The sequence below is a fragment of the Marmota monax genome, unplaced genomic scaffold (genome assembly GCF_021218885.2).
Source record: "Marmota monax isolate L192 unplaced genomic scaffold, Marmota_monax_Labrador192_F-V1.1 WCK01_AAM20220418_F8-fsc00602, whole genome shotgun sequence".
Taxonomy (NCBI): Eukaryota; Metazoa; Chordata; class Mammalia; order Rodentia; family Sciuridae; genus Marmota; species Marmota monax.
In genome coordinates, this window is record NW_026692905.1 from 7,270 (window position 1) to 79,358 (window position 72,089).

The 72,089-nt window shown below is 39.2% G+C and overlaps 1 pseudogene; it reads left to right on the forward strand.

Annotated features, from left to right (window-relative positions):
* The first annotated feature begins 17,093 nt into the window (after positions 1 to 17,093).
* On the forward strand, positions 17,094 to 30,753 carry LOC124096823 (NXPE family member 1-like; annotated as a pseudogene).
* Positions 30,754 to 72,089: the final 41,336 nt, after the last annotated feature.

The following is a 72,089-nucleotide window of genomic DNA, read 5'->3' on the forward strand; positions in this document are numbered from 1 at the left end:
GACTATGTAAAAAATGAGTTATTTAAAATGTTGATCAGTATTTTTGTTTGTTTGTTTGAGGCTACTTTGAATGGATTAATTTTCCCAATTTTTCTGTATAGAAATGCAATTAATTTATGTGTGTTAGTTGTATATCCTGATACTTTGCTGGATTAGTTTATGAATTCAAGAAGCATTCTGGAGGAGTTGGGTTTTCTAAATATAGAATGATACTGTCAGCAAATAGGGACAGTTTGAGTTCTTTTCCTATTAAATCCTTTTAATTTCTTTCTTTTGTTTAAATGCTCTGTCTAGTATTTCAAAAAGTATTTTGAATAGAAGTGGTGAAAGAGGGCATCCCTGTCTCGTTCTGTGATAGTAGGAGCAAATGTAACTCCATTTTGTTTTATGACTTCATCCTATAAAACAACCTTGCCAAGTAGAAGAGTCATGACTGGGGCACGATGTTCTTTTCCTTTTGCTATAGAAACCTTTAAGAACACAAAACTACCTAATGGGGTATTGTTTCTGTAACTAGGGGAACAAGTCTCTGTTTCTCTAACTGGGGTGACTAGGTAACTGGGATTGGTTAGGCTTCCCTCTGCTTGACTGCACTGTCCCGCTTCTGTAACCTGGCTTGCTTGCATTGGCTAGACCCCCTGAACATCCCTTTTGCGGTTTTCAGGCTTATAAGGAGCGCCCATGCAATTGTTTGGGGCTGATCAGGGGAAGAGCTTTATGTTCTGGTCAGCTGCCACTAGTGTGCTTCAATAAAGGCTTGATTTGATTATATGTGAGTGGTCTGGAAGTCAGTTTATGAAACCCTGGGACGAAGCTTTAACTATAACAGTTCCAGATTTTATAACAAATGCCTCCAATTTTTTCCCATTTAGAATGATGTTTACCTTGCATTTAGCACATATAGCTTTACAACATTGACTAATGTTTCTATTATCCCTAGTTTTTCTAGTGTTTGAGTATGAATGGAACTGAATCTTGTCAAATGCTTTTTCTGCACCTAGTGAGATAATCATGTGGTTCTTGTGTTTAGGTCTCTTGATGTGCTGAATTAAATTTATTGATTTCCATATGTTCAACCAACCTTGCATCCCTTGAATGAAACCCACTTGATCATGGTGCACTATCTTTTCAATATGTGTTTGTATGCAAATTGCCAGAATTTACTTTTTTTTTTTTTTTTTTGGTATTGATTGATCCCAGGTCCTTGTGCATGCTTGGCAAGAACTCTACCAACTGAGCTATATCTCCAGTCCGATCTGCCAGAATTTAATTGACAACTTTTGCATCTATGTTCATGAGAAATATTGGTCTGAACTTTCTTTCCTTGATGTATCTTTGTCTGCTTTTGCTATCAGGGTGATTCGAGCTTCATAGTGTGAGTTCTTTTTTGAAGGTCTGGAAAAACTTGGCAAAGACTCCATTTGGTCCTGAGATTTTCTTCATTGGTAAGCTTTTGATAACATCTTCAATTTCATTGCTTGAAATTGATCTGCTTAAATTTTCTATGTCTTCCTGGGTTAACGTGGGTATTTTTGATTGATGTATGCATGGTGGGATGATCAAATCAAGTTAATTAGCATATCTGTCATCATCGTTTCCTTGTGGTGAGAACACTTTACATCCATTTAGCTATTTTAAAATATACATTATTATTGACTACCTTCACTATGCTGTGCCATACAAAACCAGAAATTTATAATCTGATCTAATTGTGAAACTGAAACTTTGTACCTGTAATTGTATGATTTTTATTGCTTACTAATATCCACACCCTAAGATAATAGTAAGCCATTTGACATTGACACAGGCTGATATGCTCACAAAGAGAAAGTTAATGCGTTTTACACAGCTACAAGGTTCAGTTAAGAACTCACAGGACTTTTCCCACTAACCAGGTGGGGAGATCACCATAATAGCTGAGTAGGAAAACTATGGAGACTTTGTCATTCTCTATCTATCTCTAGTCCTGCCAGCCATTAGAGCATAAGAGAATGAAAAGAAATTAGAAAGATTATGTCTCTGCCAAGGTGTTCTCTCAAGTAAGAGAAACAGAAGAAAGGGGGAAAGTTTAGAAGAAAAGCATGGGAAAGCAATCATGAAGCAACAGCCTGTCTTCTAACAAGGGCAGGCTGATCTTGAGTATGACACAGCTTGAAGATAAAGTATTTTCCTAAGATACTGTCGGAGACCAGCTCCAACAGGGGGTCTCAGGAGATGAACGGATGGTGAGGAGTCAGCGAAAGGGGGGTGGAGAAACAACACAGACACCAAAGTGAAGGTGTTGATCCCAATCTTTACTTGTGAAGTTGATCATATATACTTTTCATTTTGGCAGGCTCACAGTACTTTGTGGTTACAAAACAGGAATAATTATTCAAAGAAACAAAATATTACGTAGCTACAATTAGAATAGAAGAATGTATCTTGGCTTATGCATAAGCAAGCATTTGTACTTTCAGTTCGCGTTTTGCTTTGAGCTGTTTCTGCTTAGTTAATTTTTAATAATAGTTAGAAATGTCCCAAACTATTGGCCTATACCTTGACTATTCTTTCTTGACTTACTGACTGGAACCGGTGCCATGGTTACGGCAAGTGGTTGACTTGTTATTAATTTTAATCAAACAAGAGTAAGAGCACAAACCATTGTGCACAGGAACAAGAACAAGTTGCCCAGTACTAAGCACTAATCTGTCTTCTTAACATTAATTTTTCTTCTCTAGATTTTAATTTAATTTTTCAAAAACTTCCTTGACAGAAATACAGGGAGTTTTTCATTAGACATTAACAATTTACACTCCACAGCTGAATCATTGCATTTAGAGCAAACAGATCTATTCTTTAGAAGTAGTTGCATTAATTGGGAAAGTCATGTTTTTTCCTTCATACTTAATGGTCATAAGAGAAATCACAACTATACTTATTAAAGGAATACAAAAACAAATCAGCCCATTCCCAGAAACATACTGCGCTCCTCCAGAGGATGGATGCCTTGTGCCATCGACCTCAGTAGGGCCTTGCCATTGCCTGAGTCAGGGGAGGGGCGCAGCAAGATACAAACAGTAGTAGTATCCAGAGCTCTCTGGGAAGCGAGCATCCAAAGTCACTCAGGTAACATCTAATTGGGGAGAGAGAAAATATGCCAAGAAATCCTGTTTATAGCTGATATTGTTTCTTTGCCTTGTATCATGTTTGACACTGTCCAGGTGGAAAATGTACAAATGTGCCACAGGATGTCAGAATATGGCAGACATCAGAGTTGTCTAGAATTGTTCTGGAAAGCCTTCTGGAAAGAGGAGTTCTAACTTCAGGACACAACATTGAGTTTGGATTGGTTCAGGAGCAACCCAGTCCAGGTAGGCTGCAGGATCTCGTAAAGCCAGAAAAGCAAGATTATTTTTAAATTTGTGTTTTTAAAATATGTATAAGAATATAAAATGCCTTAAATATATATTTTAATTCACATAAATAATTGTTGATAAACATTTATCATGCTTGTTACTTTCTTCACATGGCACTTGACAGCAGCACACCATATTATATGTAAACATAATGAATTGCTTCTAAATTCTGGGGACTATCTCTCAATACACATCCAGCACATCTTTCTTAACCATTTTATTGTAGCACATATTAAAGTCTATCTAACTCCCAACAACTACACACAAAAATATTCAATCAATGAAAATAAAATGTTGTGCATGTTTTTATGGACCTGAAAAATATTCTGTGATTTCTTCAAGGAAACAAAACAAAGGTGCCTAACATGGCCACTTCTAATCATATTTGTTTTGGATGTGTGTTGATATGAAGGAACTATAAAAAATATAAAAACTAAAACTATAAAAATAGTACTTGTATTTCTATATATTAGCCACATAGGATTTTTAAAATACTCTACAGATAATGAATGTAAAAAACACATATATGTTCATAATATATCTTTAAACATATATATTACATATGTTTCTAAAAATAACAGACTAGTCTTTAGCCTCCTTTTAAGAACAATTAAAAAAACTGAAATATTTTATTTTTACTCCTTAAGAAGCATCAATGAGCTACCAAGACAGTAAAGGCTTGAGAAAATAAGAGACAGGCAAAGAGTAATTTACAGAAATAAAAGAAAAACGGAGTAAAATATTTTAACTGCTGATGCTCCCCTTCTCTACCAACAAAAATACAAACAAAAACACTTTAAAATATAGATTTATACTCAGCAAAGTATCCCTCAAATATAGCAAAAAAATAAAAGGAAAATTTTCAAAATTTGTCACTAGAAGATCTAGACTTACAGAATAACAAAGACAATTCCTCAAGCAGAAGAAAAATGCCTCTAAATGACAGGTATGACTGGTAGAATGAAAGGAAGAGCCACTAAGGGTACAAATCTAAATGAATAAATATTAAAGAAAATATAGTATATTTGCTACCATTCCTGTATCTAGATTTAAACACCTCACAATACAAATGACAAAATGGTGATGAAAGTAAATGCCAATGGAGCATAATTTTGTAAGTTTCTTTATTTGTAGGAAAAATTAAAAGTCATATTTAGACATCATTAAGTCAAAGACAGAGGCTGAAATTTCTAATATAAAACAAATGACTAAAGCATTCTGTAAGCCTGACAACCCACTGAGAGGAAGAAATTAAATAGTTATAAATTTTTAATTGATGCAAAAAGAGACAAAAGAGAAGAGAAATTGAAAACACAACAGGTAGAACTTACAAATAAAAATAAAACAGTGAGATAAAATTACAATGAAAGTCTGAAATGCTTGGCAAGTTGCTCATCTAAGACAAACATTTCCCATGTAACAACATTATACTCTGGAAAAAAATATGTTTAAAATAATTACTTGAAAGCACTAAAAAGAAGGTCAAAAACTAAAAACAATGGGAGGCATCTGGTCCTTGAAAGAAGGAAATCATGCCTGGTGGAAGCTAGACTTTTTGGGATTTTGCCAGCCAAGGAACCTCAGTGTCATTATCTAGGAAAATTTGAATTCAAGCAGAGAACTGCACACTTGCAACCCAGGCTTCATGATAGAATTCAGAGCAGAGAGTGGCTGTGGATTCAGCAGGAAGGAGAAAGCCACAGAGAGAAAGATCCCCCAGATCCAGGTATAATCCACTCAAATCCTTGACTGAGTCCTGAGCTGCATGTGCACAGGGGAGACTCCACAAAGCATAGCAGAAAGTTGCAGCTAGGAAGCCTGAAATGACTGAGTAGGGCTCTCATCTGTTGCTAAGCAGGGAAGAGTCTGTAATTAGAGGTCACTGGAGTACTTGGTAGAAAGCCCAGGCTTCTCAAGATCTACTGAAGATCATCAAACCAAGAATTCTCAACTTCAAACAGAGAGCTTTAAACCATGTTCACAATCAGGAATACTCAATATTGTTGGTAGAGCAGTTCTTCCCAAATATATCTACAGATAAGGATAAATAAAGTCAAACTGGCTTTTGGTAGGTAAATATCTACTTACCACGTGAATCAGTCATTCCACTCTTGGATATTTACCAAAAGGAAATGAAAATCTGTCTGCAACATAGAGAACTATATGTAAACATTCATAGCAGTTTATTCACAAAAGCCCAAATAGGAAATAAATGTTCATAAAATGATAAAAAGACACAAAAGTTATGGTACATTCATAAAATGGAATACTATTCAAAGATAAAAAGAATCAGAGGACCAAAAAGTGCAACAACACAGATGAATCCTCAAAAATAGACACTGAATCTAAGGAGACAGATAAAAAAGTACATTCTACATAATTCCATTTACATGTAACCCCAGGAAAACAAATCTCATCTGTAGCACTGGAAACCAGGTCTGTGATTGCCAAGGACCAAGAAGCAGAGTAGACTAATGGAGGAGGACATCAGCTGCTCCAACCCTCATACTCTGGTAAATCGACTGTTAAATGGAACTTTGGGAGGGCAATGGTAACATTAGGTATGTACTTTTTCAACACTCACTAAATTGTGCACTCAAAATGCATGTATTTTTATGCATGTAAACTCTTGCTCAGTGACATTTGTTTTGTTTTAACCAAAGACATTTGTAAGCATATGTTGAAAGACCTGTAGCCAGAAGCAATAGTGATGATAGAAGGATGTCCACCAATTGAAGACATATTAACTAGGCAGATCGTAAATAGGCTGTACCACTGTAAAAAGAGAAAAGAAAAAGAAATGACAGTGACAAACAAGAAAACATGATAGGTGTTCATTTTTCTCTCCTAGGACTATGCAGGCAGGTTCAGCCCATAGAGGTCATCCAGGAAGCCAGGTATTCTGGAAGCTCTGCCATCCTCTGGTTGGTCTCAATCTGAGGTTGGGTTACCCTCAGATGGGTACGTAGATAGAATGTAAGAGGTTTATGATCTCGAATGGAAAAAATTAAATTTTTATTGTCACTAGCCTCTACATCAAGTTTATCATTCTCAGTTATGAATACTAACACCAAATCACAGGAGTTTTAGAAATACATGTAGCATATGACACAATTATTAAAGAATCTAGAAATATCATCCATACATATCACAGCTTTGGAATTATTGTACATGTAAGCCTGCTGCTAAGTTTTGTATTTTTATGTGTTAATAAAGAATTGTTATAAGAGCTTGTAACAAATGGAGTTACTTAAAATGTTGATTATTATATCTCAATGAAATCGGGTTTGTTATGACTCCATATGTTGCATATACATATTATAAACCTTTACTTTAGGAGATAGTCAAAGGCTTCACAGCATGACCAAAGGTGTCCATGTTACAAAGAAGTTTTGGGAACCCCCTGTTCCAGGATGTTGTCATTATGCTCACTGTCCACGTGAGGCTGGTGGCATGCCAAGGTTGCAACAGGCAGGAAGATGAAGAGCCTGGAGAAAATAAGTCAAGTGTTGCCTCTGTTTATAATTCCACAACAGAGACAGCAATCCCAGGGCCATACCTGAACACCACAGCAGCTGGGAAATGATGTTTAACTGTGTTGTCACATGTCCAGCTCTAGAAGGGTCAACACTTGCCACCTCTGCGCATTTACTTAGCAGTGTCTGAGGATGACTGAATGTGAGCATCCTCACTCAATGTGAGGATGACTGAAGGAGAGAAATGAGGCAGAGAGTGCCCAGGGTTCTGAATGCAGATGCCACTCACAAACATCGTAGAGGAGGAAGAAAATTTCAGAAAGGGAAAATACGCTTTTTTTTTTCTTTTAAACATTTTATTCGTGCATTATATGCATAATAGTAGAAATTTTTGTTACATATGTGAACATGCACAAAGTAGAAAAATATGACTTGATCATTCGTATTTCCCCAAAACCTCCTCTTGTCCTTCCCTCCTTCCTCCCCTTGGTTCCTTTCCTATACCATAGTGCTCTCTCTTCTATTTCCATGAGATTTCCCTCTTTTTCCCCTTTTACTCTCTAGCTTACACATACTATTTTACTTTTTAAAATTTGTTATTTATATATATAAATAACAATTTATATATATATATATAAATTCTTGTGATTGTTCATGATGTAGATTTTCACCGGTCATGTATTCATATATGAACATAGGAAAGTTATATCCAATTCATTCTACTGTCTGTTCTATTCCCATATCCATGACCACTGACTTTCTGAGTTGAATTTATTTTCCTTCACAAATTCCATTCAATTTTCTGCAAAAGACAAAATTTCTTCTTTTAAAAAAATATTTATTTTTTAGTTGGAGACAATATCATCTTTATTTTATTTATTTACTTTTGTGTGGTGCTGAGGTTTGAACCCAGGGCCTCACACATGCTAGGCGAATGCTCTACCACTGAGCCATAACCCTAGCCCCAAATTTCTTCCTTTTATGAGTGAATAAAACCCCATTGTGTACATATACCACATATTCTTTATTCATTCATCCAGTAATGGACATCAAGAATGATTCCATAATTTGGCTCTTGTGAATTGTGCTGCTGTAAACCTGGGTGTGCATGTATGACTACAGTATGCTGAATTTCATTCTTTAGGATAAGTATAAAGAGGTGGTAGATCTGGATCACATGGTTCCCTTCCTAGTCTTTGGAGGACCCTATGTACTGATTTCCATTGTGGTTGTACAAATTTACAATCTCACCAACAGTACAAACTGTTGCATTTTCCAAAATCCTCTCCAGCATTTATTATTATTTGTATTCTTGATGACTGCAATTCAAACTGGAGTGATTAAAATCAGAGTATTTTTTATTTGCATTTCTCTAATTTCCAAAGATGTAGAAAATTATTTCATGTTTGCTGGACATTTTATTTCTTTTTTCTTTTTTCTTTTTTTTTATTTGTTGTTTTTAGATATACATGACAGTAGAGTGTATTTTGATATACATATATGGAGTACAACCAATTTTAATCACATTCTTATGGTTTACATGATGTGGAGTTATACTGATCATGTATGCATATATGAGCATTAGAAACTTATGTCATATTTATTATACTATCTTTCATATCCACATCCTCCCTTACTTATCTTTATTCCCCTTTGCCTAATCCACTGAACTTCAATATTTCTCCTCCCTATCCTCCCTTGCTATGAGATACCATCCTCATATCTGAGAGAATTTATGGCTTTGAGTTTTAGGGATTGGCTTATTTTACTTAGATGATATTCTACAGTTCCATTCACTTACCAGAAAATGCTATAATTTCATTCTTATTTAAGGCTGAGTAATATTCCATTGTATATGTACCACACTTTCTTTATGCATTTTTCTATTGAAGGGTACCTAGGTCGGTTCCATAAGCTTGGCTATTGTGAATGCAGCTGCTATAAACATTGATGTGGCTTCTTCATTGTAGTATCCTGATTTTTATTCATTTGGTTTTAAGACTAGGAGTGGGATAACTGGGTTAAATGGAGGTTCCATTTCAAGTTCTCTAACGAATCTCCACACTGATTTCCAGAGTATTGCACCAATTTGCAGACCCACCAGCAATGTATGAGTGAACCTTTTCTCAAACATCCTCCCAAAAATTTATTATGATTTATATTCTTGATAATTGCCTTATTTCTTCTTTAGAGAAGCATCTGTTTAGTTTATTTTTTCATTTATTTAATGGGTTATTTGGTTTGGGAGTTGTTAGAGTTCTATATATGTTCTGAAAATTAACCCTCTGCCAGAAGAGTAATTGGCAAAAATTCTCTCTCACTCTATAGGTTCTCTCTTCATCCTCTTAATTGCTTCCTTTGCTGTACAAAAACTTTAATTCAATGCCATCCAATCTTTTAATTCTTAGTATTATTTCCTGAGACTAAGGAGCCCTAATGAAGTTCTTGTCTGTGCCTACATGTTGATGTGTTTACCATACATTTTCTTGGAGCAGTTTCTAAGTTTCTGATCTAATTTTGAAGTCTCTGATCCATTGAGTTGGCTTTATTGCAGGGTGAGAGGTATGTATCTAGTCTCATTCTTCTACATATAGATAACCAGTTTTCCCCGTGACATATGTCAAAAACATATTTTGGGGGCACCTTGGTCAGGGATAAGCTGACTGTGTCTATGTGGCTTTCTGACTATCTTCTATTCTGTTTCATTGATCTATTTCTGCTTTTAGGACAGTACCATGCAGTTTTTGTTACTATAGTTCTGTAGTGTAATTTGTAGTCAGGTATTGGGATGCCTCCAGTCACTTTTTTTTCTTTAGATGGGCTTTAGCTATTCTGGGTGTTTAATTCTTACAAAAGAATTTTAGGACTTTTTTCTAAGCCTGTGAAGAATGTCATTGTTATTTTGATAGGATTGCATTGTATCTGTGTATTGCTTTTGGTAATATAGCCATTTTAACAATATTAATAATTCTTATCCAACAATATGGGGTACCTTTCCATCTTCTAGTATCTTTTCAATTTCTTTGTTCAGTGTTCTGTAATTTTGCTCATAGAGGTCTTTTTCCTGCTTGGTTAGATTTATTCCTAGTGTTTCATTTGTTTGTTTGGAGGCTATTGTAAATGGAATTGTTTTCTTGATTTCTATTTTCACCAGATTCATTATTGATATGTAAAAAAGCTCTTGATTTTTGTATGTTGATTTTTTTATTCTGAAAATTTGATTAATATATCAGAAGTCTTCTGATAGAGCTCTTTTGAGCTTCTAAGTATAAGATCATGTCATCTGCAAAAGAAATAACTTGACTTCTTCCTTTCTTTTATTATTCTGCCTTATTTCCCTGGCTTCTTTTTTCTTTTTCTTCTCTCTCTTTCTCTCTCTCTCTCTCTCTCTCTCTCTCTCTCTCTCTCTCTCTCTCTCTCTCCTATCTCTGTCTCTGTCTCTATCTCTATCTCTCTATCTCGGCACTGGGGATTGATCCCAGGTATGCAAGTTTTTTATTACTGATTATGTCTCATTACGTAATGTTGGTCTGCTTAGTTTGTCTACATCCTCTCAGTTCAATTTGTATTTTCTTCTACATTTTGCCACTTATTAGAATGTAAGTTTTCAAAATGGTCCCTAATGATCATCTGAAGTCTTTTCTCCTTTTTCATGCCTAATTTTATTAATTTGAGTTACTCTCTTCTTTTTGTTTAGTTTGGCTACGGTTTTACCAATCTTGTTTTTTTGTTCTTTCCAAAGAACCAACTCTTAATTTCCTTCCTTTGTAGTTTTTAAATTCTCTAGTTCATTAATTTCTGGTCTGAAATTAATTATTCACTTTCTTCTAATATTTTTGTAAATGGCTTGTTCTTGTTTTCTTATGGCTTTGAAATGCTGATGCATTAGAGAATCTTTCAAATATTAATGTAGGTGCCCCTAGCTACAAAATTTTGTCTTGGAGAAACACACATGAATACAATTATCTCACAGACAGAGGTGACAATAACATAACATTAGAGAAAAGATAGGCTCTTCAACAAATGATGCTACAAAAACTGAAAATCCATTTGAAGCAAAATTAACTTAAACTCTTATTTCTCACCCTGCACAAAATTCAACTCTAAGTGGATCAAGGACTTAGTCATTAGACCAGAGACCTTGTGTCGAATAGAAGAAAAAATAGGCCTGAATCTACATCATGTCAGTTTAGGAACCGACTTCCTCAATAAGTCTCCTAAAGTGCAAGAAGTAAAATCAAGAATCAACAAATGGAATGTTATCAAACTAAGAAGCTTCTTCACAGTAAAGGAAACAATCAAGAGTGTGCAGAGCCTACAGAATGGGAGAAAATCTTTGCCACCTGCACTTCAGAGCATTAATCCTCAGAATATCTAAAGAGCCCACAAATTTAACACCACAAAACAACCCAATCAATAAATGAGCAAAGGAACTGAACAGATACTTCACAGAAGGAGAAATTTGATGAGTTAAAACATATATGAAAAAATATTCAACAACTCTAGTAATTAGAGAAATGCAAATTAAAACTACACTCAGATTCCGTCCTACTCCAGTCAAAATGGCAACAATCAAAAATCCAAGTAAAAATAAATGTTGGCCAGTATGGGGAAAAAAAGTACATTTATACATTTGCTGTTGAGGCAGGAAATTGGTGCAACCACTATGGAAAGCAGTATGGAAATGCCTCAAAAATACTTTGAACGGAACTACTATTTGACCAGTAATTCTGTTCTTTGGGATATATACAAAGGATTTAAAATCAGCATACTACAATGTTTATATCAGCTCACTTCACAATAGCTAAGCTATGAAATCAATTTAGGTGCCATTCACCGCATGAATGGATAAAGGAAATGTGATATATACACACTGATGACATTTGCCAGTATGACCTTTGCAAATAAATGGAAGTATCTGGAGTCTATCATGCTAAATAGGTAAGCCAATCAAAAAAAAAAAAAAAAAAAAAAACAAAGGTCAAATGTTCTCTCTAACATATAGATGCTACCATGCCGATGTGGGATTAAGTTCATTGTATTAGCCAAAGGTGAATAAAGATAAAAGAGGGGGGATAGGAATAGGAAAGACAGTAGACTGAATCTGATATACTTTTCCTATGTTCACACATGAGTACACAATAATGAATCTTCTTCACATCATATACAATACAACTAAAAGACTGGGACCCTAATTAGAATAAGATAAACTTCATGTATGTATAAATATGTCAAAATATACTCAACTATCATGTATAACTAAAAGAAAACTTTAAAATATTTTTTAAAGTGTACTGTCCAACCCTCATGTGTTCATATAGTTTCTGTAGATTTTCTTAGTACTTGTTTTTTATTTCATTCCATTATGATCCATGAAATGCAATGAATTATATCATTTTTTATATTTGCTAATAACGTACTTTGTGGCATAAACTATGATCTATTTTGGAGAAGTTTTCATGAGCAGCTCAGAAGAAAGTGAATTTGGCTGTCATTGGGTGAAATATCCTATAAATATCCATTTGCTCCATTTGATTTATAATATTTTGTAGGCCTGAGAGTCTTTACTGAGTTTATATTTGGATAGCCTATCTAGTGGTGAAAGAGGTGTTGAAATCACCTAGTATTCTTTTATTGGGGTCTATCTGCATCTTTGAGTATGTCTGTATATGGATAGGATTTCAACTGAACTCTTTATTTGATTTATTGTACTTTTCATTTCCAAGATTTCCATTTGGTTCTTTTTCAATATCTCTGTCACTTTATTGAACTTCTCATTCATGTTCTGTCCTGACTTCCTGAATCAGCTGTCAGCTGGAGTGGACTGGAGCAAAAGCTGGTTGAAATAGCTCTCAGCTTCCCTTTTCACCAGTAAAAGGGAAATACTATCAACTGAAGTTTTGTCTAGACAAACTATATTCATGCACTCCCAGGGTGGGGCTGATGCATGTTTCTAAATGGGAAGTTCCAGCAGCTAATATTTAGCTCTGATTAGAACTCTGGGAAGTTTGTCAGATGGTATCTGCTCTGGAGAGATTAGATCAATACAATGCTAGAGACAGGAAGATGCTGATCTCAGGGTCTCCAGAGAGTTCTACTCCCAGGTCAGGATAACAAACCCTCCACAGGTCTCACACTCTCCATCACCCATGAGTATGGCATGCCCAGGCTCAGCCACAGTGTAATCATGCCTGCCTCATCAGTTCCCTGACCCTTTTCAACTGAACACATGAGCCACCAGATTCAAAGTGAATAGCAAGTTGCACTCCCTCCTATATCGCTGACCTTAATCCCCCTGGGTATAATCTTCTCTGTAACTGTTTCAATCATGTTCTGCTAGGTACGGCCTAGTCCTCATGACAGGCACCTGCCCAGACAGGGTCTCAATACATACAGAGGTCTCTTGGGTTTCCTACAGTAGCCAGCTACAACATGACCACCTTGAGTTGACTCCCGCCTCAGTTCTCAACTTTCCAGTTGAGAAGCAAGGATCACTGACAAATAGCAAGTCTCTGCAGACTTTGATTCAGCTAAGTTCAGGCTGCTTCTCAGTTCTACAGATTTTTCAATGACAAATTTCTCCACTGTGTTTCTTTCTCTTTCTGTTACCCTTTTTCCCTCTGTGGTTATCTGATCCAACTGTAGCAACCAGTTTGGCTCCATCATACCCTTATTTGTCCTTTGTTCAAAGCACGTGAATTCTGAATTCTGGGTATGCATGTCCAATATTGAATTTTAGTGAATTCCTCTATTTCTCACCTCACTGAGAAGCAGTATTTCTAAGGCATGAATCCCAATCCATGGAACAAATAGAAACTGCAGCCTCCCTCTAATCTGCCATTTGATCTTCCAGATGAGAATATATTCTAATGGGACCAATGAACTTTCAGAGTCCTTAGAGTAAGGGTGTTTAGACAAATCTGATATCCTAGATAAAAAGAAGACCTATATCGGCTTTCAGTCTTTGCCAATTTCCATGATTAAAATGTAGCCATTTTGAAGAGATTGGGAAAATATGCACAAAAGAGACTCTAAGTTTAAGCCAACATATAAATAAGGCTTGGCATTACCTCTGCCAGTAAGAATGTTCAAGTAGATAGTTATTGAAGACACTTGGATAAGCAGAGTTCAAGTGAAGGAATAGAATCTTGAGTGAGACTTTGATTTAGGAATAAATGAGATTATATGCCTATAAGGCTGTACTGTGACTTATGATTTCTCTGGTTTAGTCAAAAGTGGTCTGCATTAGGATTTCCGAACAGAGAACACACGCTGTTGCTGTGACAAGATGCCAGGGGAAAATAGTCACTTATCATAGTAAATCCCTTTAAGCCAAGCATCTCAGGAAGCTGAGGCAGGAAGATCGTGAATCTGGTCTAATTTTAGCAAGTTAGCAGGACCCTGGAAAATAAAAAGTGATAAAAACACCTGTGGATGCAGTTCATTACTACACTACTGTTTGGTTCGGTCTCCAGTACTCCAAACACCAAAATAATAACAATAATAATGAAGGAGAAGAGGAAGGGGAGGAGGAAGGGGAGGAGGCAGGGGAGGAGGAAGGGGAGGAGGAAGGGGAGGAGGAAGGGGAGGAGGCAGCAGCAGCTAGCACCCAGGAATGAAGTTATTATCTAAAACTACTAAAAAAATATCAGTCTGCACTCAAGCACAGACATAAATGATGAACAGAAATTCTCCAGCTTTGCCAAAGAGGGAATTAGAGGGTATGGGTGCAGGGAGGGAAGAGGTGAAAAGAATTTCAGGCAGCAGATGCAGGCAATGACTCAGAACATGGAGGAATAAGGCTTATTCAGAGACCAACAAGAAACTAGTGTTTCTACTAATATATTCTAATCCTCATGAATGTTTATGTAAATCATTTTTGGGTCAGGTTATCTTTAGTATATTCGACAGTACCTGACACATAGTGGGTAAATACTCAGTGATTATTATATAAGTGAATAAACAGAGTAAGTTTAAAAACCTAGGAAACACAGGAAGAGAGTCTAAGATGCATCAAACTACAAAGGTAATCATGTTTCTTTCTCTTTTTTGCCAGTACTGCTGAAACTTATCCATATGAACTACATTCTAGGTACATAAAAATGAATCAAATCAGTTATTGAAATTCATGCTGTATAACAATGAGGGTCTCCTTCCTTTACCATGCAATTTCCCTTCTCTCTCTCTTTCCCTCCCCCCCTCTCATCCCTGTTTAGTGGTGATCTTCTTCTCATGCTCTTCCTCTCTATTCTGTTCTTAGTTGCTCTCCTTATATCAAAGAAGACATTTGGCATTTATTTTTTAGGGATTGGCTAGCTTCACTTAGCATGATCTGCTCTAGTGCCATCCATTTCCCTGCAAATTCCATGATTTTGTCATTTTTTAGTGTAGAGTAATACTCCATTGAAAGGGGAAAAAAAACAAGAGAGAGAAATGAATTACAGTAGATGGGCTAGGGAGAGAAGATGGGAAGGGAGGGGAGGGGAGGGGAGGGGAGGGGGGATAGTAGAGGATAGGAAAGGCAGCAGAATACAACATACACTAGTATGGCAGTAGGTAAAAAAGTGGATGTGTAACCAATGTGAATCTGCAATATGTATATAGGGTAAAAATGGGAGTTCATAATCCGCTTGAATCAAATGTATGAAATATGATATGTCAAGAACTTTGTAATGTTTTGAACAACTAATAAAAAAAGAAAAGAAAAAAAAAGAAATTCATGCTGTATGGAATTCACTTAGAAGTCAGAAAATCTGGTTAGGCTCAGAATGGGGGGTGAGAGCTGCTAACCGAGCCCTTTGACTCTGATATTTTGCTGTATTGAACGTGCTATATGAACATTTTAAGAATATATGAAATTTCAGTAGATGGAGATTCAATTTGCTCTAAAAAGCATGATTCTGCTTTCAAATTATTCATTTAATAAATATTATGTTTGTCTGTCACTGTGCTAGGCACTGTACACACAACACTGAGGTAGACACTACTTCTTTAGTAACTGGCAGTCATTGATGATCAGAAAGCAATCAAAATATTGCAGTACAGTGAGTGACACAGACTGGAGGTTGCTCCATTCTGTTCCCTTCTCCTGTATTCATTCATTTCATCCCAACACTCACCTGGACCGAGATCTCACCTTTACATTTTTTCCCACATTATGCTTCAGTAATTGGAAGTCTTACTTCAATCATAAAATGATTGTTATGAACCATAACTGTGCACTTCATCTTGCTTAAAAATTTTCTCCTTGGATTCCCCCAAAGTTAACCAGTTATAATATAAATTGACCATTTGTTCTCTGACATGCATTTTGTGGGGGATGTACCTGTTTCCTTCTGCACAACTAGACTCAAAAGAAACTTTTGGGATTCAACTAATTGAATCCACTGTCACACAGGGCTTTTCAGACAAACTGGACCCCACTGGGGATGTGGTGAGGAAAAGAGAAGGGGGACTTTACATCTCAGATCCCAAAAACACCATTTAAAGGATAAAATGTAACTTCTGTTCCATGACCACTTTACAATGGAGATGGTGGGGATGAGCTTCTCTCCTCCCTTCTCTGCTTGCCACCTTCTCCCCCCTCACTATCTCTTTTTGTCTCCTTTTTTTCCTTTTACTCATGTAATACATAACCTTGTTAAATCACCTCTTTTCTTTTACACAGAATAATTTGGTCCAAAAGGATTTTACACTTCCAAATTTCATACTTGGTGCTCAGCAAAACAAAAGTAACCTGCCCTGCTTACCTGCCCAGTTAACAGGACCAACTTTCTTTAAGGGTGTTTGTAGGTTGTGTTTTGTAACATATACATATTATTGTGGTCCTTTCAGCTATCCCAAGTTGTCCACTGATTATAGACTGATGAATTAAATTTTCTGCTTCTCATTGCAATGGTGGTCTGTGGAATGGTGGTAAGTGCACCAAATGAGAAACCAGAATGTGCAGTGAGAGAATGTAAGAGAGGCAAATGCCTCCCATTTCAGGGTCATGGAAGGAGGAAGCAATAATCCTAAATAAATCTTGGATAAGAAACAGCCAACAAGTGGACAAAGGGGTTGGTTCTGTGGGCTGGTTGTTAAGAGAGAAAGAAAGTGGTCAGGAAGGGGGAAAAAAGTCTCAGGGCAAATTACAGGTGAAAAAGAAAACAATGTGTACAGAAGGACTCACATTTTGTATGATCCTGTCTCATGCTTTGTCTTTCTTAGGTCTCTCATCATGTCTTCAAACGCAATGCTTCAGAAAATGCTGCTGGTGTTGATATCTCTTTTAGTCATCACCTGGATAATGTCTACAATTTCTCAAAACTCCATAAAGGTACTAAAAGTTTTCTCTAGTTTGGTTTGAAACCTCCACGTGTGACCTGCATCAACTCAGAACCTGTAAATCAGTCCTTCCCATTCCCTTCCACTCCAACTCAGCTTTCTTCTCTCCTTCTCTACCTCACTTCAGAGGGACATTGTCTCCATTTTCTCATTTCCCATTCATCCTCAATGCAATCTAATCAAATTCTACCATTTACATGCCCCAAAATGGCCCTTGAGAAGGTCACAACCTTCCACCTGGCTAAATGAGTACTTGTCACCAAATCAGGTGCATATATTTATTCACTATATACTTCCAGTTTGCCATTTTATATTTGTCTACAATCTATTTTTCATGCAAAAGTTATTTTTAATGATACATTTTCCATTGTTATTTCTGGGGTTTTTTGGTTAATTGGTTGGTTGGTTGTTTTTTGTTTGGTTTGGTTTGGTTTGGTTTGGATTGTACTTGGGTTTGAACCCAGAGGCACTTAACCACATCCACATCCCCAACCCTTTTTTGTATTTTATTTAGAGATAGGGTCTCACTGAGTTGCTTAGAGCCTTGCTAAGTTACTGAGGCTCACTTTGAACTTGATCCTCCTGCCTCAGCCTCCTGAGCTGCTGGGATTACAGGCATGCACAATGATGCACGGGTGTTTCTGGTAAATTTTAATCAGAAGATTTTCTGCTACAAGTTTACATAGGCATCTACTCATGTTTTCTTACATTTTCGTTCTGCATAATTTCACTGTTTGATTTTAAACATCTGATTCACTTGAATTTTCCTGTGAAATTATATGTGACATTGACCTAATTTTGCTTTTGTCTATGACTAGTTATTCTATTCCACTTAGTAGAATTAAATTTAAACCCCAATGATTTTGAATGCAGCTTCTATAGCATACTAAATTTCTGTATATAATAAAGTCTATTTTGATTCTCTATTCTGTTCCACTGCTTTTTAAATCATATCCCTATCCTATCCTATTGTACTTACAGAGATTTCAGAAGTAAATTTTAGTATCTACTAAGACTCACCCTACCAACACACAACATCCCTGATATCTTATTCCCCATAGTTTTCTGGCTCTTCTTATTTATCCTTCAAGTGAACTTTCTCATTGACCTGTCTGATCCAGAAAACTTGTAGGATATTTTTCTTTCATTGGATATTTAAATTATCTATATAAGAAACAATAGCTTCATGATGTTTTCTATCTAATAACATAGTTCCCCATCCAGTTGCTAAATTTGTTTCCTGAGTTTTTTTCATGTCAATATTGGATACATATAAAATGTATAACTGAATATCTCACTGTCATTGTGCAAACATATACCATATCAACTCTTCCATTTGACCCCCTCTCTGGTTTTGTCTGTATATGTAAAAACTATTGATTTTTATACATTAAATGTATTACCTGACTTTTTGCTAAGTTCTTCTTTTGCCTGTAGCCATTCTTACTTTGGAGTTTTCCATAAACCGTCCATTGCATCTAGAAAGAAAGACTATTTCACCTCTTCTTTTCCAATTCCAATGACGTATTTGCTTTCCCTTGTCCAGTCACATTAGCAAATACCTCCAGCCCAATGTTAAATAGTAGTAGAACTCAGGCAGTTTACTTATCTCATGTGGACAATTGGGGGAGAGAGAAGGAATGGGATAAGGTAAAAACAGTTGAATGAACCTGAACTAACTTTCCAATGTACATATATGTATAAACTACAGTGAAACTCACCATTATGTATTTCCACAAGACACTGCTTAAAAAAACATAAATAAATATATCAGTAGAATAGATAAAAGGAAATGGGGGAGGAAAAAGAGGTAGGGTAAGGGTCAGGACTGGCAGCTGAATTAGAGAAAATCATATTCTATGCATTTATAATTATGTCAAAATGAAACCTAATGTTATATGTAACAATTATGAACTAATAAAAATCATAAAAAAGAATACTGTTCAATCTCTGTATGCCCATAGTGTTTCTGTTATTTTTCTTGCTGTTGATTTCTGGTTTCATTCCATTATAATCTGATAGGATGCATGGGATCATATCAATTTTTAAAATGTATTTTTTAGTTGTAGTTGGACACAATACCTTTATTTTTATTTATTTATATGTGGTGCTGAGGATCGAACCCAGAGCCTCACATGTGCAAGGCAAGTGCTTTAGCACTGAACCACAACCACAGCCCCTCATATCAATTTTTTAAAAATATTTTTAAGCTTTACTTTGTGACGTAGAATATGGTCCATTTGGGAAAAAAAATCCATGAATTGCTGAAAAGTTAAATTCAGCTGTTTGGAGGTAAAATATTCTGTATATGTCTTTTAGATCCACTTGATTTATAGCATCATTTAGGTTGGAAATATCTTTATTGAATTTATGTTATGATGACCTATTGACAATAAAGATGTGTTGAAGTCACCCAATATTATTGTGCTATGGTCTATCTGAGATTTAATGTCATGGATAATTTTTTTATACAATTGGGTGTGCTTATATTTAGGGCATAAATATTTATTATCATTATATCTTCTTGTTGGATTGTTCCCTTTAAGAGAATATGTTTATTTTATTTTCATGTGGTGCTGAGAATCGAACCCAGTACCTCATGCATGCTAGGCGAGCGCGCTACCACTTGAGCCACATCCCCAGCCCTAAAATATGAGTTTTACATTAATAAGTCTTACATTTCAGAGCTGAACAGCTTTATATTCATTCAGGTCTTTTTAAATATTCATAAGAGCTTTAAAATGTCTCCATCAAATCAGAACTTATCTCCTATTTCATTTTCTAATAATTATTTTGTATAGATAAGCACTAATGGTACCAAAAAAATTATTTTGCTTTCACCTCCTACCTGATATCTTATTGCCATTAATTTTCAGGCTCAAGTTTTCTTTGTGGACAATCACATCTACAGAAAACAAAATAAAGAAATGATTTTAAAAGTCATCATTAAGCCTCTTCATTTAAAATTCTCAAAACTCAAGGTTTTGATTTGTTGGTTGGTTGGTTGGTTGCTTGCTTGCTTGGATTCCATTGCTCTGGACCTCTCACATATTGAACATTAATTCAGGTGATGGTGGCCAACATTCTTGTCTTCATCCTGACTTTTAATTTTTTTATCTGTACTTATTGAACATTTGTGTTAAATAAATTTTAAAGTATACTGAATACTTATTTTACAGTGCAATTCCCATCAAATATGTTTGAAAACAATGAAAAAAATCACAAGATTTGTCTTTAATCCATTAAGATATAAACTATATTGAAAGATTTTTTTTTCCTCCTGGGCCCATCTTTACAATTCTGAATAAATCCATAAGCAATCATGAAAAATATAGAAACAAACATTCACATAACTCTTTAAACTATGTATGTTTTCATATATATATATATATATATATATATATATATATATGTATATGTATATATAAATGTATGCATCTGTGGAGAGAGAATTTAAAGGCCATGTTCATGAGTATAAACTTTCAGTTTTTCTATTTTGCATTTATCAAGTTTCAGCATAAAGTGTTTCCTCATTATACAAGTTAATAATATTTGTACTAACAAATAAAAATGCCTCAGCCTGTAATTTTAGGAGGTAGACAAAATGGAAAAAAAATGTTTTCACCAGGTTATATTATTTGTATTTTGTAGATTGTATAGCTACTTTCTATTCCACTTCTCTAACTTGTAATGGTATACTAAGGTCTTATTTTATGCTTTCATAAAATACAAACATACATGAAAGTATTCTTGCTTAGACTTTAAATATCTGTGTCTCTCTCTATTTCTTGCTTGGTTTAGCTAAAGGTTTCTCAATTCACTAAGTATTCTTAAATATTGAACTTATATTCCCTTCATCTTTATTTTAGTTACATATAATTTTTTGGTTTCCAGTCTCTTTTGGTTTACTATGCCACTGTGTTACCAACCACCAAGGTTTAACTGATTGAGGGTGGGCCACAGAGCAGTCAGGAAAGGATTTTTTGTACTGCTGAGATTTAAGCTCTACATATGTTCTTACATGTGAGGCAGTTGACAAACACTGATCTATAACTAGTATTTTCAACCTTATATGAACACAAGATGTCTGTGAAGTATTTGAAAACCACATCCTCCAGGATTGCACATTTAGTACCTATGGTTCAGTTGACCTGGACTGCAGCCTGAGAATCCAAATTTTGAGAAAAGCTTGGCATTTGCTTCTGATTATCAACAAGATTCAGAAACCACTGAATTTGAGCACCTCTAGAACACTGTCCCGTGACAACTAAGGTTGTTGGGATTCCTAAATGAGAAGTTAACAGATTTTTATGTAGTTTGGAGAAAAGAAGGAGGTATCCAACAATGTAGAGAGAAGAGAAAGTTTTAGTAAGTGCAAGACATACAAGAAAGGAAAGTCATCTCCAAAAAACAAGAGCAGTTAGTGTTGTCAAAATAGAGTGCACAGGAGGAAGTGCAGAACTAGGCAGAAAAGACAGACCAGAGTATAAAACCCTGTTAAAATTGGATTTTATCCCTAGAATCATGAGAAGACATCAAAGGTATTTAAGAAGGAAGCAGATGTGAATAGAGTTTTGCTTTCAAAGGGCTGATAAACTACAAGGGGGAAAACTAAAGGGAGAGAAAGCAGGACTGTCCTCATGAAGGCTGAGAACCACTTCCCACTAGAGGAGGAAACTACAATCCAGGAGATAAATGGTGGCAGCTGGAACCATGATAAGCTGGGGAGGAAAAGATGGTTAAACATGGGTAAAACTATGCTGAGGAGGAACCAAGAAATGAGCTATTGGGAGTAGGGTGTATCTGAAAAGGAAGAACAAGTGAACCAGCATCATCTTCTTAGTCAGATGTATTACTTGAGATATAAATCTAAGATTGAGTATGTTTATTTATAATTGCTAAGGCATTCTCCAAAATATAGACATAAAATGTAAATGGTTTTATTTTATGCTGAATTATCAGAAAGTTTAAATAATATGGATGATAATAGGTGAACTCAAATTTGCTATAAATAAAAATTACTGGGAACACATTTAATGAATAGTATGTCTTGTTTGTTATCATTTCAGCTTTGGTCTGCTACAAATGTACCTGTCAACTTAAGTCCCTGGAACATCTCCACAAACTCTTTGTGTTCTGAAATAAAGATGAGCCCTGTAAAGACACCAACAGAAACTGAGCTGAGAATAAGGAAGATTCTAAAAACACTAAATCAACTGATCCCGCCCAGACCCTTCACCCACATGAACAGTACCACCAGTACCACACACAGCACAGTCACCATCCTCAACCCTAGAGACACATACTGCAGGGGGAACCAGCTGGACATCCTGCTGGAAGCCAGGGACCACCTGGGATGCAGGAAGGAATATGGAGGGGACTTTTGAGGGCCAGGATGTCCTCCCCAGCCCTGAAGGCAGGCGCCTCAGGAAAGGTGACAGACTTCAACAATGGCACCTACCTTGTCAGTTTCACTCTGTTCTGGGAGGGTCAGGTCTCCCTGTCTCTCCTGCTCATCCAGCCCAGTGAAGGGGTGTCGGCTCTCTGGAGGGCAAGGAATCAAGGCTATGATAAAATTATTTTCAAAGGTAAATTTGTTAATGGCACCTCCCAAGTCTTCACTGAATGTGGCCTGACCCTAAACTCTAGCAGTGAACTGTGCACCTACCTGTATGGGAGAGACCAGGAAGCCTTCTACTGCAAGAAGCCTCATCACATGCCCTGTGAGGCCCTGACCTATATGTCCTCCACGAACCGAGAAATTTCTTATCTTTCTGTCAAGGAGAAAAGCCTTTTCCATAAGTGAATATAATTTTTAATACAATGAGAGCTATTGGGAGTAGGGTCATGAATGGCCGTCTCAATATTGATCCTCTCAGATCATATATGTGATGTGATATTTTCATGGCATTCCTGTTCATGACTCAACACCATAGTTTGCATTTTGATTGATACAGTCACAAAAAGATGGTTACACAGGAAGAATTCAATAATATACATGCGTTTACATCTCTGTATTAATAAGGATTGTTACTATAATTATACATTTTACAAAATAAACTCTATGGAAAACTATTTTGCTATGTGTTCATAGATGTTCCACTGGGGGAAAAATATTCCTTGTAAATATATAAAAACATCATGCTACTTTACCTTCCATATTATATCCCAAAGATTCTGCCTCTTAAATGTCTTTTTTGTTCATTCTTCTACATGCCCAGTGCTTCTATCCAAGCAGAGACCTCCATTACCTCATCTGCATGACTGAAATGGGTTCCCACCTGGTCTCCCTTCCATCACCATCATACCCTCCTTACACTGCAGCCTGAGCAACCTTTCTAAAAGGCCAGCTCCTAAGGTGCATGGGCTGTCTCTTGCCCAGTGAGGAGATCCACGGAACAGGGTAGAAGAGAGTGCGGCTGCGGAGTCGCTAATCAAGATCTGCAGAGACCAAGTAGGAAGCAGATCTGATTTTACTGTGCAGTTACCATGTATATATACCCAGGCATTAGCTAAGCAGATTGCAGGCAGCCACCAATACAATTTCCGGCCAGCTGTTCTTGCAGCAACCAATCGAGGAGTGGGCTGTGAAGCACGCACAGGGACTGCAACACCCGGCCCCACACCCAGGGCTGTGCCTATGGGGTAAGCGGTTTGCCGATGGCACAGGGGAATGATTTGCCACTCAGATGCCCTTAAGATATGCCATGTATGCAGTACTCCATGCACTTGTCCCCACACTATGGGTCATCTCTAGCTGATCTCATGATCAGACACGCCTCAGTGTATACTGCTTAGGGTGGAGGAGTACTTCTACTTCTCCATATTGTTACCTGGAAGCCCTGGTTGAACAGCCTCCTCTAACATCAGTGCACATTTCCCCTATCAATCTTGGCTGCAGCCACACCTGCCCTTCTCCCACTTTTCACAAACAGATGTGTACTCCCTGGTCTCCTTGTTCTCCACTAAGATGGAAACAATTCACTTTGTGGCTTAGAATTAACTATCAGGGTTTTCTCATGGGCTTCTCTGAGTATTTGCAAAAGGAAATTCTCATCACACACACACACACACACACACACACACACACAAAAGAACTATGAGCAAAACTCTGAGGCATATATCAGTCCCAGAGACTTCTGTTCATTTGCTAATTTTCCATAAGCCTCAGTCCACTTCCTTTTCACTTTTCATTTTGCCAAAATCTATTCTCGTACCCCTAGAGACTTATTTTCTCTACATGTGGCAATAGTGAAATGCTAGATTCTGAGCAATTCCTTTCTTAGAAGTTTTCAAAGTCAGGCTTAGAAGTTTTTTTCCACAAGGTTTCAAAAATATTTGCTTAGAAGAAATAGGAGTAAACATAGAACATGGAAAACTAACACACATTCCATATGCTAATGCAGTTATCCAGATGCTTATGCAGCTATCCTGATCTATAGTGCATGGCTTACTTCTGAACAAATAAAAGCACAGTTGGTTTTCCTTTCTTCCTTTTTGTCTCCAATGTGCAACTCACCACATCTCTTCCTCCCCATTAACCATCCTGATGGCTGAACCCCACTAAGGATCACTTACCATTTCATGGGATTGGATCTAAAGAGACATCCATAGCATAGAACAGGGTACAACTTATATCTGTTGTATATATGTTGTATTAGGCACCTGAGTCTTCATTGTTCCCTTGACCCCTTCCTGCCTGCCTCCATTTACACACAGTTATACACAGGAGATAAGCAGTAGGGCTGAAAGTAGGAAGATTCCGGTAGGCTTTCATCAAGTGGAGGAAAGAATCAGTGTACAAATAGAGTGTGCATTTATTTATTCATGCATCAGGTTGAACATTACTTTCTGCCAGTCACATTGATGGATATTTAGGGTACAACAGTGCATACATATGAATACATTACCTTTCTTCGCATGATCCTCATAAAGCACATATTGCAGGACAAACTGAAGGTAAAAGCAGGAAACATGCTTAAGGAGGAAAACAGGGGCTCTGTGATGAGGGGTCTTGGTGCCATGACAAGGAGCCTGGACTCCTTAGGTAAGTGATGCGAACACAATCAAGGGCTTTAAACAGTAATGAAGTTGCATTTGCCATTGGAAAGTATGCTCTGGAGGGTGTGTTAAAGAAATTAGGTGGGATAAAACTTAGGTTGGCCAACTAGAGGCTCACAATAATTCAAGAAAAATATTTTATAAACTTGAATGGGTGATATGGAAGAGGATAAAGAACTTGCAGATTTGATACACATTATGAATCTAAGATTCTAAAGGACATACTATTGCATGTGGCAGATGAGAAGACATTTCCTGGACTTCAGGTCCTCTCCACAAGATAGAAATACTTCCAAAACCTAATTTACTTATAATACCAAGTATATGAAAAAATTATAATAAAAATAATAGTTTCAATTATTAAAAAATTAAAAATTATCCTTTACTTCCAAGGAGGTGATTTATGTGGCCTGCGCTGTGTGGAAACACAACAGGCTAATCTATGATCTTATTTTTTGAAGGTCCAAAGTGGGAGTTGAAATGATGAAAGACCTTAAAAATATTGATGTCTCCCATTGCAACAGTAAGTCTGCTTTTTTTCTGTGGTAAGTGTATGTGTCATGTGTCTTATGCAGAGGAAAGTTATCAGTGTTAACTATATTAGTTTTAGATTTCCAGCAACATAATTCTTACCAGGTATCTGTGATCTCAGTCTTTTGAACATTATAGAAGAAATCAATTCAAGGAAATTAGCTTAAACTTTGTTTATAGCAGATTTCTTCTTGACTTATCCTAAAGGAGAAAGTATTAGTATCCTACATTCATCTCCTAGAGTCTGAGGTGCTGTGCAGATGTCTGTGATGGGTACCCATGGCTTCAGAGCAGAAACACTCTGGCTTTGGTTTCCTCATCTCTGTTGGCATAATTCCAGCTTTTAGTTGGTGTACTTAGCAATTTCATATGGATCTTTCATTTATTAATTGTTTCAATGGCAAATACAAAGCAATGTTACACATGAAAGAATAATATCTATGCTTATTTATACCTTAGCTTTATTTTTTTACTTTTTAGACATTGATGGACTTTTCTTTTATTCATAAATTTGTATGTGGTGCTTAGAATTGAACCCAGTGCCTCACACATGCTAGGCAAGCACTCTGTCACTGAGCCACACCCATAGCCTCAGGTTATTGTTGTTTTTTGTTGTTTTTTTTTCAAATTTTGACCAAAATTATCTGGACCCTGTTTGGCCTAGAAAATAGGAAAAAGCCAAATTATGGAAATTCTCAGGGGCATGCTGTAGATTTCAGTGTTTATTTGGTAAACTTTTGAAAACTCCAGAGATCCACTGAGGAAGAGAGTGGTATGCTCCCCTTAATACTTCAAAAGGCAAATTCACAAGTGAACAAAATAAGTATGAACTACATAAAGAGAATTTAAATTGTTACTAAGGGACATAAAATAAAGGATTGGATGAGTTCATATTTAAAGGATATCAATTTTCTCTGCATTAATTTCTTCTTGCTGCTACAACCAAGTGGCTTTTAATACAATGAACATATTCTCTTAGTGTTATTCTTCCAACACCCAATATCAGTCTCACCAAAAAAGTCAAGATAGAGCAAACCTGTATTCTTTTCTGGAGGTCTATGGAAGAAGCTCTTTCTTTGCCTTTTGGGCTTCTAAAACATGCCCTCCTTATTTGTAACTAAAAAATCAAAACAACAACAACAACAAATAAAACTAAGTTCTTCCTTATCAAAACCACAACAATGAGTCAGTTACTCAGGTAACATGTTTCTGGCCTACCTTCTGCCTCCTTCTTTCAATTTAGAGGATCAATGAAATTAGACTGGACCCCTTCCCCTAGATAATCCAGGTGTCCCCTCTCAGAGTCTATACACTTAGTCAATCTGGAAAATATTTCTGTCATACAAGGCAATATATTCACAGGATTGAGGAATTAGGACCTGAATATAATGGGGAGCCACAGTCTGCCTACTATAATCTCTAAACCAAAAGGTGAGCAAAATTAACCACAAAATATTGAGCCTATTCTAAAAAAAACATGTAATAATCATAAGGAAATAAATTCTCTGGCATGCAAATATTATACAGGATACGCTTTTCAATAATAAGTTCAAAGGCTATCATCTTGAATATGCCAGTACATTACTGGGATGGGGAATTCCACCATGCGACCAGCATGCTGGTTTCATACAAGAGGTTCGTAGCATGGAAGTTAACTAGTGAGATCAAAATAAACCCATAAGACTCAATTACCTTTTTCTTTGACCAGGTTCCAAACGGCCCTCATCTAGCTCTCGCCTCGAACCACCTGGTGGGGCAGCAAGGCTTACTCAGGACTAGCAGGAGAGAGAGAGAGAGAGAGAGAGAGAGAGAGAGAGAGAGAGAGAGAGAGAGAGAGCGCGAGGGAGTGGCCTTTTATTGGGGAACAAGAAATTCAGGGGAAAATTCCATCCAATGAAGGTCCAGGGGGGCAGAATTCCAAGGTCAGGGTCAGTGATTGGTCTCAGGGTCAATGGTCAGTCACACCCCCACACGGACAGGCTCTCGCACCTGGAGAGAGTGGGGATAAGCTCTGACACAGTTTGGCCAGAATGCCTCACACCCAATCAGGGAGGTGCCCAATCACGTGTGAGAATGGCTTCCCACAGGGAATACTTGGTAATTGTGGGTGTTGAGTTTTTAGGCTTATGATATTCAAGCATCCATGATGCAGTGTTATTGAGCTTCCTACAAGAGCAACTATGTCACAGTAAAATATCAACATGATTATACGATTAGGAAAACTACCTCTGGCAAGAAAGATCACAAGGATTTAATAGCTCTTCCAGTTTCATTTTCTAATTCTGCCACCAGCACCATTTTGCCACCTTGTCCTCAAATTAAAAATACATTTATCTGTTGATATTCATGGGGGGGGTGCCTTCAGGACCCATCAGGGATATCAAAATTGATTCCAAGATGCTTACCTCTTATATATAATGGCATGGTATATGGTATAAACTACAACATCTTCCCATGTACTTTAAATCATCTCCAGAATACTTATATCACCCAATTCAACATACATGCTATATAAATAGTTGCTATGCTATATTGTTTAAGGAAAAAAGGAGAGAAAAATCTGCATGTGTTTAGCAAGATAAAAAAAAATCCCAAATATTTTCAATCCATGGTGGGTTGAATCCATAGATACAGATCCCATGGATACAGTGGCTCAACTGTACAGTACCAACACGTAAGGAAATACTATTTTGTGGACACAGGCAAACAGAGACTGCAATGCCTATGAGGAGCTAAACAAGGAAGGTAAAGCAAAGACTGCTGGTAATCCCCCACTATCCATTCCTTCTCTTACTCTAGAAGAGAAACCATTAGTTTAGCTGAACCCCTGGCCACCTTTCCTTGTGGCTACTTATGGCCACATTACATTTTTTCTAGGAGTAAAAAATAGGAAAGTTATGGGAAATTTGTACATAACACCTTTAAAAGCAAAACAGCTTGCCCTCCTCATCCATTTGTCTCTTTCCAACTGGCTGAACTATAAAAGGAAGTTCAGTGATAATGTGCTGACCTAGCATGCAAAGGCTCAGGGTCCCATTCCACACACTGCAAAAAAATCAAATCAACAACCAATAAAACTAATGAGGCAATGGCTCAGCAGTTGTGCAGCAGCATAGAGCTTGGCAAGGAAGCATGATGTCAGACATCTGAGGACATTTGTTATAGCATGGCAGAGTTGGTGCTCTGTCACATGGGGTACCTTAGAAGACAGACCATTAGAGAGCCTACCACTCTAGGAAAACAGGCTTCAATGGCTCAGAATATTGGTTTTTGTGGAATACTGCAAATCACCTTTAGCAAGGTCCTATTAAAAAAAAAAACATTAATTCAAGGTAGGTATTTCATACTGTTGAAGGTTTTCAAAATGTATGCATGTTATATTTTAAGCCATTTTTTAAACACTGCACACTTCACAGTTCCTTCATTGATGGAACAAATAAAAATGATTCAATAACAAAGACAAACGCTGGCAATCCAGTAACACCATTCAGAGTAGAGAACAGAAAAGTCACTATAATATCACAGGAAAAGAAAAGGAAAGGAAAGAAAAGAAAGGACATCACAACTTAGCTAAGGAGCCCAGGTAGGAGAAAATGAATGGGAAGGGTCAGTATGACTCAAAATCTCTCAAAAGATTGAGTAGCAGTGCCTAAAACAAAGCCTGTGATCAAAAAATACCTCTAGTAAGAGACAGAAGACAAGACTATAGGGAGAGAGAAAGAAATCAGGAAGGGAAGGACCAAGAAAGGAGGCTGTTGTTTACACATGCCACTACCACCACTCACCACAGGATCTCTGCTCCCAGAGAGTGAAAAGAGCACAGAGAAATGCCAAATTGGAATGAAGATTCCTGTCCCTGGTGGATACACTTTACAAGGAAGGTGGATAACAACATTTTGTAACCAGATTCAACTAGATACAAATAACATCAATGGCTGCTTGAAAGGAAAACTCATTTACCTCCTGGGAGACTCCACACTGTGTCAGTGGATCTACTACTTACCCAAAGTAGTAAAAAATATATACTTACTTTATATTCTTTTGGAAGTTCAGGCTGATCATAAAGTAGTTTCAGTAAGGTTTCCATATATTCTCACTTGGGCTGGGTTTATTATTATTATTATTATTATTATTATTATTATTATTATTATTATTTCAGTTAGCTTTCTAGAATGCAATCTTAATTTGAAATCTGCTTTATTACCTCTTTCATAAGAAATGTTGTTCCTCTTTATAAACTCCAATGAAAACTTTACATTTTGATTGACGTTTCACACGTGTGAATTAGCAATTTATTCCAGATGTTAGAATGCTTCTGACAAAACTATATCAGGTAAGTATTGTAAATAATATTGTGAATATTCTTTTAAAATGAAGTAATGTTACTTTTTAGTTAATATCTGTTTTGTTTTGTTTTTTAATCAGCACTGAAGGTTTTTGATCTTCATGAAACTGGATCTTTTCCAAAGCGTTTGCTTCCGGATGCTGGAAGACATACTCAAATTCAATGGAAAAAACATGGTTTTCCTATTATCACTCATAATCTCTACTCTATGACAGATGAAGCTTACATCCCTTGAGAAATTGACCTAATATCAGGGGATAAAAACACAGCCATTGTCATAACCTTTGGCCACCACTTCAGACCCTTCCCCATTGATCTTTTCAATCACAGGGCCATCAGTGTTTGAAAAGCTATTGAATGACTATTCGTAAGAAGCCCAGACACTAAAGTGATCATTAAGACAGAAAATATCAGGGAGATGCACGTAGAAACAGAATGGTTTGGAGACTTCCATGGTTACATTCAGCATCTTACCCTGAATGACATTTTCAAAGATCTCAATGTGGGTGTCATTGATGCCTGGGACATGACCATTGCATATGGCACCAATAATCTCCACCCACCTAATCATGTGATTCAAACTCATATTAACATTTTGTTATGCAACATTTGCTAAAGCATAATTATAAAAAATTACTAAATTCCAATTTTTATACCCCTTGTGTGGATGAAATTTTATTCATTTTAAGTACTAAGAAAATTAAATTTAAAAGTATGTCCATGGGATTATCTGTGGGACACTTACAGACAATAAGAATGAAGATGAGATACAAATTCCAGAGTGTAAGATGTGAGGAATGATCATATTATGCCTGGAGTTTATCTGTGTGTGATAATAAATATTTATATATTTTAGGCATGGTTGAGTATGATTTCTGTTACTCATGGTTGAACAGAAGACTAAAAAGGAATAAACATGTAATCATCATGATGTTCTAAAACTGTCACCTAACTTCCTCTGTAAAGGTATAGAGAGTAAATATTTTGGAATCTGCGGGCTATCCTGCCTCTGTCACAACTGCTCCACTCTGCACTGCAGTACAAAAGCAGCCACAGACAATGTGTAAAATGAGTGGGTTATATTTTAATAAAACTTTAAGAATGGACAAGGAAACTTGTATTTCATATAATTAACACATGTCAGTGTTGCGACCCCCTCGCCAGCAAGGAAGACACGACACAGGATTCTTCTTTCAGCGGTTTATTCAGGCCTTAACTCTAGTCTTCTCTCAAGTGCGCTCTCTTTTTCCAAGCCCCCACACACAGCCTAATAAAGCTTACTCAAGTCCAATCCAAAGCTTCCACGTGGGGTTTTCTCATAGGGTGTTGAGGGACAGCGCGCCAACTTTTCCTAATAAGGAGTTGTTTACCAAGATCTACAACGGAGACCGGCGCCATCTTCTAATGGCGGCAATGGTCTACAAACACGGCTCACCACAGTTCCCCCTTATCTCTTAAAAAACAATGCAGGCGAAAGTAGAGGTCCTATCCCACTGTGCAAACATGGCTGCAATGTATGGCTCAGTCCCAAGGAGGTGCCTTCCCTAGATCTGACACTATATCAGCCGACGCCTTTTTTTGTGGGACGGGGCGTGGACGCCAAACCCGTATGCAATAGGACATGCTTCCCTTGAGGTCCAGAGATCGGATCACTCAAGTGCAGTGCCTTGCCTCGCATCCTGCATCATGCTGACGGTGAAAAAGAAAGGGGATTTTACAAGTAGCCGGTCAGTGACTATGAGGTTGGAAGTGGCAACACCATCCCTCAGCCCCTGAGAAAACAAAGGGTCCAAAGCATAAAGTGCAGCACCAGCATGGAAGCCCACCTGCGTGCAATGGCAACAAGGCCTGCAGAGTGCATGGGCCTTCCAAAACTGGGAAGGCAGGAAGAGGAGGGCATGCCAAACCCAGTGCAATGTCAAAGATGACTTGGGGTGCAATGGCCAAAACCCAGGAAATCATTGCTTAAGTTGCGCAAGCCAAACTTGTGGAGAGATACCATTCTCTAGGGCTGCAAAAGTCTGGACGATCATAGCCTTTTCTTGGCTATGGCGAGCTCTTAGGCGACAGAAAAGCCACAGACAAAGGACAACCCCAAAACAACATATCGCTCCAAAAATGCCTACTCCCACCCATTCCTTAAAGAAAGAAAAGGCAGAAGACAGCCAATTCGTAAATTGGCCCAATGTCACAGGGTCCACACGAGTGTTGTTCAACATGGCAATTTGTGTCAGTTGGGTCTGGATCAACTTCTCTGCTTCCATGGACCAGTTTCCTGCCAGGTACTGTCCAATGATTTGAGAGGTATTTCTGGAATCATTAAATCTGAGAGATGTTATACATAGATGTGCACGATGATCAACACAACCCAAATGTACTAGGTCTGACAATTCCTCAATCTGAGCTTGGAGGAGATCCACCCTTTGATTAACGACCAAAATTCCTGATAAAATATGTTGATTGATTTTACTTTGAGACTCTAAAATGCTGGAAGTTTGTTGGATGACCTGATTAACCGTGGCCGCAGTCTGCACTTGACTAGCCATGGCCACTCCGGCAGTGACCGCTGCAGCAGTAGACACGGCAACCGCTGTCACAATAGCTGCCATGATTCCAAAATCCCTATGGCTCCTGAGCACCTCAATAATAGGGAAGGAGTCCGGATCCGCAGTAACCGGAATCGGGACGAAAGTAGGGACCTTCATAACAACTGCCGTGCTCCAGGATCCATTCCAACACTCAGACAAGACACATGTACAAAATTGAACAGTCAGTCATATCCGATTCTGTAGTATTGGTATCATTGATCAAAAGGAACAGAAACGGAGAATGAAGACAGACTGCTGCAGGGGGCAGTGTAGCATTGGACACCTGAGAATTGTATGAAATGTTTTTAAGCCTCCTACCATTAACAGTGTCCTGTACAGAGCCAGACACATTAAACAGCCAACTCTGGACTCCTCTCAATTGAGCCAGAGCAGAGACATCAGCTGTGGCCCCCTTTTCATTGGAAATCAACCATTGAAACCAAGACCAGCATGTTCCTGTAGTGGAATTAGCCTTGGAAGAGTTATACAAATACCTTTTAAGAGAAGGGGAAAGAGAGAAACCCACAGCAACTTGGCGCTTCTCCCAAGAATGATCTTGACAAGGCGTGAATGTCGGGGGAAAGAATAGTACGGGGTACAATAAGGAGAGGCCTTAAAATAAGTGGCATTACTAACGTTAAAAAGAGCCACCGGGAGTGACACCTGGGAAGTTATAGCCAAAGTGGTGATATTCATTTCGGTCGAATTTGTAGTCTCTCCTGAGCCCTCCTTCATCCCCGCACTCACTTGGCTAAGCGCCGCAAACAAGATTCCCAATGAGACCCTACTGTTCTGTAAGGGGTCCTCCCAATTGGTCAAATTGTTGCGCTGTAAGCGAATACAACGGGTTATCAAGAAACTGAAGCAGAAAGTTCCCGTGAGATTAACACGAGAAAGGTTGAAAACCCGTTCCCCGTCTCCTCTAGGGGAGACACAAGGGGCAGACATCTCACATGAAGTAGAAAAAAGAGTGGGGGGAGGACACTAGAATTTTTATGGACCAGCATCGGCATCGGCCATGTCCGAGCTACCGCCCACCACTGCATTGGTAACATCTGGACCATCATCGTCTGTGATAGGGCCAGGATACTCAGCAGAATGAAGGGTCTCATCATTGGACTCTTGTAGGGTCCCCCGTTGTTGGTCAGTTGTCTTCGAGACTTTTCTCGTTAGCCGTTCAGGGATCCACACCAGCTCCGTTCGGTCCTGTGGGAAAACACAAACAGAACCTCGTGCCCATGCCAGCACGGGATCAGGCCCATACCATTGTCCGGAAAGGACATCTTTCCACTTAACATACCCAAAATTCGGGGCAGAGGGCGAACAATGCCTATCTGCAGCAGAGCGCCCTTGGATGTCCAGATTTAAAAAATTGATAGTAAATAGAGCCAGGGAGAGGCGCTCTTTCGGGGAGTGGCCTAAGCCAATTCCCCCTTTTTGTTTTAGTAACATCTCTTTTAGAGTCTTATGAGCGTGCTCTACAATGCCCTGGCCTTGTGGATTGTAAGGTAAACCATGGACAAGTTGGATACCCATCTTGCTGCAAAAGGAAGAAAATTGTCGCCCAGTATATGCTGGACCATTGTCCGTCTTAATGGACTGTGGTAATCCCCAGGCTGCCCAAGCTTCCAAGCAGTGTGTGATAACATTTCCAGCTTTTTCCCCAGACAAAGCGGAAGCATAGATAATGCCAGAACAAGTATCTACAGATACATGGACATATTTAAGTTTACCAAAGTCAGGAACATGAGTAACATCCATTTGCCATATAGTTAAAGGCCGTAAACCACGAGGATTTACGCCTATAGAGGGAGGATGATGTAAAATCACACAATTAGGACAATCCAACACAATCTGTCGAGCATCAGCACGGGAGATGGTAAAGCGTTTCTGAAGTGCTCGTGCATTAATATGAAACTTACTATGAAAGTCTGCAGCTTGATCTAAGGAGGAAATAGGGAACACCCAAGAAGGACGAGTAGCAAGATCTGCCTGGGCATTGCCCGCAGAAAGAGCACCCGGTAAACCTGTGTGGGCTCGAATATGCAAGGGGTAAAAACAGGCGGAACGATTCCAAATCAATGTTTGAAGATGGAGAAAAAGGGAAGACATTACTCCTGATGTGTGTATGGGACCCACTGCTTCCAACACCTTTAAAGCTTGAACTACATAGACAGAATCCGAGATCAAATTAAAAGGAAATGGACATTGTTCAAAAACTTTTATGACAATTTGCAGCTCCACCCATTGTGGATTACCAGGAGCAAACTCATGTTGGATAGGAGGTTGATCATTTATCACATAAGCTCCAATACCAGTCTTAGATCCATCTGTAAAGATATTTGCAGCTCCTGGAATAGGCGTGGAAGAAGTGATTTTAGGGAAAATGACAGGATTTTCCTTAATAAATGTAATAAGAGGATGTGATGGATAGTGATTATCTATCTCTCCTGGAAAAGAGCATCGTAATATAGCCCAATTATCCAAGTTAGCACATAAGACCAGAATTTGTTGACATGTATAAGGAACAATCACAGATGTTGGAGAGAAACCAAAAAATTGTACACTTTGTTGTATCCCTAACATAGCTAAGGAAGCAACTGCATCAGGATAATACTCAAGGGATTTTCCAGGGGACATACGTGGATGTATCCACAGTAAAGGACCATCCTGCCATAAAACTCCAGTAGGTTGTCGCACAGTGGCGAGCACACATAGTTGGAGAGGTTTATCCTCTTGAAACCTACAAAGACTAGCATGTTGTATAGCCTCTTCCACTTTAACCAAAACTGACCTGGCTTCCTCAGTAAGATGTCAAGGGGAAGTAAGATCTGAATCACCTTTAAGAATTTCATACAAAGGTTTTAATTCAACATTGGGAATATGTAGGTAGCTTCTAATCCAATTTATATCACCCAATAATTTTTGAAAATCATTTAGCGTCTGTAATTTATCAGTCCTCAGAGTTATCTTTTGGGGTGTGATAGTTTTACAAGAGATAGTAGCACCAAGATAATTAATGGAGTCCCCTATCTGTACCTTATCAGGTGAAATAAGCAAGCCTTTTAACTGTAGCAAATGTACTAAGTCAGTATAAGCAGCCTCCAACATACATTGGGTCTTTGCTGCTAACAAAATATCATCCATATAATGTACACACCTTAATGATGGATATTTTTGTCTGAGTGGAGCAATAGTCGCACCGACAAACATTTGACACATAGTAGGACTATTTGACATGCCCTGCGGCAGAACCACCCACTCAAACCTCTGATCAGGCTCCTCGTGATTACACAAAGGCAAGGTGAAAGCAAAACGTTATGAATCTAGAGGATGCAATGGGATGGAAAAGAAACAATCCTTAATATCTATACATATCACTGGCCAATTTTTAGGGATAGTAGAAAGCAAAGGCAACCCTCTCTGAATAGATCCCATGAGTTGCATTTGAGCATTAATAGCCCGTAAATCGTGCAGCAACCGCCATTTTCCAGTCTTTTTTGTAATGACAAATATGGGTGTATTCCAAGGAGAAGTGGATGGCCATATATGTCCTAACTTTAACTGTTCTTGAATTAAAACATGTGCTGCAGTCAGTTTCTCAGAGGAGAGTGGCCACTGAGGCACCCATACTGGCTCCCCTGATTTCCAGGTAATGGGCACCTGATCCTCAGCGGCCCCTAAGAAAAACCCAACCCATGTCTGTTAAGGTTTGGTATTGATTGTATGGGACGTCTACGTCCCTGTAAATTTTTACCTAATCCAAGACCTGGTCTATATCCCATGTCTTGCATTATCTTTTGGGCAACTGTTGAGTATTCATTACTAAGTTGAAACCCCATGTCCTTCATAAGATCACGTCCCCATAGGGAGATTGGAAGATCAAGTACATATGGTTGAAAAATGCCAGAATGTCCTTCAGAATCTTTCCATGATAGATGTCTACAGCTGACTTGTGGAGCTTGAGCATATCCTAAACCCCTCAGCGATTGATTTGAGAGTTGCACCGGCCACCCCTTTGACCAGTCCTTCATTGCTATTATGCTACGATCTGCTCCAGTATCCAGTAATCCTAAAATTGATTTGCCTTCTATAGTTAATTTCAATGTGGGACGGTCATCCATTTCTAAGGACAAAAATACACAACTTCCCTCCGTAGTTCCAATCTTATCGTTTAATCTCAAATGGGAGCCAGCAGGAAAACGGGTATGTAGACTGGGTAAAATTAACAATTGAGCAATCCGGTCTCCTGGGGAGATGGACACAATACCTTTTGGAGCTTCTACCATAACCTTTACTGTTCCTATTTTATCCGGATTAATAATTCCAGGGAAGATGTAAAGGCCTTGTAAAGTGGAAGAAGCACGCCCCACTAACAACCCTACAGTACCAGGTGGCAAAGGTCCTTTAAAGTCAGTTTCCACCAATTAGACTCCCATTTTAGGTGTTAATACGAGTCTGGAGGCGGAACAGAGGTCCAGTCCCGCGGCACCTGTAGTGGTTCTCCGCGGTCTTTGGGATGTCGTAGAGATGGCCATGTTTCGCTCTCCATGGTCCCATTCTCCATTGCCCCATATATTTGTAGGCCCTGAGGTCGAGGGCCCTTCTGGCCGTTTTTTGGCACCTGTTTATCTGATATTAGCTGTCCATGGATATCCTTGACTGATCTGCGTTCATTAGCCCAATGTTTACCCTTTTTGCAACGAGGACATAGTCCCGGCTGTCGAACAATTGAGGATGACCCTTTTTTGTCCTGTAACTGACATGTTCGGGGACAATCACGCTTAAAATGTCCCTCCTGGCCACATCTAAAGCACTTTCCTGTATGAGGTGGTGGTTTTCGGGTTAGCTGGAGAACGGCAGCAGCCAACCCTGTATTAGTAAGGGGCCCACCTATTTCCCTACAGACTTTCATCCATGCCTCTATTCCTTTATTTTTATATGGGGTTATAGCTGCTTTGCATTCCTTAGTACATTGTTCAAAAACAAGTTGTTTGATCAAGGGCATAGCTCTATCAGGGTCCCCAAATATCTTCCCTGCTGCATCCACCATCCAAGCCACAAAGTCAGAAAAAGGCTCTGTGGGGCCTTGGATGATCTTAGTTAGATTACCAGATACTTCCCCTCTGTTAGGCAAGGACTTCCAGGCTCAGATGCAGATGTTGTTGATTTGCGCATATACTTCCGGTGGGTACCCTGTTTGTTGATTGGCAAATCTGCCCTGTCCCAAAAGCATGTCCTTATCCCAGGCAGGGCGTCCCGCCGCATGGTTTTGGGCCGCCTGCTCTACTGCCCCCTCTAACATAAATGCTCTCCAATCCAGATACTTTCCTGGAGAAACACAGGCGCGCACTAGGCTCGCCCAATCAGATGGAGTCATACAAAAGCGAGAAAGGCCCTCCACCTGGGTAAGTGTAAATGCAGCATACACACCATAGGTTCGGACTGATTCAGCCAATGTCTTGACAATTTTAAAGTCAAGGGGTTCATGATATCGCCACCGATTGGCATCTTGAAACACAGGGAATGCTAGACCCATGTCCGAATGAACCTTTCTCCATGTTTGTGCATGAAACGTCCTATTGAGTCCTGGGTTAGGATAGGGTGGAGGGTCAGGAGGAACCTCCAAAGCATCCTCCCCCTCTTCCTCATACCCACATCTGTCTCTGGGTACTTATGTTCTGTGTAGACAGCCTTACGGGGATCACTTCGCCCTTTAGTTTCACCTTTTCCCCTTTTCTCTCTAGCTTGCCGTGATAGCAATTCCAATACTTCCTCATTGTCTGAACTACTGTCTTCCTCAACGGCTTTCAATTCAGTCAAATCTGGATAAAGTCTAGTCTTTGGCTGGCTTGAACGTTTATTATCTCTATCACTTCCCCCACTCTTAATACTTTCAGCTCCCTCGGACCTCTCCTCATGCAATTGTTCAAGAACCTCCTGTCCTTTGGTTAGGGCATCCTGACATCTACTGTCAGATAAACAACCCCTCACTAACTTCCATAAGGGGATCACCCCACCTTCGAGGGTCCTTTGTTCGTATGCAAAATCTAAATCCCTGCCTAGTTTTTCCCAGCTGGGGGTCGCTGCCCGAGTAAGCAAACCACGGGGCCGCTAGATCTACCTGTTTTAAAAACATCTGCAAAGTACTCTGTTTAACTTTTAAACCTTTAGATCGTAGCAGTCCATCCAGGGCTAACAGAATAGGGCTAGAAGCAGAGGCGCCCATGGCGTTAATGCAGAAAGCGAAAGCAAAGAAATAAAGCGAAAGTCCAAAAAATCCCCGCTCTCTCTTTTTACAGAGGAGCGACCCGCTAATTTTTCCGTGGATTCCCACTTACCTGGGAACTTACCGGTGCACCACCCTGACCGCTGAAAGTTCTGGATCCTGGGATTGAGAGGTATTCGGTTCCCCGTACGGGCCACGAATTGTCGCGACCCCCTCGCCAGCAAGGAAGACACGACACAGGATTCTTCTTTCAGCGGTTTATTCAGGCCTTAACTCTAGTTTTCTCTCAAGAGCGTTCTTTTTCCACGCACCCACACACAGCCTAATAAAGCTTACTCAAGTCCAATCCAAAGCTGCCACGCGGGGTTTTCTCATAGGGTGTTGAGGGACAGTGCGCCAACTTTTCCTAATAAGGAGTTGTTTACCAAGATCTACAACGGAGACCGGCGCCAACTTCTAATGGCGGCAACGGTCTACAAACACGGCTCACCACATGTCAGGAAATAGTATTCTTCTTTTGATTTCCCCCTCTACCCCAATTATTTAAACACTCAAAAAACATTTATATCACAGTTTTCCCCAAAATGTAGTGGATATATTTTGCCCCGGGCCTACTTTGATTTAAAACAAAGAAATTAGTAGAATTGATCAAAAATTCTTCCAAAGTTGAGGTAAAAACTAGTTCAAACTAGAAATATGCCGCAGTCTGGCTTCGGGGGGGGGGGGGGGTGACGAGGAACTTGTGTAGATTGATACAGCAGGACTTGGAGCCGTTTATTGTAGGATAGGATTGGTATATATACATTCCACACAGCTTATCTTAATTAACATAAAATAGATACAGCAGTCAACCAATAAGAAATCTCCACACTTAATGGCTCGCTGGTGCCACCTCACAAACCACTCCCCCTGGCAAAATACCAGGTGCCATCCAGACTTGTTTACAGACTCTAACATTTGCCAGGTGCCATCCTGACTTGTTTACAAACCCTAACAGAAATAGAAGAAAATTCCCATAAGTTGAGAAAATTGATCCAATAGAAAACTATAATCAACATCACTTTCTGAAGCACAGCAAACTTTCCTTACCAACTCAGATAACAGAGCTGAGGACCTCTCACTAGCTCTATCTACCTGTAAACTGCAGTACACCTCCAAAAGGAACAGACTAACTGCTCCCATTTCATCATTCCCTTAGGAAAAACAGAGAGCTTAGGTAGAAAAATTTAGAAGGGGGGCACCACAAGCTCAATATACAAAACCTAACAACTTCTCTAACAGTATAAATAAATATTAGATAAGAATTAAAATTGCATGGAATCTCTGTGTACATATTGTGCATATCTTTCATTGAATTTAATCCTAGATTTTGTAACTTTTTATAGTTCTACTATCATATTTTTGTAACACATTTAACATATTTTATTTTTACAAATATGCACAAATCTTCAAAGTGCAGCTCACTAAATTATCAAAACTAGATACCTGGGTAACACAATGATTTAGATTAAATGCAACAGAAGATATGTGAAAACACAACCCCATATCAAACTGAAAGACTAAATAGTTCTACAGATAAAATAAAATTCTACAGATAAAATAAAATTTGTATTTAAAAGGCTTAAAAGATTATATTATGCATTAGGTTGTATATAATTTGATAATATGATTCTAAAATTTGTAAAAATAAATGTAAAGAGCTAAAAATAAAAAAAGAGACTTCTGAAAAAGAATAAAAGAACTTACTTTTCCATACATCAAGAATTACCTTAAAGCTAGAATCATAACAGTGTGGCACTGGTGCAATGAAGAGACAAAGACCAATGAAACAGAATCGAGGGATCGGAAGAGGCCCTGCAAACACAGTTGCTCCAAGCCCCAGGGAGCAATGAGGAAAAGACAGTAACTTGCATAAGTGTTATGGGAAAATAGGATAAACATGTGTGAAAATAAAACAAAATCAGACCCCTACATTACACTATTCACAAAAAATAAATTAGTGTCCAGGGAGATCACGAACTAATATAAAAAGGAAAAGAGTAGAGCTTATTAAAGTGTGCATCTCACACTATCAGTGCTAAAGTCATTTTCTTTAAAATACCTAAACTTTCTAGGATCCATGCCTGGTCCTAGTGCACAGGACTGGTACACAGCTAGGTAACCTTCGACTCTCCACTTGAGTTTGACACCCACCAGGGAGCCTAAATTATCTTGCATGCCTCCCTAAGGCCACATTCCTATTAACATCTCTACACATTTACTAAATCTCTATACTTGTATCTCATGGACCAGCAAAAAACACTTCACAAATTCACCCAGCTCCTCATATCTCAATGTAACACAGTGAGAAAAGATTCTTAGACTGGTGACAGTAATATAGAAAAATATCAAGATAGAATGTGCTATCTGAGACTGAGTTCAAAAAGTACTAATCAAAAGGGAAAACACTAGTCAGTCCTAATATATTAAAATTAAGAATTACCTAACAAAAGATACCATTAAAAGAGTCTGTGTAATACATAGAATAAAGGACTGTTTTCTGTTTCCAGACTGACAATGTGAAATCCAAATTAACAAATTGAAGTATGTATATAAATAATTTTATATCACCCCCTAAAAATTATAAAGCAAAAGATAAATGGCCAATAGAAAGAAACACTTGCAGTCTATTATAGACAAACAACTAATATGCTTAATATATAGGAAGCTCTTGATTAAAAAGATCCAGGGAGAAGTGCTGGCGAGTGATATTGACCAAATTATATTGTATTAGTGTGCATGTATGAGCATGTAACAACAAATCCCCTCGTTATGTATAATTTTATTCAATGTTCTATAGTTTTCATTGTAGAGGTCTTTCCCTTTCTTGTTTAGTTTTATATTCCTAGGTATTTCATGTTTTTTGGAGGATATTTTGAATAAAATTGTTTTCCTGATTACTTTCTCAGCAGATCATTGTTGATATATAAGAAGTCTATTGATTTTTTATCTTGATTTTTGTAACCTGTCACTTTGCTAAATTTGTATTTTAGCTCTAGCAGTCTTTCAGTGGAGGATTATGGATCTTCTATGAATAGGGTCATATCATGGAAAGCCCCATGGTGCCATCAACCCAAGCCAGTCCCGTGCTATTCCCACTTGCCTAGTTCTGATGCAAGCACCAGCAAGCCTATCCCATAGTGCCACAACTCTCCCATAGTGCCACAACTCTCCCATAGTGCCACAACTCTCCCATAGTGCCACAACTACAATTCCAAACCCCTACCCCATAAAAGCTGAACACCCAAACATCTCAGGGCCTCTCTTCTCTCTATAGAGAGATGGCCTTTATTTGGCAGCTTTGACAAATAAACCCTCATGTGGATCTCTGTCTGGTCTCCATTCTTTATTTCTTGTCAGCCCATCTCTTGCTTTCTCACTTTCCTTTCACTTTTCATGTTTGATTTTCTTCTGGTCACTGAAGCACACTCTATGTCATGGAGCATGTGTTTACTGGGCCTGTATTTCAGGCCAAACTTGAATTTTCCAGGAATCAGCTTTCTCAGCTGCTGGCCCCAAACTGAAGCTACAAAATGGTTTCTTCCTTTGTCCTCTGCTCGCCACCTGGAGAGATGGCAGCGGCTTTCCCTACACTCAGATAACATGAAGCATGACCTTCAGGTTTGTTGAGCAATATTCTTGGTCTATAAATTCTCCATACCCAGACATATCTCAGACCTCCAAAAATTCAGGTTCCTTTAATATCCTTATCCCTCCCCTCTGCTCACAGAGGGACAATTCTGGCTGGAGTGTCTGGCCTGGCTGTGACAGCAGCTATACTCTTAGGGATCTCTTCCTTATTTTATTATACCCAACCAATGTTCAGTTTTAGGTTCCAGTAAAGTCCCCCTCCATTTTTGTGTTCACCAACCTGGTGAAGAAGCTGACTGTCTGCTTTTTTAGTTTCATGCCACAGAGTAGCTACAAATGTGACCTCCTCTATTCTGCCATCTTGGATCTCTGCTTCCAGTAATTCTTAAATTTGATCTCTTAATGTTGTCTCAGAGTTCTTGTTCATTCAGGTCATGATTTCTGTTTTGTTTTGTTTTTTAAATACTGTCTAAATATTTAAGGCTGGCCATTTTTTCTTCCAGCTTTGAAATTCTGTCTTCAGCATGGTCTATTCAACTGAAAAAAGATGGTAAAAAATACAGTAATTAAGAGAAAAGAAGATGTGATAGAAAAGTAGAAAAGAATTTACAATTCCAAAAAGTAAATAGAGAGAAGGCAGAAGAGACTTAGCCTGTGATAGTTATCAGAAGAAGAAAAATAGGGGAAACAAACTAAAGGGAGAGAGAAAACAAGAGAATTTGGCTGTTAACCGGTGGGAAAAAAAAGCCAGAAAAACAAATGAAAATAATACCAAAGTATACAAATCAAAAACCCCAAACCTCAAAAGATACGGCAAGAAAAAAATAACTACATGTTTAAAATTATACAAATGAGAAAAAAAATAAACAAATATGTACATGTATATGTATCCAGAAAAGAATCAGCACAGCAAAAACACCAATAAGAAAATGAAAATGATTCTTAATGAAAAATGAAGACATTGTCTCCTCTGAGGTGGTCAAATTTGTTAATGAGAATAGATGTTCACTGCCTATGCTCAACTGTCTTTCTGTTTCTTCTTAGAAGAGAGAGAAAGAGAGAAAAAGAGAACATGTAAGGGATGGAAGCTAACACCTTCCTCATTTTGTATTCTTCTATGAGTTTCCAGTCGAGGTTACCTAAGACTGATGTTGATTGAAATAGCCCTGAGCTTCTCTACTCACTAGTATAAGGTTTAATGAAGTAGAAAACACTGTTAAAAGTTTTTTTACTGCAGAAACCATAGCTATATTCTTCAAGGGTGGTGCTGAATTTTATGGGAAGGGGAGTTCTGGAAGCTAAGACTTAAGTCTAAATCAGGCCTCAGGCCTAATGGGTTTCCTTGGATGGTATCTGTTCTGGAGAGACTAGATCAACACAATTATAGGTATTGACAGTTGCCAATCTCTGTCAGTATCCTGGATCTCAGAACACCCAAGAATTCTACTTGTGGGAGGCAATCTGCAAAATAATATCTCTCCTTGAACATAGCCTTCCAAATCTTAGTCTCTGAGTATATTCATACCTGCCTGTTTAGATTCTCCACCCACTTCAGGCAGTCACATGAGCTGCCAGACCCAAAGGAAAAGTGACTTGGGCTCCCTTTTGTTTTTCTGATATATACCCCTGGGTACAATCTTCTCTGTGCCTGCTTCACTCACATTCTGCTAGGTACACACTAGGCTGCATGGTAGGTGCTTGCTGAGACAGTATGGCATTGTTTGCTCTGAATGTCCACCTCAACTGCTGGAGCTATAGTGTGGCTAGCTCAAGATGGCTCTGCCTCAGCTCTCCACAATCACTTGAGAAACACAGGGCACTTTTCAGGCACCAGTTTAAAGTACATCCACCAAATCAGGCTACATTTTTGGTTTCAGATTTCTCTGCACCAAATCAGTTCATTGTATTTCTCTCCATTATCCCTTTCCTTGGTGGTAAACAAGTATCTCTGCCATGACCAGTTGGCTCCCCTCTTTCTTCTTTGTTCAATGTACCCAAATTTATGATGCTCTAAGACATTATATCTTATATTGATTTTTATCCCTCTTTCACTATCTTGCTGAGAATGCAGTACTTATACTGCTTGAATTCAAAGCCATGGAACAAGTAGGAGAGCAAACTTCCTCTAATCCTGTACTTCTTTTTAGCCTCAGAATTTAAAATCTGCAAGGCACATTGACACATAAAGATACCCTTCCCCAAGAGAAAATAAAAACTACAGAAATTGCAATTATCATTAATTAATGTCAGAGTTATGTCTAGAATTCAGGTGGGAGAAACCTAGTCCAGTTGATCTATTTACTAAGCCAAGAGTGCACCAGCAATAGCTCAGAATCAACTAATAGATATTTGCCATCCTACCTAGGAAACCAGCACTACCTGTCCTTCTCAGTTCCAGTGTCCTGCTCCTATCACTAAGGACTGCACAGTTGTGATGACTCCATCTTTTCCTTGGAGACATAAGATTTGGTATGTCCTGCTTAGCAAGAAAGTTTGTCTCAATACAAAAGGAAATTGGTAGGACCCAAGCTCCAGATTCCAAGGAGAATTCCTGTCGCGACCCCTTGCCCGCAAGGAAGACGCAACTCGAGAATCTTCTTTCAACAGTTTATTCAGGTCCCTGGATATTTCTTCTTCTTCCTCTCGGGTGCCCCTCCCAGCCTTAATAAAGCATCCCAAGCCCCAATGCAAAGCTGCCGCGTGGAACTTTCTCACAGGGTGGTGAAAAATCATGTGCCAACTTTCCCAGATAAGAAATTGTTTGTCACAGACCACAGCGGAGCCAGCGCCATCTTGTAATGGCGACCATAATCTGCAGAAACGGCAGAAGCGGCTCACCACAGTTCCCCCTTTTCTGTTTTATTAAAACAATACAGGCGAGAGTAGAGGTCCTATCCCACTGTGCAGAAGTGGCTGCATAGTATGGCTCAGTCCCAAGGAGGGCCCTTCCCCAGATCTGAGGCCATATCAGCTGACGCCTTTTTTCGTGGGACGGGGCGTGGACGCGTCTAACCCACATGCAATAGGACATGCTCTCCTTGAGGTCCTCGTCAAGGATCACTCAAGTGCAGTGCCTTGCCTCGCATCCTGTATCGTGACGATGGTGGACGAAGGGGGATAGCTGAGGCTGAACTGCGACTGTTTATAACGACAAACAAGTTGACAGCACCCTGAAAGAAAGGCACGAACTTCAAGGCGATAGAAAAGCACTAGTGTGGAAACCCATCTGCGTGCAATGGCAGTAATACCGGCAGAGTGCAAGGGCTTTCCAACACTAAGAGAATAACAAGGAAAGTCATGTTGATCCCAGTGCAATGTTATAATAACTTGGGGTGTAACGACCATGACAAAGGTTTATTGCGTAAGATGCGCAAGCCAGACTTGAGGTGAGTTGCCATTTTCTAAAGCTGCAAGAGCTTGTATGATCATAGCCTTTTCTTGTGCATGGCGAGTTTTAAGGCGACAGAGAAGCCACAAACAAAGCACAACACTGAAGCAACACATTGCACCAAAAATGCCTACTCCCACCCACTCTTTGAAGAAGGAAAAAGCAGAAGATATCCAATCGGTGAATTGACCCAAAGTCACTGGTTCAACACGGGTACTGTTCAAAACAGCAATCTGAGTTAGTTGAGACTGGATCAAGTTTTCTGCTTCCATGGACCAGGTTCCGGATAGATACTCTCCGATGATGCGGGAGGCATTTCTGGAATCATTAAATCTGACAGAGGTTATGCATAAATGTGCACGTTGGTCAACACAACCCAAAAGCACCAAGTCTGCCAATTCTTCTACCTGAGCTTGGAGTAAATCTATTCTTTGGTTGGCAGCTAAAATCCCTGACAAAATATGTTGATTAATTGAATTTTGGGACTCAAGTATGGTAGAAGTTTGTTGAACAACTTGATTAATGGTGGCAGCAGTTTGTACTTGACTGGCCATGGCCACTCCAGCCGTAACCGCTGCAGCAGCAGACACTGCCACAGCTGTCACTATAGCTGCCATAATTCCAAAATCCCTGCGGACTCTAAGTAGCTCAACAATGGGGAATTTATCTGGGTCCGCAGTGACTGGGATTGGGACAAAGGTTGGAATTTTCATAACCACTGCTACAGTCCAAGAACCATTCCAACACTCAGATAAGAGACAGGTAACACTAGAACAATCCAGCATCCCTGACGAGGTGTCATTAGTCAAAAGGAGCAAGAATGGGGATTGGACGCAGACCATCGCAGGGGGCAATGTGGCATTATATAGCAAAGAGTTGAACGAAACAGATGTAAGTCTATTACCCCGTTCACTCTCGCGAACAGTACCAGAAACATTAGCCAGCCAGCTTCTGACTCCCAGCAATTGAGCCAATGCAGAAATATCAGCTGAAGCCCCCTTCTCATTGGAAATCAGCCATTGAAACCAGGACCAACCTACTCCTGTAGAGGAGTTGGCACTATGGTTAAAGTTATAAACATACCTCTTAAGAGAGGGGGAAAAAGAGAAACCCTTAGCAACTTGAAGTCTCTCCCAAGAATGATCCTGACAAGGCGTAAATGTTGGGGGGAAACCAAGATTAGGGGTACAGTAAGGAGAGGCCTTGAAATGAGTGGCATTGTAAGTACTATTAGAAGAAGGAGGCACTGGGATTAGTACCTTGGAGATCATAGCCAAGGTAGTTATGTTAAAAGCAGAGCTATTTACAGGGGTCCCTGAACCTGATTGCTTCCCTGAAACTACTTGGCTCAGTACGGCATTAATAATACTCCCTGAGACCTGATTGGACCGCAATGGGTCCTCCCAATTAGTCAAATTTTTGGTCTTAAGGCTGATGCAATTAGCGTTTCCAAGGCTGAAACAAAAAACTCCTGTGAGATTAACCTGAGATTGATTAAAAATGCTCTCCACGTCCCCTCTAGGAGAGGCACAGGGAGCAGACATCTCACATGAGGTAGAGAAAAGAGTGGGGAGGACACTAGAACTACCATGAACCAGCATCGGCATTGGCCAAGCCCGTGCCACTGCCCACCACTGCATTGGTGTCGTCTGTGCCATCGGCACCAGCACCAGAACCAGAGCACGTAGCAGAGTGAAGATCCTCATCACAGGGTTGCTGTGGTATCTCTTGTTGTTGGTCGGTTGATGTCAAGACTCTTCTTGTCAGACGTTCAGGGACCCACAACGGCTCCGTGCGATCCTGGGGAAAAACACATACAGATCCTCGTGCCCATGTCAGCACGGGGTCGGGGCCGTTCCATTGGCCCGTAAGAACATCCTTCCACTTAACATAGCCAATCACAGAGGGCTGAGGGGACACATGTCTATCGGCCACAGAGTGACCATGAATATCCAAATTTAAAAAATTAATGGTAAAGAGAGCTAAGGACAGGCGTTCTTTAGGAGTGCGTTCAGCTCCTATTCCCGCTTTTTGTTTTTGTAAAGTTTCCTTTAAGGTGCGATGAGCACGCTCAACAATGCCTTGTCCTTGAGGATTGTAAGGCAGACCATGAGTAAGTTGCACTCCCATGGTAGAACAAAAGGATGTAAATTGTCTGCCAGTATAAGCAGGTCCATTATCAGTCTTAAGGGATGCAGGAGCACCCCATGCTGCCCATGCTTCTAGGCAATGAGTAATAACATTACGTGCCTTCTCTCCCGACAAAGCAGAGGCATGAATAACTCCAGAGCACGTATCAACAGAAACATGTACATACTTGAGGTTACCAAAGTCAGGTATGTGCGTCACATCCATTTGCCAGACAACCAATGGCTTCAATCCCCGTGGGTTCACTCCATAAGTAGGGGGATGAAGAAATGTGACACAATGGGGACATTGTAATACTATCTGACGAGCATCCGCCCTTGAAATGGAAAAACGCCTGCGCAGCGTTAAAGCATTAACATGGAAATTCTGGTGAAATAATTTAGCCCCCTCTAAGGAGGAAGCCAAGCATATCAACTGGTCTCTAGTGGCTGAGTCTGCACAGGCATTACCCTGTGATAACGGACCAGGAAGAGAGGTGTGAGCCCGTATGTGCATTGGATAAAAAGGAGCAGTGCGGCTACAGATAAGTTGTTGAAGCTGATTAAAGTAAGCAGATACATTATGGGCATTACTAATAGCTCCCACGGCCTCCAGGACTTTGAGTGCTTGTACCACATAAATGGAGTCCGAGATAAGATTAAAAGGAAAAGAACATTGTTTAAAAACCTCAATAACAATTTGCAGTTCAACCCATTGTGGATTACCAGGAGCAAATTGATGCTGAACAGGGGGAGAATCATTAATTACATAAGCTCCCATTCCAGACTTGGAACCATCAGTGAAAATATTAACAGCCCCCGGAATTGGGTTGGGTGAAGTTACCTTAGGGAAAATGATGGGATGTTCTTTAACAAAATGGAGTAATGGATGGGAAGGGTAATGATTATCAATATCCCCTAGAAACGAGCAACATAGAATAGCCCAGTTGTCTAGAGTAGCACACAAAACATTAAGCTGAGCCTTAGTATAGGGTATAATAAGAGAAGAAGGTTATTGTCCGAAAAATTGAATGCTTTGGTGGATCCCTTTAAGTGCTAACGCTGCAACAGCATCAGGATAGTATTCTAAAGATTTTCCTGGGGATATATGTGGGTGGATCCATAGTAAAGGCCCATCTTGCCACAGTACTCCAGTAGGCTGCCGCATAGTGGCAAGCACACATAACTGGAAAGGTTTATCACTGCGGAGCCTGCATAGAGTAGCATGTTGTATAGCTTCTTCTACTGTTATAAGGGCTGCCCTGGCCTCTTTGGTGAGGCTACGAGGAGAAGCAAGATCTGGATCACCCTTAAGGGTAGCATACAAAGGCTGGAGCACACCATTAGGAATATGTAAATATCCCCTTATCCAATTAATATCTCCCAGCAGTTTTTGAAAATCATTCAGAGTTTGGAGATCCTGAGTTCTTATGGTGATTTTTTGTGGTTTCAATTTGTCATGCCCAATGATTGCTCCCAAATACTCAATAGAATTCCCCGTTTGAACCTTTTCAGGTGCGATATGTAGCCCATATTGAGCTAACAGCTTTACTAAGTCTCTATAGGCCTCATTAACTATCTGCTCTAACTTAGCGGCCAATAACACATCATCCATATAATGAATGATCTTGATGGAGGAATACTTATGTCTGAGAGGTGCGAGTGCCTTCCCCACATACATCTGGCACATCGTGGGACTATTAGCCATTCCCTGCGGCAACACTACCCACTCAAACCTAAGATCTGGCTCCTCGTGGTTACACGAGGGAAGGGTGAAAGCAAAACGTTGTGAGTCTTTAGGATGCAAAGGAATAGAAAAGAAACAGTCTTTAATGTCAATAGCAATAATATGCCAGCCCTGAGGAATAGAGGAGAGCAGAGGCAGCCCTCTTTGAATGGGCCCCATAAGTTGCATTTGAGCATTAACTGCTCGTAAATCATGCAGTAGGCGCCACTTTCCTGATTTTTTCCTAATAACAAATATGGGAGTATTCCATGGAGAAGTGGAAGGTTGGATGTGACCCAAGTCCAGTTGTTCTTTGATTAAATTATGGGCTGCTGCCAATTTAACCGAGGGAAGAGGCCACTGAGGCACCCAAACAGGCTCCGCGGTGAGCCATGTTATGGGTATTTGAGCCCCAGTGGCCCCTAGGAAAAACCCAGACCAAATCTGTTAAGCTTTTGATGACCTTGCACAGGATGCCTACGCCCCTGTAGATGTTTTCCTAGTCCTAGACCTGGCCTATACCCCATATTTTGCATAATCTGTTGAGACACCGGGGAATAGTCATTACTAAGAGTGAACCCCATGTCTTTCATCAGATCACGACCCCATAAAGAGATAGGTAAATCAAGTACATAAGGCTGAAAAGTGCCATTGTGTCCTTCTGGGTCCTTCCAAGATAGATGTCTACAGCTGATTTGAGGGGCTTGGGCATATCCCAAACCTCTCAGTGATTGATCTGAGAGCTGCACCGGCCACCCCTTTGACCAGTCCTTTTGTGCAATTATACTACGATCTGCTCCAGTATCGAGCAATCCCAAAATTGATTTGCCTTCTATGGTTAAGTTTAAAGTAGGACGGTCATTCATATCTAAGGACAAATAAACAGAATTCCCTCCAGTAACTCCAATCTCATCACTTGTCCTTGAAAAGGAATCAGCAGAAAAGCGGGTATGCAGGCTGGGTAGAAGTAACAATTGGGCAATCCGATCTCCTGGGGAAATAGATACAATGCCCCTTGGAGCTTCCACCATAACTTTTATTGTCCCTACAGTATCAGGGCTAATAACTCCAGGAAAGACATGAAGACCTTGCAAAGTAGAAGATGCACGTCCAATTAGCAAACCTACAGTGCCAGGCGGTAAAGGCCCTTTGAACTCAGTTTCCACCAATTGGACTCCCATCTTAGGTGTTAATATGAGTCTGGAGGTGGAACAGAGGTCCAATCCCGCGGCACCTGTAGTGGCTCTCCGCGTCTCATGGGATGGCGTAGAGATGGCCATGTCTCGGGTTTGGGTGTGACATTCTCCATTGCCCCATATATTTGTGGGCCCTGGGGTCGGGGGCCCCTTCGGCCGTTTTTTGGCCCAGCTGAAATAGGCTGTCCATGGATGTCCCTCATTGATCTACACTCTTTTGCCCAATGCTTCCCTTTTTTACATTTTGGACACAGCCCTGGTTGACGAAAGCCATTGGAAGGGCCACCGTGAGGGGGTCCAGTAAAATTATCTTTTTTAGGACATTCACGTCTGAAATGACCGGGCTGACCACAATGGAAGCATGTTCCGGCACCAGGATTGCCCCTTTTTGCCACCCGAAGGACAGCAGCTGCAAGACCTGCATTAGTTAAAGGTCCTCCAATCTCTCTACACACTTTCATCCATGCTTCTATGCCCTTATTTTTATAAGGAGTGATTGCCGCTTTACATTCCTTGGTGCATTGTTCAAAGACCAATTGCTTGATAAGGGGCATGGCTCTATCAGGATCCCCAAAAATCTTTCCAGCAGCATCCACCATCCTTGCTACAAAATCTGAAAAAGGTTCTGTAGGGCCTTGTAGAATCTTGGTCAAATTGCCAGACACCTCTCCTCTATTTGGAAGCGACTTCCATGCCCGAATACAAATATTGTTAATTTGATCATATGCCTCAAGAGGAAATCCTGTTTGTTGATTTGCAAATCTACCCTGTCCCAAGAGCATATCCTTGTCCCAATGGGGGTGTCCCGCTGCATGGTTTTGGGCGGCCTGCTCTATTGCGCCCTCTAGCACGAATGCTCTCCAGTCCAAATATTTACCCGGGGAAACGCAAGCCCGAACAAGGCTAGCCCAATCAGAGGGAGTCATACAGTATCTAGACAGATTTTCCACCTGAGTCAGCGTGAAGGCGGCATCCACCCCATAAGTGCGTACAGACTCCGCCAGGGTCTTCACAATTTTAAAATCTAAGGGTTCATGGACTCTTCCCCTGTTGTCATCCTGAAAAACTGGATAAGCAAGACCCATCTCAGCGTGAACAGCCCTCCATGTTTGGGCATGGAAAGCTCTTCCCGAAACGCCCCCGCCATCCGGCGGTGGATCCGGGGGATCGCTTTTCTTGAGCCCTTGCTTATCTGTGTTCCCTTCTCCTACAGCTAAACTCCCTAGCTGACGAGACAGCCTCTCGAGCTCTTCCTCCTCATCCTCCTCCTCCTCTGACCCACTTTCGCATGGGGGTGTACGCAGCGTACTGAGATCTGGATACAACCGTTTCCTCCCCCGTCTCATGCTCCGCACACTCCCATCCTCCCGAGTCACTTCACTTTCTGCCATCTCCGATTTTTCCTCATGCAATCGCTCTAAAACCTCCTGTCCTTTAGTAAGTGCTTCCTGACATCTATCATCTGTAAGGCAACTACGGACCATTTTCCAAAGGGGTATCACCCCACCCTCTAATATGCCCTGCTCAGAAGCAAAGTCAAGATCTTTGCCTAATTTATCCCAACTAGGCACAGTAAGGCTGCCCGAAAATGCGAACCACGGTGCAGCGATATCTATCTTCTGTAAAAATCTCTGTAAAGTACTATGTTTCACTTCCAGTCCCTTGGAACGTAACAGGCCATCTAGGGCCAGGAGAAGCGGACTTGAAGATGCGGCACCCATGACACAACAACAAAGAAAGCACAAAAAAAAGAAAGCGAAAGTAGGAGCGAAAGTACACAGTGCAGCTGCAATAAAATGTAAGGCTCTCTCTTTCATTACAGAGGAGCTGTCCCGCTTTGGTCGCGGATCCCACTTACTAGGGACTAACCCCGCTTTGATCACGGATCCCACTTACCTGGGACTAACCCCGCTTTGATCGCGGATCCCACTTACCTGGGACTAACCGGTGCACCACCCCTGACTGTTGAAAGTTCTGGTTCCCGGGTTTCGGCACCACTTGTCGCGACCCCTTGCCCGCAAGGAAGACGCAACTCAAGAATCTTCTTTCAACAGTTTATTCAGGTCCCTGGATATTTCTTCTTCTTCCTCTCGGGTGCCCCTCCCAGCCTTAATAAAGCATCCCAAGCCCCAATGCAAAGCTGCCGCGTGGAACTTTCTCACAGGGTGGTGAAAAATCATGTGCCAACTTTCCCAGATAAGAAATTGTTTGTCACAGACCACAGCGGAGCCAGCGCCATCTTGTAATGGCGACCATAATCTGCAGAAACGGCAGAAGCGGCTCACCACAAATTCCCAACAGACGGAGAGTTTTAAATCCTGATGTCTCTTAAAATATTCAATTCTTTGGGACCTGAATTTCCTCAATTACAAATCAAAGGTCTTGTGATGACCTTCAACATCACATTCTGCAATGGTGAGTCTCTTAGTTCTACCTTGCATTACCAAGGTAACCACCATCTTCAACTCATCTTGGAAAGTATAGGAGGAAAATATCTCTTGTATGTATTATTAAAGGTTTAATTATCTGGCCAGTGTGTGCATTGGAAGAGAAAACTGAAGTAAGATGAAAGCAGAGTGAAGAAAATAGTTTTGACATTTTCTTCCAAATAACCTTCTAGCATGTCTGTTCTCAAGTCACTGGGTTAAGACTTCAAATTTAGCCCTTTACTTCTAAGGTTGTACAATACCAAGTATTGGTAACCATTTAGTTCACATTTCCTACTGGTGTTCTTGCTAAAAATCAGCTGGCCTTGATACTCAGAGCAAAACATAAACAGCATGATGAAAAATGAAAGAACTTCATCTTATTCTATTCTGGTTGTGATTACTTCCAGAAGTGTAAAGATCAGGTAGATTAGTTTCACAAGAAGACATAGAAACTGTAAGTTTAAGGGCTGATTCTGGGAGAAACCATGCAATTCCTAACTTGGTTTTCTTTTCTATGACAAGACAATTAAATGCATAAATGAGGGCCTTTTACATAAGTGGTTGCCTCAGTCCAAATGAAAGCCTTATAAACTGTGAAGGACTTTACAAATAAACAGTAATACTGTTGTTATTATTATATATGATGTATGTGGTACCTTTCCATTCATATAGAAGAAAACATAGTAGTATAGAATATAATCTCTCAGAACTTGGGAAACTCACAAAGTAGTTGGGTAAATATATGGTATGCCACCAATGAAGCTACTTGAGGGGTCTCTTACTTGGTACTGAGCCATGAGGGACTTAGGTCTTCCCCTGGGAACTATCCAGGCATTCCTGTGTGTAGACTGCCCTGGTGTGAGATCTCTGCCTTGGCTCTGCCAACAGGACAGCTGTCATAGCTCTGGAGTTTGGTATAACCCATTGGGAACTAACAGACCACCCCCTACCTTATTTGGCAAAAGATTATTCCATAGAAAACCTTTGAAGTTCCCTTGTATACATAAACCAAACGCAGGCTCTCACTCTCTCTCTTCCCAGTGTGGAAGCTCAACCCCTAAGGCCAAAGAGCCATCCCACCCCCACTTTCTGAAATTATTTTCTGTTTAGTACGGATTTTTTTCACCACCTTCTCTTCTTACCCTTATTTCACACAGACAGCCCACTTCATGCAGAGGAAACCCAAATTCCCACTGCCCACATGGGTAGTGGGCAAGAGGTTTACTTGGGCTTCTAAATGCAAACAATATTAGTTATATTTCTCTATCCTCAAATGGGTTTAGTCTACTGTTAACAAGTTATACAAAATAATACACACAAAACTGATCACAGAGTCCTTCAGTGAAGTTTTTTCAAAGACCTACCATCACTAGTCCTTTTCAATCAGCATGGTTCTGCAAAAGGGCATACATAATATAGTATAACATTTTTGCTTGTTCAAGTAAGTTCAAAAGTGTTCTCTCAGTTAAATCTATACTAAATCAGACATTCCTCCTATCTTTATAATTAGTCAACTTTTAAAAAATAATGCATTATACTAATACATAATATTAGGAATTTTTTGACATACATTTCAGGACCAAAGCTTCCCTTTCCCTTCCTCCTCCCACCCCTGTTCCATTTCCTCTACTCCACTTATATTTTTTCTATTTATATAGGTTTTTTAAATTATTTAACTATGAACATATATAAAGATGAAATTCACTGTAGTACATTCATAGATGTGTATAGGAAAGTTTCATTCCACTATTTAGATTCATTCCACAATTTCTTCCTTTTTACTTCTCTCTTCTCCCTGCCCCAATCCAAATCCTTTACTCCACTGATCTCTCTTCTATTTTGATGGGATTTCTCACCTATTTCCCCTTATTTTTGTCTAGCTTCTTCACATAAGAGAAAACATTCAACCCTTTATTTTCTGAGTCTGGAATATTTCACTTCGCATAATGTTCTCCAGTTCCATTCAATTAGCATGATTTGCCATATTTATAATTTTATTCTCCTTTCATGTTGGGCTTGCCTATTTGTCTTCAGCTCTGGTCTGTGGATCTGCATGGGTCTGAAAAATTTCAACATCAACTTGCTGTGAAGTTGGACTGAAATAGCAACATCCATTGGCAAAAACATGGTTGCCCCATGGTTGGATCATCTCTCTATCCATTCAGAGATTTAGTATACCACATGAGTCATTAACAGTACTGGAGGAGAAAAAAATACTGTTATTGTTCTTTCTCTGGGCCAGCATTTTATACCTATTTCCATGGACATTTTCATCCAAAGGTCCCTCAATACTCACAAAGCTTTCAGGAACTCCTTTTGTGAAGCCCAGACACCACAGTCAATATCAAGACAGAAAATATCAGGAACATGAAAAATGAAGTGAAAAGATTTAGTGACTTTCGTGGTTACATTCAATAACTTGCTGTGACAGATATTTTCCAGGATCTCAATATGAGCACAATTTATGCCTAGGATATAAAAATCACTGATGGTATATGTAGTTGGCAATCAAATTAACATATTCTTAATCAATATTTTCTAGATAGCATGTATCTCAGAAATTCATTGATTTAGGTTAAAAGATCTACTAAGTGTCTCCTACCATGCTAGTGTCATGTTTTACTTTCAATTAGCTTAAGAAGATAAACTTCACTGTGACTGATATGGTTCTAGATCTACTCTGGACTTTCACCTACAAATGAACTTTACTATAAACCTAACTATGAACATATATAACTATGTTATATATGTTATATGTTATATAACATATATAATTGTCCCACAGCCTGAGGGAAGAAGCAGGATTCAAAGTAAGCCTCCTGACTCCCAGAAATGTCTGACTTGTCTCTCCAACTGCAAGGCTCTAATCTAACTATAGAGTTTAGCATCCAGGAATACTAATCATAGGTGAAAGCACAGTGTACTACAACTCAAGGACCTGGCTTGTAGTGCCATTGCTGCCAGTCATTTTAAGACTCTTAATAATTCATTTCAGCTCTGAGCAGCAGTTTCCCAATTGAAAGGGTGAGTCTAACTTTTATGATCATACTCAGTGTGATTATGGGACACCAGTCAGGAGAGGTAACTGGTGGGCTGGGTACAGGTTCTAACACCACTGCTTCAATCTCAGTGTCAGCCACTCTTACCTATGTATGTACTGTACTTTGGGATGAGCTTCTGCTTTGGAAAAAAGATCCATTACTTAAAACATATTTCACAAGCCATCCTCTACATAACCAACCCAGTAGATCCTATAACCTACACAAGAAAGTTAAAATTTCAGTTACTAATTTGCATTTTAATAGGACTTCCCAAAACATGAACAAAAGGGGTGACTAATATTAGAATATAAGTTTAATAGAATAATTTAATTATTATAAAATAATCTGGCAATATATTCTTCCTTAATTTTGTTCCAAGGGCTTGAATCTACTCTTGCTGTATCTGAGAAAAAGAGGTATAATGAGACATCTTAAACCTATCCATCCAGTTTCCTTCTGGATGGGTAGAATACATTTTCTATTCACTTGTCAGAGAACTGGAGTTTTCAGCTAAGTGCCCAGTGTACACTCAGATCATCAGAAATATTTATGAAGTCCCTATCAGGTGCCAGATACCATTCTAGCTTTTAGCATACAGTGGTCAAGAAGTCATTTGAAATATCAGCCATAAAAAACTTTATATTTCTTTTAAAGGTAAAAGATAAAAACAATAAGATATAAAATAATACTATGATAATTGTTATAGAATAATTACAAAAATTGTATTAAAACAATATGAGAGGGAGGGGGGGAGATGGCGGCTAAGGGAGTGCATCAGCCCCATGTACCGCGTCACTGTGCAGGAGAATGAAGAGTTAGAACGGCTAAAAGCTATCATGTTAGGAATTTCCAGCAAAATTCATTTGCTCCAAAACCTAGAGGAAGTATTTCCATTGTACGAGGATCAGCTACGGGGGCTCAAACGCGAGAGATTTGTCCACACGGAGGGTCACGCTGCTTATTCAGCAAATTGTCCCATGGCTAGAGTCTGTGGCGCGCACTGGGAAACGACGAGATAGCAACGCAAAGATACAGCTCTGCAGGCTTCTGCCAGCTGTGCAATCACCGTGCTCAGGGCTGAATTCTGGGTTTGAGACGGGGGAAGGAAGTGGTCCAATTCGGTTCTCCACACCAGTCAGACAACAGAGGAAGCCAGCGGCCACCATTTTGGAGAGCTGACTTCACCATCCCTGTTTTCGACTGATCGCAGCTCATTCAGCCATACAACAGGTAATTTCAGGCTGCCATTCGCCTGCGTCTCGCAGACGAATTACTCAGGCTCAGTACTAAAGAACCTGCGGAAACTGCTTCTTGGAGCCTGCTCCTATCAGAACATACACAGAGCCCAGAGCGGCCGAATTCCGGCTCCCGGAACTGCTCTGGCCCAGGGCTAAAGAACCCGCGGAAACTGCTTCTCGGTACAGGTCCTGCTGAATACTGTGGAGGTAAATACCAACCGAGCCTTCATAGGCAGTGGCAACAGGATTGAGACGGGGCTTGTGAGGGCTGGTCAGGTCTCACCCGTTGCTTTGGTCACCCGGCAAAGGGAACAAAATGCTGCCATTCGCATGGGATACCAACATGGCAGAGATCTGATGTCATCAGAAAGCGGTGGAGGAGAGAACTTCATCAATACCAGCGGCGACAGAAACAGTTGGTCTCCTGGTAAAGAAAGTGAGTCACAAACACCCGAGTCTCTCTCACTTTGTCATCAAGCCAGAGGGGCAGAGCAGAGCAGCCACCTGCGCCCGGAACAGGCTCAGCGGCCCGCCAGCGCGGTAGTCACATCACCGCAATTGGAGTAGGGGCAGAGCAGAGCCACCACTCGCGCCCGCAAGGTAAGCAGACCTGCGACCAACCAGCAGATCAGGCCCAGCGGCCTGCCGGCGTGGTACACACGTCACCCCAATTGGAGTAGGGGCAGAGCAGAGCCTTTGCCCGCACCCGGAACAGGCACCTCGGCAAGACTGTTAAGAAACCATGAGCAGAACATCCAAGAAATATGGGATAACATCAAGAGACCAAACTTAAGAGTCATTGGGATACAGGAAGGTATAGAGGTCCAAACCAAAGGAATGAGCAATCTATTCAATGAAATAATACGAGAAAACTTCCCAGACTTGAAGAATGAGACAGAATCCCAAATCCTAGAAGCCTACAGGATACCGAATGTGCAAAATCACAAGAGATCCACACCTAGACACATTATAATGAAGATCCCAAACATACAGAATAAGGAGAGAATTTTAAAAGCTACAAGAGAAAAGAAGCAGATTACATTTCGGGGTAAACCAATCAGGATAACAGCTGATCTTTCAACACAGACACTGAAAGCTACAAGATCCTGGAATAACATATTTCAAACACTGAAAGAAAACGGGTTCCAACCAAGAGTTGTGTATCCAGTGAAATTAAGCTTCAGGATGGAAGACGAAATTAAAACCTTCCACGATAAACAAAAGTTAAAAGAATTTGCAGCTAGAAAACCATCTCTTCAAAACATCCTCGCCAAAGCATTACAGGAAGAGGAAATGGAAAATAACAATGAAAACCAACAGTGGGAGGTAGGACAGTAAAGGGGGGGGGATAATCAAAGAGGAAAACAAACCATGTTTAGTAACAGAAATAAACAAATATGGCTGGAAGAACAACCCATATCTCAATAATAACCCTAAATGTTAATGGCTTAAACTCACCAATTAAGAGACACAGGCTAGTAGAATGGATCACAAAACAAGACCCAACAATATGCTGCCTACAGGAGACGCATTTGATAGGAAAAGACATACATAGGCTGAAGGTGAAAGGTTGGGAAAAATCATATCACTCATATGGACTTCGGAAACAAGCAGGAGTGTCCATACTCATATCAAATAAAATAGATTTCAAGCCAAAGTTAATCAAAAGGGATAAAGAGGGACACTACATACTGCTTAAGGGAACCATACACCAACAAGACATAACAATCATAAATATTTATGCCCCAAACAATGGTGCAGCTATGTTCCTCAAACAAACTCTTCTCAAGTTCAAGAGTCTAATAGACCACCACACCATAATCATGGGAGACTTCAACACACCTCTCTCGCCACTGGACAGATCTTCCAAACAAAAGTTGAATAAGGAAACTATAGAACTCAATCACACAATTAATAACCTAGACTTAATTGACATATATAGAATATACCACCCAACATCAAGCAGTTACACTTTTTTCTCAGCAGCACATGGATCCTTCTCAAAAATAGATCATATATTATGTCACAGGGCAACTCTTAGACAATATAAAGGAGTCGAGATAATACCATGCATCTTATCTGATCATACTGGAATGAAACTGAAAATCAATGATAAAGGAAGGAAGGAAAAATCATGCATCACTTGGAGAATGTACAATAGGTTACTGAATGATCAATGGGTTATAGAAGAAATCAAGGAGGAAATAAAAAATTCTTAGAGATAAATGAAAACACAGACACAACATATTGGAATCCATGGGACACATTGAAAGCAGTTCTAAGAGGAAAATTCATTGCCTGGAGTTCATTCCTTAAAAAAAGAAAAAACCAACAAATAAATGATCTCATACTTCATCTCAAAATCCTTGAAAAAGAAGAGCAAAACAACAGCAAAAGAAGTAGAAGGCAAGAAATAATTAAAATCAGAGCTGAAATTAATGAAATTGAAACAAAAGAAACAATTGAAAAAATTGACAAAACTAAAAGTTGGTTCTTTGAAAAAATAAATAAAATTGAGAGACCCTTAGCCATGCTAACGAAGAGAAGAAGAGAGAGAACTCAAATTACTAGCATACGGGATGAAAAAGGCAATATCACAACAGACACTTCAGAAATACAGAAAATAATCAGAAATTATTTTGAATCCTTATACTCCAATAAAATAGAAGATAGTGAAGGCATTGATAAATTTCTTAAGTCATATGATCTGCCCAGGTTGAGTCAGGAGGATATAGACAACCTAAACAGACCAATATCAATTGAGGAAATAGAAGAAACCATCAAAAGACTACCAACTAAGAAAAGCCCAGGACTGGGTGGGTATACAGCAGAGTTTTAAAAACCTTTAAAGAGGAACTAATACCAATACTTTTCAAGCTACTTCAGGAAATAGAAAAAGAGGGAGAACTTCCAAATTCATTCTACGAAGCCAACATCACCCTGATTCCTAAACCAGACAAAGTCACTTCAAAGAAAGAAAACTACAGACCAAAATCTCTAATGAACCTAGATGCAAAAATCCTCAATAAAATTCTGGCAAATCGGATACAAAAACATATCAAAAAAATTGTGCACCATGATCAAGTAGGATTCATCCCTGGGATGCAAGGCTGGTTCAATATATGGAAATCAATAAATGTCATTCACCACATCAATAGACTTAAAAACAAGAACCATATGATCATCTCGATAGATGCGGAAAAAGCATTCTACAAAGTACAGCATCCCTTTATGTTCAAAACTCTAGAAAAACTAGGGATAACAGGAACATACCTCAATATTGTAAAAGCAATGTATGCTAAGCCTCAGGCTAGCATCATTCTGAATGGAGAAAAATTGAAGGCATTCCCTCTAAAATCTGGAACAAGACAGGGATGCCCTATCTCACCACTTCTGTTCAACATAGTTCTCAAAACAATGGCCAGAGCAATTAGACAGATGAAAGAAATTAAAGGCATAAAAATAGGAAAAGAATAACTTAAATTATCACTATTTTCAGCTGACATGATTCTATACCTAGCAGACCCAAAAGGGTCTACAAAGAAACTATTAGAGCTAATAAACGAATTCAGCAAAGTGGCAGGATATAAAATCAACACACATAAATCAAAGGCATTCCTGTAGATCAGCAACAAATCCTCTGAATTGGAAATGAGGACAACCACTCCATTCACAATATCCTCAAAAAAAAATAAAACATTTGGGAATCAACCTAACAACAGAGGTGAAAGACTTATACAATGAAAACTACAGAACCCTAAAGAGAAAAATAGAAGAAGATCTTAGAAGATGGAAAAATATACCCTGTTCATGGATAGGCAGAACTAACATCATCAAAATGGCGATATTACCAAAAGTTCTCTATAGGTTTAATGCAATGCCAATCAAAATCCCAACAGCATTTCTTGTAGAAATAGAGAAAGCAATTATGAAATTCATATGGAAAAATAAAAGACCCAGAATAGCAAAAACAATGCTAAGCAAGAAGTGTGAATCAGGCGGTATAGCGATACCAGACTTCAAACTATACTACAGAGCAATAGTAACAAAAACAGCATGGTACTGGTACCAAAACAGGCAGGTGGACCAATGGTACAGAATAGAGGACACAGAAACCAATCCACAAAACTACAACTATCTTATATTTGATAAAGGAGCTAAAAGCATGCAATGGAGGAAGGATAGCATTTTCAACAAATGGTGCTGGGAAAACTGGAAATCCATATGCAACAAAATGAAACTGAATCCCTTTCTCTCGCCATGCACAAAAGTTAATTAAAAATGGATCAAGGAGCTTGATATCAAATCAGAGACACGCCGTCTGATAGAAGAAAAAGTTGGCTACGATCTACATTTGGTGGGGTCGGGCTCCAAATTCCTCCATAGGACACCCATAGCACAAAAGTTAATAACTAGAATCAACAAATGGGACTTACTCAAACTAAAAAGTTTTTTTTTCAGCAAAAGAAACAATAAGAGAGGTAAATAGGGAGCCTACACCCTGGGAACAAATCTTTACTCCTCACACTTCAGATAGAGCCCTAATATCCAGAGTATACAAAGAACTCAAAAAATTAGACAACAAGAGAACAAACAACCCAATCAACAAATGGGCCAAGGACCTGAACAGACACTTCTCAGAGGAGGACATACAATCAATCAACAAGTACATGAAAAAATGCTCACCATCTCTAGCAGTCAGAGAAATGCAAATCAAAACCACACTAAAATACCATCTCACTCCAGTAAGATTGGCAGCCATTATGAAGCCAAACAACAACAAGTGCTGGTGAGGATGTGGGGAAAAGGGTACACTTGTACATTGCTGGTGGGACTGCAAATTGGTGCAGTCAATTTGGAAAGCAGTATGGAGATTTCTTGGAAAGCTGGGAATGGAACCACCATTTGACCCAGCTATTCCCCTTCTCAGTCTATTCCCTAAAGACCTAAAAAGAGCATGCTACAGGGACACTGCTACATCGATGTTCATAGCAGCACAATTCACAATAGCAAGACTGTGGAACTAACCTAGATGCCCTTCAATAGACGAATGGATAAAAAAAAATGTGGCATGTATACACAATGGAGTATTACTCTGCATTAAAAAATGACAAAATCATAGAATTTGCAGGGAAATGGATGGCATTAGAGCAGATTATGCTAAGTGAAGCTAGCCAATCCCTAAAAAACAAATGCCAAATGTCTTCTTTGATATAAGGAGAGTAACTAAGAACAGAGTAGGGACAAAGAGCATGAGAAGAAGATTAACATTAAACAGGGATGAGAGGTGAGAGGGAAAGGGAGAGAGAAGAGAAATTGCATGGAAATGGAAGGAGACCCTCAGGGTTATACAAAATTACATACAAGAGGAAGTGAGGGGAAAGGGAAAAATAATACAAGGGGGTGAAATGAATGACAGTAGAGGGGGTAGAGAGAGAAGATGGGAGGGGAGATGAGGGGAGGGGAGGGGGTATAGTAGAGGATAGGAAAGGTAGAAGAATGCAATAGACACTAGTATGGCAATATGTAAATCAATGGATGTGTAACGGATGTGATTCTGCAATATGTATATGGGGTAAAAATGGGAGTTCATAACCCACTTGAATCAAAGTGTGAAATATGATATATCAAGAACTATGTAATGTTTTGAACAACCACAAATAAAAATTAAAAAATAAATAAAATAAATAAATACATAAGGCCAAAGGGGAAAAAAACAATATGAGAAAATAAAGCATATGACAGGATAACATGGTACAGTGCTGCTTGGTGGTGATGGAAGTGAATAGTTAGAGAAGCATCTGAGAGAAGCATTATAAATAGGACAAATCTCATAGATAGGTCAGTTGTGGTGGTGCACACCTATAGTCTCAGCTGCTCCAGAAGATCAGGCAGAAGGATTACAAGTAGCCAGTCTCATCAACTTATGGAGATCCTGTCTCTAACTAAAAAACAAAAAAGTTGGAGATACAGCCCAGTTATAGAGTGCCCCTGAATTCAATTGCCAGTAAAAGAAAAAAAAAAGATAAATATATAAAGAGGAAAGAAGAGAAGGAGGGAGGTAAAAGAAAAGAAAAAAAAGGAAAAGGAGGGACCCATGAAACAAATGGAAAAAAGAGCTCATTGAGAAAGAATAGTGAGGGGACGGTCCCTGAAATGTGGCCAGTTCATAGATTTCTTGTCCTCATCAAGGAAAAGGAGAAAGCAGAACAATTTCACATTGCCAATGGCATTTATATAGATTTTTCATGTATTTTTAAATGCAGTGTTAGGTTACAGTATGAAAATCAAAAACATAAGTAACTTGTTTTTCACTACAGAAAGTCTGAGTAACTGTATCATTGTTTGAAGAATACATGTCACTTATGAACTTCAAACCCAAATCTTGGGTTAGGAATTGCCACAATATGGGGCATCCAGGCTTAGGAAGAGAATTGGAGATGAAGTAGAGAGTTGACTGACCAAATGGAAGGTACTAGAAGGAAGAACATTAAATACAGAAGATATTTCTCAGCAGGAAAATAACCCACACTCGATTTCCCTATGCCACAGAGTAAATAAGCCTTTCCCACTTTAGGGATCCTTTCCAGGCAGATACCACTCTCTCAGCCCCCCACCTCCTTGCTCTGTGCACATGTTCATTGGCATTGCTTCCTACCAAGTGGTGCTGTCCTGAGACTCCAGGTTTGGAGAGAACATTTGGGCCAGCTGAGGAAAGTTTACACTATGACCTCAAGCACCATAGCTATCTTAGATATAAGGTATACATTTCTAAAGGACTCTGATATCATATGGGAAGATAAGCAGAAATCTCAGGGAATATCTCACTAACTTCCAGTTAACAGGGCCTGTGGAATTACATGTCCATCTAATTTTTCTGTTCTTATTAAAAAGAACTTTATTTAACTTTTATTTGATGTATAATTTATAAATTTATAGGGTGTAATATGATGTTTGGATACATGTATATATTGTGAAATCACTAAATCAGGCTTAATTGGCATACCTATCATCTGAAATATTTATCATCTCCCTGTGGTGAAAGCATTAAATATGCTTTTATAGATATATTAAAATATACATTATTATTGACTACAGTCACTGTGCTGTGCTATACAACACCAGCCCTTTCTACTCTGGTCCAATAATCAGACTGAAACTTTGTAACTGTAATTACATTATTTTTATTGATTATTCAAATCCATGCCCCAAGATAATAATAAGCCAGATGACATTGAATATACACTAATAGAAGCTAAAGTGTTTAAGGGAAGGCAGAAAACAAGTTTTAAATAGTTTCAAGAGCAAGTAAAGAACTCACAAGATTTTTCCAACTACCCACGTGGGGAGATTACCACAACAGTTGAGTAGGAAAACTATGGAGAGTCTGCTATTCTCTATCTCTAGTCTTGCCAGCCATCAGAGCATAGGGGAATGAAAAGAATTTAGAAAGACTCTGTTGCTGCCAAGGTTCCCTCAAGTAAGAGAAAGAAAAGGGGGAAAGTTTAGAAAAAAGTATGGGAAAAAAACATGAAGCGACAGCCTGTCCTCCAACAAGAACAGGCTAGTTTTGAATGTGACATGTTTTGAATATGAGGTATTTTCCTAAGAACCAACCAGCAGAAGTACCCAGAGTTCTGTAGGAAACAAGCATGGAGAGGCACTCAACTAATATCCGGTTGAAGACACAGGAAATATGTTTAAAAAAATGCCTGTTTACCACTGAAACTAACTCTTTGCCTTGTGTCATGTGTGACAGTGTCTGGGTGGAAAATGTACAAATGTGCCACAGGATTTCAGAATATGGGAGGCATAAAAGTGGTTTAGGATTCTTCTGTAAAGGTTTCTAGAGAGATGGGTTCTAAACTAGGTTCTAAACTATGGAGAGTCTGCTATTCTCTATCTCTGGTCTTGCCAGCCATCAGAGCATAGGGGAATGAAAAGAATTTAGAAAGACCATTGAGTTTGGGTTGGTGCAGGGGCAACCTGCCCAGGTGGGCACCAGAATCTTGTAAAGTCTGAAAAGCAAGATCTCTTTGTGTTTTTAAATATGTGTGTATTGCTATAGAATGCTTTATATGTATATTTCAATTCACATGGAGAATGTTGTAGTAAAGATATCTCATGCTTATTGCTGTCTTCCCTCACATACAACAGCATTCCATGTTGTAAGTAAACCCACTGAGGTGCTTCTACTGCTGGGCAGTGTCTTCCAGTGCATGTCCACTGCATTTTTCTCAAAATGATCTAATGCATACTAAAGTCTAGTCATTTTCCTGCAACTACACAAAGATACACAATCAACATAAATAAAATTTTATATGTGATTCTATATGGATCTGTAACACACTCAAATTGGCTTGCTTTAATTAAGACCTAGGGAGACAAAACTTAAAGCAAAGAGAACATAAACCAAGTGCTTTCAAAATGGTCATATTAATTTATATTCTTACCAAAAATGCAACAGAATTGTGTTAAAACTGCTATTTCATTAAGACCCAGCTTGATTTTCACCCATCTGTTCGCTTGAAAAAATACATTAATGTGGGAGTTCCCAAGATGGCGGGCCAGAGACAGGCAGTATTCTGTGTTGTTCTGTGACCCAGATCTCACCTAGTTAGATTACTGCATCTTTGTTCGAGGACCCCTATACAGCTGCTGTCCACAGAAATCACCAGCTCTGTGATCCTGTGCAGGGCTCCAGGCCTCTGCATTCGAGTAGGATGCCCTGCATTTGAGCAGGACCAAAAGCCTGAAGTTCTAGCCCATGCAAGGCTCAGTGAGCACCTTAACACAATCACCTATCAATACATCTGCAGATGGCCAAGACTTTGCTCTACTCCCATGGAGGTCACTCAGCTGCTACCTACCCACAGCACAATACCATCGCCCGGCTCCCCACAACTCACCAGATGCCCTGGTGGTGAAAGCAGACTGCTGCCATCTTGGCTCAACATTCTTGCCATATTAGACGGGGCAGTTCCCAGGTCGATCTTCAACAGCCAGGTACCAGGTTCCAAGTTTCCCCTTCCCCAGCGGTGGTAACCCAACACAGTAGCTGCCCAACACAGGAGTGCAGTATGACCAGGGAGCCACTCAAGGGAGCCACAGGGTGAGAGGTTCCTCAATTGGGAACTGCTAGGGGAGAGGGCGATGGGCTAAAGTTTGAAGCCTAACAGAGAGACCAGGAACTAGGAAATCTCTACACAAGAGAGGGAGATAATACTGGGCGATCAAGTGATATGAGTGGTTCCTGCAGGGACTGGCGGGTGTCCTGCACCAGGACCAGTCTTCTCACCTTGGTTACCTTCACTATCTGGAGGGCAGAGACACCACCTTACAACAGATGACCCCACCTATTGGATGAGAAGAAAAGTAGGAAAGATACAGATCTCTAAAGCAAGCTACAACCCTGGTTTCTTCTTTTGAGTTTTTTGTTTGTTTGTTTGTTTGTTTCTTCTCTTCTACCCCTCTATCCTCTAGCCCTCACATCCCCAACATATGTGAAACCAAGAACTTTGCATGAAATAGGACTTTGAGGAGTCATCTGAATAATATAGAGGTGTTGTATATGCCCTTTTTTCTTTTCCTTTTTCTTCTTTCTTTATCTTTCCCCCTCAAATTTTACTGTTTTAACATCTGTATTTTTCTAAATACATATGTGTTTGTTTTATGTACTCTACTGTCATCCCACGTACTTGCCTACCCTAAATTACTTCCTGTCTATTTTCTTGCTACTAACCCTCTTTGTTAGATTTCTCCTTCACACTACCTAAGATATATAAACTCTACACCCTCACATTATACATCGTCCAATGCCCCACCCACTGTTTATTGTCCACAGTAGAAACTGTAAACCTTTTCACAAAACTACTGATCATATTTTAGATAAAAATAATTGAATCCAATATTTCTGTACATTGAGACTGAACTGTAAACATCTTAATAACAACAAAGTGTTTATAGGTGATATAGTGTTGATACTGGAATTTGTTAACATTGTCCTTCCCCCAAATGGAGAGGTCTTGGAACCCTACAAGAGCACTACAAGCCTATAGGGTAAAAACAATAACAATCTAGACCTACAGAGCTGGAAAGGAAGACACATGAGCAACCTGAAAAGACAAGGGAAGAAAGTGCCCCAAACAAATGAAGACATCACATCATTAGAATCACTGGCAGCCACAGAAGAAGAAATGACAGAGAAGGACTTTAGGATGTACATGGTTAAAATGTTCTGTGAACTCAAGGAAGATATAAGAGAGCAAATACAGACAGTGAAAGATCACTTCCACAAAGAGCTACATAAACAAATACAGGAAGCTAAAGGTCATCTCAACAGGGAAATAGAGGTTCTTAAAAAAAAAAAAAAACAGAAATTCTTGAAAGAAACAATAAACCAAATTAAAAGCTCAAATGAAAGCATCACCAACAGAGTAGACCACTTGGAAGATAGGACATCAGACAATGAAGATAAAATATATAATCTTGAAAAGAACATAGACTGCACAGAATATTCAAGAAACATGGGATAGCATTAAAAAAATTAAGAGTTATTGGGATAGAAGAAGTCATAGAGGCCCAAACCAAAGGAATGAACAATCTATTCAATGAAATAACATCATAAAACTTTCCAAACATGAAGAATGAATTGGAAATCCAAACTCAAAAAGCCTACACAAAGCCAAATATACAAAATCACAATAGATCCACACCAACGCATATTATAATGAACATGCCCAACATAAAGAATATGGAAAGAATTTTAAAAGCCACAAGAGAAAGGAATCAGATTACATATAGGGAAAACCAATTAAAATAATGGCAGATTTTTCAAAACAGACCCTGAAACAACATACATCAAGCTCTGGAGTGCCAACCAATAATCTTGTATCCAGAAAAATTAAGCTTTAGATTTGAAGGTGAAATAAAACCTTCCATGATAAACAAAAGTTAAAAGAATTTATAGCTAGAAAACCAGCACTACAAAACATCCTTGGAAAAATATCTCATGAAGAGGAAACAAAAAACAATGAAAACCAGCAGAGGAAGATAATACCCCAAAAGAAAAACTAATTGAAAAAGAAAACCAAGTCAAGTTAAATAACAAAAATAAATATTTGTGGCTGGGAATATGAACCATGTCTCAATAATAACCTTGAATGTTAATGGCTTAAACTCACCAATCAAAAGACATAGGCTAGCAGATTGGATTTTAAAAAAGACCCAACAATATGCAGCCTACAGGAGACTCATCTAATAGAAAAAAATGCACAGACTCAAGGTGAAAGGTTGCAAAAAATTATACCACTCACTTAGCAAGCCGGGGTTTCCATAGTCGTATTATATAAAGTAGACTTCAAGATAAAATTAATCAAAAGGGATAAAGATGGACATTACATACTTCTCAAGGGACTCATACACCAACAAGACATAACAATCATAAATATATATGCCCCAAACAATGGTGCAGCTATGTTCATCAAATAAACTCTTCTAAAGTTCAAGAGTCAAATTGACCACAACACAATAATCTTGGGTGACTTTAACACACCTTTCTCACCACTGGATAGATCCTTCAAACAAAAGTTGAATAAAGAAACTATGAAATTCAATAGTACAATCAATTGTGATAGTAGGAGCAAATGTGACTCCATTTTGTTTTATGACTTCATCCTGTAAAACAACCATGCCAAGTAGAAGAGTCATGACTGGAGCAAGATGTTCTTTTCCTTTTGCTATAGAAACCTTTAAGAACACGGAACTACCTAATGGGGTATTGTTTCTGTAGCTAGGGTAACGGGGCTCTGTTTCTGAAACTGGGGTGACTGGGCTACCTGTGATTGGTTAGGCTTCCCTCCACTTGAGTGCACTGTCCTGCTTCTGTAACCTGGCTTGCTTGCATTGGCTAGACCCCCTGAACATCCCTTTTGCGTTTTTCAGGCTTATAAGGAATGCCCTTGCAATTGTTCGGGGCTGATCAGGGGAACAGCTTTGTGTTCTGGTCAGCCGCCACAAGTGTGCTTCAATAAAGGCTTCATTCGATTATACGTGAGTGGTCTGGAAGTCAGTTCATGAAACCCTGGGACAAAGCTTTAACTATAACACAATAACTTAGACTTAACTGAAATATACAGAATAATTCAACCTGCATCAAGCAGATACACTTTCTTCTCAGCAGCACATGGATCCTTCTCTAAAATAGATTCTATACTATGCCACAAAGCAACTTTTAGCAAATACAAAAAAATAGAGATACTACCATGCATTTTATCAGATCATAATAAAATGAAATTGGAAATCAATGACAACCTAAAAAATAAAAATTACTCCAACACATGGAGACTAAACAATATGCTATTGAATGAACAATGGGTTGTAGAAGACATGAAAGAGGAGATTTAAAAATTATTAAATGTAAATGAGAACATACAAACAACATATCAAAATTTCTGGACACTATGAAAGCAGTTCTAAGAGGGAAGTTCATTACATGAAGTTCATTCCTTAGAAGAAGAAAGAGTCAACAAATACATGACCTCACTTTACATCTCAAAGCCCTAGGAAAAAAAAAGAACAAATCAATAACAAAAGAAGAAGAAGGCAAGAAATAATTAAAATTAGAGATGAAATCAAAACAAAAGAAACAACTGAAAAAAATGACAAAACAAACAATTGGTTCTTTGAATAAATAAATAAAATAGACAGGCCCTTAGCTATGCTAACAAAGAGAAGGAGAGAGAATTCAAATTATCAGCATACACGATGAAAAGGGTAATATCACCATAGACACTACATAAATACAGAGCATAATTACAAATTATTTTGAAAACTTATACTTCAATAAAACAGATGATATTGATGACATCAACAAATTTGTGAAGTCATATGACTTGCCTAGATTGAATCAGGAAGATATACACAATTTAAACAGACCAATATCAAGTGATGAAATAGAAGATGCCATCAGAAGCCTACAAACCAAGAAAATCTCAGGACCAGACAGATATACAGCTGAGATCTATGAGTCATTTAAAGAAGAACTAATACCAATACTCTTCAATTTATTTCAGGAAATACAAAGAGGCAGCACTTCCAAACTCATTCTATGAGGCAAATATCACCCTGATTCCAAAATGAGGCAAAGACACATCAAAGAAATAAAACTTCAGACCAATATCTCCAATGAACATAGGTGAAAAAATTCTCAATAAAATTCTGGCAAATAGAATACAAAAACATATCCAAAAGATTGTGCACCATGATAACTGGGATTCATTGCTGGGATGCAAGGTTGTTTCAACATATGGAAATCAATAATGTGATTAATTACATCAATAGACTCAAAGATAAGAATCATATGATCATCTCAATAGATGCAGAAAAAGCATTTGACAAAACACAGCACCCCCTTATGGTCAAAACCCTAGAAAAACTAGGGATAACAGGAACATATCTCAACATCATAAAGGCTATCTATGCTAAGCTTCAGGCCAGATGTTGATCAGTCTAAATGGAGAAAAATCAAAGGCATTCCCTCTAAAAACTGGAACAAGACATGGATACCTTCTTTCACCACTTCTATTTAACATAGTTCTTTAAACACTGGCCACAGCAATTAAAGAGATGGAATAAATTAAAGGGATATGTACAGAAAAAGAAGAACTTAAATTAGCACTATTTGTTGATGAAATGATTCTATTCCTAGAAGACACTAAATGTTCCACCAGAAAACTTCTAGAACTAGCAAATGAATTCAGCAAAGCAGCAGGTTATACAAAATCAACACCCATAAATCTGTATATCAATGACAAATCCACTGAGAGGAAAATGACGAAAACTATCCCATATACAATAGCCTCAAAAAAATTAAAATAAAATAAAATACTTGGAAATCAACAAGAGAAGTGAAAGATCTATACAATGAAAACTACAGAACCCTAAAGAAAGAAATCAAAGAAGACCTTAGAAGATGGAAAGATCTACCTTGCTCTTGGATAGACAGAAATGTATGAAATGTCATCAAAATGACCATACTACCAAAGCACTATACAGATTTAATGCAATTCTGATCAAAATCCCAATGGTATTTCTCATAGAAATAGAAAAAGCAATCACGAAATTCATCTGGAAAAATAAGATACCCAGAATAGCTAAAGCAATCCTTAGCAGGAAGAGTGAAGCAAGTGGCATCACTACTCCAGACCTTAAACTATACTACAGAGCAATAGTAACAACAACGGCATGGTATTGACATCAAAACAGACTGGTAGACCATTGGTACAGAATCTAGGACACAGAAACTAACTCACATAATTACAATTATCTTATATTAGACAAAGGTGCCAAGGAAATGCATTG